General features: G+C 40.8%; 1 protein-coding gene across 7 annotated transcripts; it reads left to right on the top strand.

The window, feature by feature from the left end:
- Positions 1-39,252: 39,252 nt before the first annotated feature.
- LOC128689709 (uncharacterized) lies at positions 39,253-65,944 on the top strand. 7 transcript variants are annotated; one of them, XM_053778095.2, is made up of 6 exons: positions 39,255-39,465; positions 48,277-48,342; positions 48,661-49,725; positions 53,693-54,026; positions 63,427-63,612; positions 64,978-65,944. In XM_053778095.2, exons 3-6 carry the CDS (start codon positions 49,549-49,551, stop codon positions 65,832-65,834), a joined length of 1,554 nt encoding a protein of 517 aa, XP_053634070.2. In that variant the 5' UTR covers positions 39,255-39,465; positions 48,277-48,342; positions 48,661-49,548; the 3' UTR covers positions 65,835-65,944. The 7 variants fall into 7 exon arrangements, with proteins under 7 accessions (XP_053634076.2, XP_053634070.2, XP_053634077.2 ...); XM_053778099.2 differs by having other exon boundaries at positions 39,283-39,367; XM_053778101.2 differs by lacking the exon at positions 48,277-48,342 and having other exon boundaries at positions 39,253-39,367; positions 48,802-49,725.
- Positions 65,945-70,217: the final 4,273 nt, after the last annotated feature.

Raw genomic sequence — 70,217 nt, 5'->3', positions numbered from 1 at the left:
CATCACACCATCGAGTGTGAACCTACTTACATCAGTTCCTGACGCGAGAAAAAAATCCACATCGCGAGAAAATGTATGGAGTTCCTACGTAATACCAGTGAAGGCGGTGGCTCTTTCTCTCTCTCTCTTGGGCTGTCAACGATGTGGCGGAGCTAAGAGAATGATGTATCATGGGAAATCTGGTCGAGGTGCGTGTGGCATTCATGGCACCCCTCCTTTGGCACCAGGAAAAGTGCCTTCCTCAATGAGTCGAGTGTCGTTGAATATTGGGGAACTGCCAGGGCTTTTGTGATTAATAGTGCCATTTAGATTCCCGGGTGCCCCATTTTTTTTTAATTTATAGCTGTAAGCAAAATGTTACACCACAGTAATTGAGGTATAACTATTTAAGAAAAAAAAATGTGTATACACACAGTGATTGTTGCAGTGAGTGTTACAGTGAGTGCGGCAGTGTTACCATGAGTGTTGCAGTGTTACCGTGAGTAGTGTTACTGTGAGTGTAGCAGTGTTACTGGTTTATTGCAGTGTTAGCAAGAGTGTTACAGTGAGTGTTGCGGTGTTAGCCTAGCAATGTTACAGTGACTGTTACAGTGAGTTTTACAGTGTTAGTGTTACCTGTGTTACCTGTGCGGTGAGTGTTAACGTTACAGTGAGTGCTACAGTGTTACGGTGAGTGTTACAATGTTACAGTGAGTGCTACAGTGTTGCAGTCAGTGTTATAATATTTCAGTAGAAAAAACTAGAACCAGTGCTACACTGTAATCGCTTATTATCTGCTTAAAAATAACAGCTAGAGAACTAAAGAACAATAAAATTCTACTGAGGTGAAGAACATTAACATTAATTGTTAATTAACTTCATGGTGACGCCTGAAGAACGGCACTGAGGTGAAAATAACAGTGAACAGTATTACATTGACGTGAATGTAACGGATGAACGGCACTGATGTCAACATAACAGATGAACGGCACTGATGTCAACATAACAGATGAACGGCACTGATGTCAACATAACAGACGGAGTGAGAGGATTAACGGAGGCTCGACCCTCCGTTTGCTTGTGGCCAGACAAAAAAAAAATTCTCTGGTAGCCAGAGTTCACCAGGACGGAGAAGATAAATTAGACACATGTGCAACTCTTGAGGAAACGTTTCGCCACACAGTGGCTTCATCAGTCCATACATAGGAGAAACTTGAAGAACAGGAGGAGAATGAGGTAATCAGTCCCTCAACCTTGAGTTTCTCCTATGTATGGACTGATGAAGCCACTGTGTGGCGAAACGTTTCCTCAATAAAGATACCCAAGAGTTGCACATGTGTCTAATTTATCAACATGTCGGTTCTCTGAACCATTCATCTACAAACGGAGAAGATAAGTTACCATTTTTTTGACACAAAACAAAACAACTAGTACAAAATAACTAGCACGAAATAACTAGTACAAAATAACTAGCATGAAATAGAGCTGCTCCTGTTGTTATCCTCGAACCGGTTGGTTGGCTAATGGGGGGGGGTTTAAAGCCGATCGACTTCAGTTGGGTCATTAAGTATTACACAGAAGTGTGTATTTCTCGGTTGACAAGTGTATGGATTATACGAAGAAAATCTCAATTGTCCTGCTTCTCTCTTCTTCTCTTTCTTTTTCTTCATCTTCTCTTTCTTCATCTTTTTGAGACTAGTGCGCTACCAGTTTAGGCTGTATAACGAGATTGTTTGGTAGGCTGTAAGCGGGTAGTTAATGATAAACTTCTTCGGAGGCTTCCTTGTTTATTGTTAAGTCGTGGTGGGTACACAGGCTTGTGTGTTGTGCCCATGGCCCGGGCAGGGCCATGCCCACGAGAGAGAACTAAGAGTAGGCCTTGTGTCTTCCTGCTAGGCCGCTGTGTGAGTGAGAGCGAGGCAAGGGCAGGCAGGCTGAAGTGGCAACGCCTATAGGTGGCAGCACCAGCATGGTGCAAAATATGAACTAAGCTGGCAGACAGCATGGGCTGTCTGTGCAGACAGTACAGGCTGTCTACATACACTCGGCCACCTACCGCGCGTCGTCCCGACGTGACAATACTGGTGGTAAAAGAAACTCGGTCTCTCTCTCGTAGGAACAGGGCACAGAACACAAAATAAAAACATATATATACATATGGACATGGAAAAAAAAAACTTCCTACAGGGAGGGAAGAAAAAAACATGTGGGGTGTGCTAAACATTGTGGTCAAAGGCAGTGAGCGTCAAAGGGCATCACTGCACGCCTTCCTGAGTCTGGACAGATACTGCAACATGGGAGACATCGCTGCGGCTGAGCTGTGACGTAACAGGGTACGGTCTCCTCTGGAAAGGTGAAGCAGTCATTGTAGGAGTCGCTGCAGGTTTTCACTCAACCTGGGGCACGACATGCTGGTGCCCTCGAGTGTGGCGTCGACAAAACTCGGCAACTGGGCAGGACTTCTGGCAAGGACACTTCTCGATTGGTACTGTCGCTGGGCTGTCACTGCCGGCGAGCGTGGAGTGAGTTGTGGAGCGAGTCGTGGCAGAGACGACTGGGCGAAACATCTGGGAGTCGTAACATCATACACCAGACTGCAGTGAGAGAGCTAGCAGTCAAAGTGACATATTCTTTGTGCAGGCTGCTCACTGAAGCTTGTGACACGAGGCTGTGTCATTCTCTCGACAGTTGGAGTTACAGCAGAGGTTAGTCTAAGCGTCCCCAGACTTGTTTCTCTACATATAACTGCACTCTGACGGTCTGGAGGTGAAGTGAAACAAATCTCGATGGGAATCGTAGCAGGTACGATTCTGCAGAACATCACGAGCGACGAGCATAAAAGCTTTCTGTACAAGAGGGCTCGGTCACTCGGGGCTGACTGATAACAACTGGCAAACGCACTGGTCACTTGGGGTGGCTTAACACAGTGGTGCTACTCAGGTCTGGCTCAGACCTCACTGGACACACGGAAACTTTAAACACACCCGCGGTACATGCGGTACAACATGGCTTAAACTAGCAAATGATGCTTTTCTGTGCATAAAACTGACACTAAGACATATACTAAAATGTGAGAATACTGATTGAGAGGAATTAACACACGACATATATCTTCTCTTAGTCTTCTCGACAATATTGAAATAATTACTGAACACTCGATGGTGACATCATGTGATGTCAGGCGTGATGTCGCGAGGTAACGTCAGCAGCACTGTGACGTAGCAGACATCTCGAGGTGACGTCAGGCAGACATCGTGACGTCATGAAGTCGGGCAGCATCGTGGGCGACGTCAATGTGATACGGGCAGCAGACCACAGCACGAGGCCTGGGACATCTGGTAACGCACGTGGCTGGTAGATCTACGTGACATCGCCCACACCCACGTGGCGTCGTGATCCACGTGGCATCGTGATCTACGTGGCATGCTGATCCACATAGCTTCGAGTGGCCTCGGGCACTCGGATACACAGTTCTGGCAATGAATCACACGAAAAACAGCAGAAAACACAGCAGAGGGAGTGAGCAGTGGTGAGTGGTGTATGGTAGTGTGGTGGTGAGGAGCGTGGATGAGTGTATGGCGAAGGAGCATCTGGCCATTCCTCCTCCTCCCACCCACAAACACAGGGAAACACACAGGACACAGAAATCACCACGAAACTCACCTCTGGCTTGCTGAAACAGCTGTGCTGAGCTGAACAACAACAGCAACATACAAGTGACGCTGAACACGTGACTTGAGAAACAGCATGGGTCCCACTGTAGCGTGGGGTCACTGGGACGCAACTTACAATTCTCGAAGAATTTCGGCAAATTTCGGCTAGATCCTGCTTGTACCTGTGTCTGGATGCTCAAACGTGCAGACACGACATCAGGATAACTTGTTGAGAGACGGATGCTTCTTGTATGGGATGATGAAGTGAAGATGACTTCATTCCTTCCTTCCTCTCTCTGGGCAAACACACTGCTGCGACCACCGCTCCCCACCATTTATAACGAGTTTGTTTGGTAGGCTGTAAGCGGGTGGTTAATGATAAACTTCTTCGGAGGCTTCCTTGTTTATTGTTAAGTCGTGGTGGGTACACAGGCTTGTGTGTTGTGCCCATGGCCCGGGCAGGGCCATGCCCACGAGAGCTAGGAGTAGGCCTTGTGTCTTCCTGCTAGGCTGCTGTGTGAGTGAGAAGGAGGCAAGGGCAGGCAGGCTGAAGTGGCAACGCCTATAGGTGGCAGCACCAGCATGGTGCGAAATATGAACTAAGCTGGCAGACAGCATGGGCTGTCTGTGCAGACAGTACAGGCTGTCTACAGCTGCTTTAATTCCTAAAGAAGGTAGTCTTGTAATTTCCCGGGAAATGCTGCGTATTTACCGACATGAATGGGAATAAGACGCGATATGATGGTTATGGCATTCATTTAGATGTTTCGCCCATTAAAAAATCAGAGTCCCTGGTGGACGAAACGTAGTGTAAATAAATGCCATTAACCACGTATTCTGTATTCAAATTCCCAGAATTTATATACTTTGAGAGACATAAACATCACGGTGTATATTTCCTGCCCTAAACCGTGAGAGAGAGAGAGAGAGAGAGAGAGAGTGAGTCTTACGGGTACAGTCCTTAACACAGAGCCAAGATAGTTGTCTCTTACACCCAAGAGTTTGCATAAAATTTTCAGCTCGCTTTAATTTACAAAAACGACTCGAGATAAAAAAAAATTGCTCATCTAATTTGAAGGTGCTCGCAGAAAGCCAATTTATTTACACACACACACACATATTATATATATATATATATATATATATATATATATATATATATATATATATATATATATATATATATATATATATATCATAGGTAGTAGGTTGGTAGACAGCAACCACCCAGGGAGGTACTACCGTCCTGCCAAGCGAGTGTAAAACGAAAGCCTGTAATTGTTTTACATGATGGTAGGATTGCTGGTGTCCAGTTTTCTGTCTCATGAACATGCAAGGTTTCAGGTACGTCTTGCTACTTCTACTTACACTTAGGTCACACTACACATACATGTACAAGCACATATATACACACCCCTCTGGGTTTTCTTCTATTTTCTTTCTAGTTCTTATTCTTGTTTATTTCCTCTTATCTCCATGGGGAAGTGGAACAGAATTCTTCCTCCGTAAGCCATGCGTGTTGTAAGAGGCAACTAAAATGCCGGGAGCAAGGGGCTAGTAACCTCTTCTCCTGTATATATTACTAAATGTAAAAGGAGAAACTTTCGTTTTTCCTTTTGGGCCACCCCGCCTCGGTGGGATACGGCCGGTGTGTTGAAAGAAAAGAAGAATATATATATATATATATATATATATATATATATATATATATATATATATATATATATATCATAGGTAGTAGGTTGGTAGACAGCAACCACCCAGGGAGGTACTACCGTCCTGCCAAGCGAGTGTAAAACGAAAGCCTGTAATTGTTTTACATGATGGTAGGATTGCTGGTGTCCAGTTTTCTGTCTCATGAACATGCAAGGTTTCAGGTACGTCTTGCTACTTCTACTTACACTTAGGTCACACTACACATACATGTACAAGCATATATATACATACATACCCCTCTGGGTTTTCTTCTATTTTCTTTCTAGTTCTTGTTCTTGTTTATTTTCTCTTATCTCCATGGGGAAGTGGAACAGAATTCTTCCTCCGTAAGCTATGCGTGTTGTAAGAGGCGACTAAAATGCCGGGAGCAAGGGGCTAGTAACCCCTTCTCCTGTATATATTACTAAATGTAAAAGGAGAAACTTTCGTTTTTCCTTTTGGGCCACCCCACCTTGGTGGGATACGGCCGGTGTGTTGAAAGAAAAGATATATATATATATATGTAAGGCAGAGGAGGAAAGATCCCCTGCCTCGTATCAAGACTTACTTCACTCAAACATATAAGGCAAGAAAAGTCTTATAATACCAAATGATTAACTAGAAGCGTTGAGTTAATTTAAGTAATGCTGTTTTTCACATTTAGTGAGAGGGTGAGATAGCTCAGGCCAGGACGAGGGGAAGAGATAAATGTAGAGAGAGAGAGAGAGGGTAAGGGGAAAAATAAGAGAGGACCAGAGAGAAGGCAAAGAGATAGAGGGACACGGAAAATAGAAATGGGAAAGTGGAATAGAGTGCCTGAGGTGGGGAGAGAGAGAGAGAGAGAGAGAGAGAGAGAGAGAGAGAGAGAGAGAGAGAGAGAGAGAAATATACACACATACAACATGGTATTATCAGTTTTTATACATGGCAACACTGGGAATGAGAGCGTGGCTGTATAATGGTGTGGAACTTAACAAACTGGCCAACTACCGTGACAGTGTCATGCAAATGGGAAATGTTTACTTACAGTCTATAATACTGTATGTGTTGACAGATGTTCCATAAATTATGTCTAGACGAGCGTTCTTTCTCTCTCTCTACCCACACTACCCGCCTACTACATGTAAACTGTCTATCCACAGCCACCCCCTCACTCTGCCCACACCACCTGCCAGCTCACCGTTCTCCACGCCTCACACTTTTAGCTGTGAACAAAAGGGCCGAGGAGCCAGATAAGCAATTACGAGGTCGGTGTGGCATGCTAGGGCTGCTGCTGACAGCGTCGGCCACACCTGCGACCACTTGGCCTCCCGGCCTCTATGCAAATGTAAATTATGATGACAATATACAGACTACAGGTGAGTTTGAGTTGTGTGTGTGTGTGTGTGTGTGTGTGTGTGTGTGTGTGTGTGTGTGTGTGTGTGTGTGTGTGTGTACTCACCAAATTGTGGTTGCAGGGGTCGAGACACATCTCCTGGCCCCGCCAGGAGTGTGTGTATGTGTGTGTATTCACCTAATTATGCTCACCTAAATGTGGTTGAAGGGGTCGATTCATAGCTCCTAGCCCCGCCTGTTTACAGGTCGCTACTAGGTCCACTCTGTCCCTGCTCTATGAGCTTTATCGTACCTCTTCTTAAAGTTATGTATATGTGTGTGAAGATAATTTATTGCTAATAATCAGTCCACAATATTAATCTTCACACGTTTTCACAATCTGTCTGTAACCGAATCTTCATTATTTCTACTGTTCCGGTTTTCACTTCGCCCGTTGTAATTTCTTATTACCGATTTACTGCTTTCCATAACATTCCTCGATTTTTGTTACCAAAAAAACGCAAAATCTAAGTGAATATACAACGAGGTTTGCTATATACAATAAGAGTTGATATATAGGTAAAACTGGTCAATTAGTAACTTATTGAAAATTAAGTCTTTTCTTATACGTTTAAAGATACATTTTTCTTTTCAATTTATGTTAATGTAAAAAATTAATAATTTTGTGCCAAAAAAAAAATTAGAAAACTTACCTAACCTTATTATAACAAGCGCAATTTAATTTAGCCTAATCCAACTAAACATATTTTAGATAAGTTTACAATAATTTAATAATAAACAATCACAATGAAATATATTTTTTCGTTAGGTTCAGAATGATTTTTGCGAAATTACTGCATACACAAATTTTCGGTTGCTTATTCGGCAAGAAGAGCGTTGCTATTTAAGCCAAAAATCGCAAGTTTTACCTATTCGGCACGATAGTATATATATATATATATATATATATATATATATATATATATATATATATATATATATAATGTATATCATTTATATAAGGTTATATTAAATAAATTTGAACTATCTAGGATATATATAGAAGAATTTGGCTTAAAAAAATATTTTACGTTACGTTAGGCTAGGTGAGATTTTTAAAGTTAGGTTTGGTCAATAAATTTTTTTACAGCACTGTCAATGAAAAAATATGTCTATTAATTAAAAAAACTGGGAAAAAAAAATTTCAAGGGAGTTCGGTTTATGAGGCACGACATATCTCTGTGTGTCTCTCTGTCACACGAAATCACCCGGGAGGCAGTGAGGTGCTCTCCTGTCTATAAAACCTCCTGTCTTCCTACCCATATCACATACGAACTACATCAACTAAAACCACGGCTCATTCGCTTTTTTTTTTTTGCGATCAGTTTACGAAAAGAAGATGGCTCCCTTTGACCTTTTTTGTTTCCGATTTTTTTTTTGTGAAGATGTGGGCATACCTTCCGGACCCTTACGACTTTAGCGCCCCCTTCTCCCTCATGGACATCATACTATCAATTTCGTCAATGCCTTACTTGGCCGTGTCATGCATACACCCGAAAAAAATAATGAATGATCCATTGTAAGGTAATATTTCCAAATAACTTTGATTCTTCATGTTAACCTAAATTCTGTGATGCCTAACTTATGTGCTCCCTAATATATGTGCTGTCTAACACAGAAATAACGAGGAATGCACTTCAGTGGTTCACAGAGTCCCTTATGGATAGGCGACGGAGAGTGACTGTCTAAGAAGAGATGTCAGAAAGCGAAAGTGTAACAAGCGGAGTTCTGCAAGGATCGGCATTTGGAGCAGTTATGTCTCTGGTATATAATCCAGTGACTTATCAGATATATTCCCCCGTTGCAGATGATATAAAATTAATGTGAATTGATAGAGACAAGAACAAGAAAAGACAGCAAATGGACCTGAACAAACTGCAGGATTGGTCAGACAGGTTGGCTACCGGATTTCAACTCCATAAAATGCAACTATGGACTCGGGGAATTAGAAGTTGTAACCTCGAGGAAAAAGATCTAACAGCGAACACAGTGTCAAGCAAATAGCCAGAAGGGCATAACTGAATAACCTCAGCAGGGAATGTACCTTTGGGAAATCTAACACAGGCGGTCAGGAATCTCATTAGTCATTCATGGCTCTATATGCGACGTATGTCAGTCCTATCTTCCAGTAAGCAGCACCAGCATGGTACCCTCACCTGATAATGCATGTGAATAAATTGAAGACAGTGCAGAGGTGCACAACAGGACTAGTGCTGGAGCTAAGGGAAATGAGCTATGAAGAGAGGCTAAAGGATCCGAACCTGACGTCACTAGAGGATGAGAGAAACATTATAGACATGATAACGACATGCAAAATAATCAGAAGGCTTATAGGATAGACCTGGATACACTGTTCCAGAGGAGGGAGACAGATACTCCAGGGCACAGTTGGAAGTTAAACATAGATATGTAACGGGGATATCAGGAAGTATTTATTCAGCCTGTGGATGGTCAAGAAATGGAAACACATGGAGGAAAAAATACCGGAGATCGGCTCCATGCATAATTTTAAGAATTAACATGACAGGACATGCAAGGAAATGAGGGAGTAAATTCTTCTATTGATAAGTTAAAAGGCAGGGCCAGGAGCTGAGACTTTGCCCCTACAGACACAAATAAAAATAAGTGAACACACACACGCACGCACACACACACACACACACACACACACACACACACCCACACACACACACACACACACTGTCAGGGGGACACGGTGCCCACCCTGAGTATACTAGTGCATTAAAAAACTTAATAATAATGATGAAAGATGGTCGCTCACTCTCTCTAAAGTTGAGTCGTAACCTTGGTGAAGGAGGTAATACATGCTAGATAACGAGAGAAGTTAAGTAAGTATGCCATGGTCATCTGTCATCCTGCAGCCTCCCTGGTCATCTGTTATACTGCAACCTCCATGGTCATCTGTCATCCTACAGCCTCCCTGGTCATCTGTCATCCTGCAGCCTCCCTGGTCATCTGTTATATTGCAGCCTCCATGGTCATCTGTCATCCTACAGCCTCCATGGTCATCTGTCATCCTACAGTCTCCATGGTCATCTGTTATATTGCAGCCTCCATGGTCATTTGTCATCCTACAGCCTCCCTGGTCATCTGTCATTCTGCAGCCTCCCTGGTCATCTGTTATATTGCAGCCTCCATGGTCATCTGTCATCCTACAGCCTCCATGGTCATTTGTCATCCTGCAGCCTCCATGGTCATCTGTCATCCTACAGCCTCCCTGGTCATCTGTTATATTGCAGCCTCCCTGGTCATCTGTTATATTGCAGCCTCCCTGGTCATCTGTTATATTGCAGCCTCCCTGGTCATCTGTTATATTGCAGCCTCCCTGGTCATCTGTTATATTGCAGCCTCCCTGGTCATCTGTCATCCTACAGCCTCCCTGGTCATCTGTTGTATTGCAGCCTCCATGGTCATGTCATCCTACAGCCTCCCTGGTCATCTGTCATCCTACAACCTCCCTGGTCATCCGTCATCCTGCAGCCTCCCTGGTCATCCGTCATCCTACAGCCTCCCTGGTCATCCGTCATCCTGCAGCTTCCCTGGTCATCCGTCATCCTGCAGCCTCCCTCGTCATCTGTCATCCTGCAGCCTCCCTGGTCATCTGTCATCCTACAGCCTCCCTGGTCATCAGTCATCCTGCAGCCTCCCTGGTCATCCGTCATCCTGCAGCCTCCCTGGTCATCCGTCATCCTGCAACCTACCGCCATGCCAGCAATCTCGCATGTCTTAGTTTCTTAATGGTAATTTTTTTGAAAACTTCTGACATATTCCGATGACTATATCTTGATGAGTATACATCTGGAGCAACTTTAAGAGGTGTATATATTAGTATATTTACTCTTGGAGCCTATTTTAATTCCTTATTTAAGGAGACGAGCGGGTTGCACGCAGCCTTAATGACCTAAATTTAGCGTAGTCATTTGACTTCAAATCCAATTAACCAATTTTTCACTGAAACACCAGGTAAAAAAAAAACTTATTCCAATATCGTAAAAATAAGACAAGGAAAATAATGAAAGTCCAGGGAAAGAAGCAATATATATAATTTCTTCGTGTGATGATGAATAATCTAAATCAAGACTTTAGGGTCCATTTATAACTCACGGAGGGAATGGCTGTGTCTGGGAGCAGCTGGTGACTTGACCCAATGATTTGTGTCCAGATTAAGGCCAGACTACGATGGTTTCGGGGGCTCCAACCACAAAGCCAGGTTTCAAAACCTAATGGGGGATTGGAAACCCAAGTTGAGGGGTCTAAATCTAATAGTTGGATTGGAAATCTTTTTAGAAAGATGTAAATCAATTGGGGGGAAATTGAACATTTTAGTGGAGGGATTGAATTGTAATCGGGGGAGTGACAATTTAATGGAGGGAATTAAATGCGTGTGACCGAATATTGCAATATTCTTATGAAATGAAGGTTATATTAATCATCATTATTTTAACGGAAAGTAAACACTGATACACAGAATAATGTGAATGACGTGAAGGTTTCAGGTCGTAAGTTTATGTTGCATAAAGAACAAAAACTGTACGATACCACGAATGGAACAATACACAAATAGTCCTAGTTTCTACTGCGACTATTTCTTCTACTACTACTACTTCGAGTACCAGCCTTAGCACTTCCACTTCTTTTTCTTCCTCTCTTGGTCCCGTCATGTCCCTTTCTATATATACACTGGCTCCCTCACTGTTTTGTTAGTTTGACTTTGTAAGTGGATGAGGTCGGACCGTCGTCGTAAGCTTCTCTCTCTCTCTCTCTCTCTCTCTCTCTCTCTCTCTCTCTCTCTCCTATTTTGCAGGTTGTTTATGTAATGTTGCATTAAATCTAAAGATTAATAAACATTATCCAGCCTCTGAAACGAGGGTTTCAAAAACCATTTTCATGCAATTAATGTATGAATATTCATCATTATGTAGACGTACCGAGTGATTTAATTCAAAGCCTGATGTTCATGTAATGGAGGCATGAATAGTAGTGTCCAATGTTTACGTAATAGGTGAATCAATAAACATAACTTATTTTTATCACGGGAACTAAAGAATAAAAAATCACAACACCGTGATTAGAACAACACACAAAATAACCCGTACATAGGAGACAGAAGCTCACAACGACGTTTCGGTCCGACTTGGACCATTTACAAGTCACATTTGGGGAAAGTAGAAGTAGACAAACATTATTCAACTACGTCAGTGTAAATACATTACAGATTTTTTTTTTTTCAATATCACTTTTCGCTTAACTAGATTTTAAGTGGGACGGTGAGACTATGAGCCCGAAAGTTAAAGAGACGAGGAAGGAAACAAGAAAAATAGAATAAGGAGCGAATGAAGAGAAGCTATAAGAAAGAGATAAGAAACACGTTTAAAAGAGAAACGAACAAACTTAATTTCTTTGTGCAGTATACAAAATGCAGTTCACACGTAATAAAATACAGGGTGTTTCAAAAAATGGACCAAATTTCAAAGCAATATGAATTCAAATCGGGTCCATCTTTTTGAAACACGCATTGTCAAGCGCAAAAGGCACTACAATGTGGCGCATTTCGGGCAAAAAAAAAAAAAAAGGGCATTTGAAAAGAGCAAGAATAAAGGCTGGATAAAGAGGGTTATAGGAAGAAAAAAAAAATTGTCGGTGAGACAAGCAAGTTACAGAAGACGACAAAGAGGTGAAGAAATATATACCAAGTGAAATAATAGACTAAAAAATGAGGAAGCTTTTGCTTGAGATCAAAGTGGGTTACGGAGATGGAGGCGGAGGGGGGGGGGTCACAGCAAGAAAATGTGAAGTCATGAAAGCTTACCTAAGTGTTTGTTCTGGTGAGACAAGATAAGAGGGTCGGTGGAGTCTCCAGATCTCACCCTCTCCCCCTTTTCCTCCCCCTTCTACCGCTCTTCTCTACCCTCCTCCTTCACCCTCCTCAACCTCACAAGTGGCCGAGAATCCTTTCTCATCAAAAAAAAAAAAAAATCTTTATACCAATAAAATCTATTTTACTTTTCAAATACACATGGATATGGTTTAATGCTCGACGTTTAATGTTCGACGTTTAATGTTCGACGTTTAATGTTCGACGTTTAATGCACGACGTTTAATGCACGACGTTTAATGCACGACGTTTCAGTGTCTAAATAAAAGTAAGAAATGACAGTTCTTCAGAGAATATGAATTAATAATTCTATTAATCTGATAATTACCTTCCACGGGCAAATTTTGCTCGTTTAGTTAGTATTGCGTCGGCGCTAAGCCGAGGCAACGTACAGGTTTAGCGCCTAATTTGATAATACTCGACCACTCCCTGCACCGAATGAGACGTAAACTAAATGACAATACAAAGCTTAAGTCTACGATCTGCACAGCTTCTTCAGTGAAGCTTGCCCACGGATCACGCCTCGGGGACAAGAATCCACAGAACCATAAAGGATATAATAGGATATAGGATATAAATCGGTGGACGTGACGAGAAAGATGACGAGTGTGTCCTTAGTAAGTCCCTAGTATGTGTGTCCCTAGTACGTGTGTCCCTAGTACGTGTGTCCCTGGTACCTGTTCTCTCAACTGGGTCTCTGAGAGGGACCAAAGTATATATATCATAATATTTTAATTTAATTTCCTCGCTCTGTGATGATGATGATGACATCTTCATAAATTACATTTCCCCTGTGTGTAAGATAGTCCACGAAATCTTGATAGATGGAAAATCCTAAAAGACAGGAGCTCCAGCTGTACTCGAATGAAATCTTTGAAGCTGCTGACGCTGCAGATTATTATAATCATGGAGGAGCGCTAAACCCAGAGGTTTATACAGCGCATGTGGGGGAGATGATGGAAGGAATTCAGGCTCCATTCAGGGAACTGGAGCACAGATTCAATTCCTTAGATCAAGAGTCCCTCACCAGTATCGAGGAACCTCCCTTGAGGGGTGAAGCTGCAGAACCCACAGCTGAATGCATGATGACATCCTTATCGTCTTACTGAAGTCTCCTAGCTCAGGTTGACAGATTTCATTACCAAACGTACGAAACCCATCCTCCCTGGTGGAATATGGTATAGCACATATCTGTCTTTTGTTCCCGCTATGTACTGCCAATACAGAGTTGGGTAACCCGCGCACTGCTGCTGTATTCAATTTTTGTTTAATAAAAACAAAAACAATGATGGGCAGGGCGTTGTCGTGGTCTCCGGCATCGTCTTTGATGATTCCTGTTTCATCCGTGAGTGCAGCCTCTCACACGCTTCGTTTGTTGCTTTATTGTCTGGCGTCGGGGTCTGAGGAGGACGTCTTACTGCCTCTCTCTTGCTTATGCATGTGAACTCTGCCGTCAAGCCAGAGACTCTCTTGGGCTTCCATTTGCCTCTGCTTTTGTCAGTGTTATTTATACGAGAATGATATGTACTGCTATAATCTTTTCCTCCTCATTTTACTTTGTATAGTGGTTTTATATGAATACATTCATGTGCAATCTCCAACAAAAACGTATGAACACAGACATAAAAATTCTCTTACACGCACCAGCGCATACACATGTGCATGCATAATAACTTGGCGTCATGACACGAAGAACGAAGCAAACGGGGAGACACATCATAGCAAACGGGGAGACACATCATAGCATACATCATACTCTGAGAAATAGAAGAGCTATAGATACTGACAGACGCTTCCCAATATCCATAACAACTATCAAAGAAAGAGATTGGGGAATCCTTTGACTTACAGGGATAATAAGAACTTTTCCTATAGTATCAGGGCAGCCAAGAACTGCATCAAACTAGGAGAACGAAAAGTTGGAAGAAGAACCATTTCATAACTTCAAAACATAATATGATAAATCTAAATTGAGGCATCCAATTGGAAAATCAAGAGTCGGGCCCAAGAGATTGAATCTGAAAAACCCAACAAATTCAAGTAGGTGATTAAATACACAACCACACACACACACACACACACACACACAAGAACAAGTAAATGCAGACACACAAGCACACTCTTGTATGTATCAACGACTCAAAAAATATTTTCCCAACTTGTGACTTTATTGGCTCAGGTGTCGGCGGCATAAAATCTGTTGCACCAAAAATATCTACAAGTCAAGCAGGCAGGACTCGCACCACGTGCGAGGGAAAACAGAAATACTGCATCGTCCACGAAACTTTGGCTTCATAATAATAAATCATAGTATATGAAACTGACTTAACGAAGCCTAACAACAAGGATTCCATAAGGAGTCCCTAAATTATTTGCTGACTACTATTGCCTTGCATGGTGACCATGGAGGGAGCTCCGTTGAGTGCTTATTTGCCTTTACATGGTGTTAGATAAAGCTCAGTCTGGCGCTCTTTCACCAGGAATGGCGTTCACTGCTGCCTCTGCTGTATATCACTAAAAGTAGCACCTTCACCAAGCCTGGCAAGTCACTTCGTCTAACTTTTTTTGGGGTTATCCTAAGTAATTGACGCTATGTATGCTAATTGTGCTTGTACTTGTACCTAAATAAACTCACTTTATGACACTGGAGAAAACAGCCCCGTCGAACGTCCATTCACCAACCACGACCATTACTTGGCCATTTTATACTGACCAGGATCATAACTCAGTAATGGGTCAATCTGCATGATGGCTTCTGGCAAAACCTGAAGAGTCGAGGTTGGTTCCTACTTAAATAGATACGACCTTCAGTAGCAGTAAAACTATTTCCATAGGAGAATATTATAAAATGCGAGTAATGCATATTCGAAACTTTATTAACATTTCGAAGAGGTTTAAATGCTCATTTCCTCCATTACTTTAACATGCTGACCATCTTGTAATATAAACATTATTGTAATGAAACTATCCAACTTTTCTCCGTGGAAATTTTCCTTCAGTTAACCATATTTCCTGAGAAATACACAGGACGTATCCTTCAAGTGACACACTCGCAACTTTGCCCTCTCTACCAGGAGGAATATGACAAGAAAGCTGGTGGAATGAAAACACGAGGAAACTTCAGCGTTTGTACCCACCTGCGTCCTCCTGTGCACGCTTCTGCTGGGGCGAGGACGTTTTTAGCTGCTGTGAGGATCTTGATATGGGTGCATTTGGGGGGAGGGCTATGAATTTTTTGAAGGGGATTGTATTATATTTTATGAAGTGCTAAACTGGTGTGTGTGTGTGTGTGTGTGTGTGTGTGTGTGTGTGTGTGTGTGTGTGTGTGTGTGTGTGTGTGTGTGTGTGTGTGTGTGTGTCAGTCATTCAGCAAAGGGAGCAGTGAGGGTTCCATCCTCCGTCCGCTAATCGCCTTCCATTAGTCGGACTGTTGGTGATACCTTAATAAAGTGGGACTTTCAAACAAACAAACAGTATATGTACGAGTATATGACTATGATTCTTTTCTTCGCCAATTTTCGTATTTTAAATAATTTAATTCTAAGCTTTACATATCAGAACTGCAGGTACAATTGCTGTTAGCAGCTTACCCAGCATTACTAAGCATCAGCTGAACAGACCGCTTCACTTCTCCGTCAACTGGAAACACCAACACGCTTAACATTACACGGATCAACAGACCTTCCTGGACAGTCTTTACCAAAGAAAAAAATATGTTCGTTTTATCTTCCTTGGTCCTGCGATTAAATCATTTTAATAACTTGCAATATGTAAAACAACCACTGTAAAAAAAAAAAATAGCGAAATCCAAGCGATTTCATGATTTCTCACGAAAGCGCTTGGAATTTCGCCATTTTTTCGTAGTGGTTGTTTTGCATATTATGATATCACCTCTTGACTGTGATCTCATTGCATTTTAAAAACTTGTTTTCTGGATTTAAGAAATTATGAATATCATGAATATTTAAATTTACCTTTTCAAAATTCCTTCCTCGGTGGTGAATATTTGTTTTCCTCGTTGACAAAATAAAATTTTAAAGGGCAAATATTCTTTAGAATAAGTAAAAAAAAAAACCAGTAATTCGAGGCAACGCTGTGGCATGATCAGCATTGTCCTTGTGAAATTGCAAATCAAAAGACAAGACGCGTTGTAATGAATGACGAATTTGCGAAAGAGTATCGAGGAAAGGTTTGTAGAGAAAGGAAAAGATCCCTTTCTTTACTGTGAAGTTATCAGCTACAATCAGATTGGAAGAGTTTGCGTGCGGCGTGTCTGAATGTTATTTCTTGCAGTGTTTTTGTCTCTCTCTAGGATTCCTGGTTCTGTCTTATTGTATTTATTCCGATTCGTTGTCTCTGCCGCTGTCTTAAGGCTGTTGCTGTCTGCAAACCTGGAACTTGATACACTGGTGTATTTAACATAAACGAAAGTTGACATTTTTCTAATTGGTAATCGTGACCCATACTGAAGTTACATATATTCACCTCATTTAACCCTCTTTGTCTTAGCTCCTCATGTCATGTCACCTCAACTTACACTTTCAAAGAGCCACACTATAAGTCCTGTCATTTTTCCCGTGTTTCTTGCCGTTCCTTCCTAACATTACTTTTTTTTCAGACTTCAGTTAGTCCCTTTCCCCCACCACATCATCTCTTTTCTATTCCTTTTCCCTGTCTCTCGCCTGGCTACCTTTCCTTGGTCTTGTCCCAACACTCAGCTCTCAAGGTATGTTCCCTTAAGTCCCTGACTGACAGCAACAAAATTGGTGTCGGCAATCTATTTCCCACTCATGTCCGGTCTGGATGTTCAAACGGACTCTCGCTCATGTGAGGCCAACACATCTACCTCCACACACTCCTCTCCCAGGGTAGGACCTAACTAGTGGTTGTCAGATCTTCCACTCCTACACTCTTTCCACCCCCAGGGTAGTACCTACGTCTGTATCTATTTCTTTAACTCATGCTTTAACGAAGTAAACTTTATTCACGTCAAGGCATATCGATGTTTATAAATATTGAGATTTTAAATTTTTGCAATAGTTCCATTAGGTTTCGGGTTATTACGGCCATATAGAGGATAACTGTATATAATGGATTACACAGCGTCTAGGGAAGTGGAGGTAATCAGATATGATCCGCAGAAGGAGAGGACAGCTCCATTTGTTTTAATCAAGAGACCTTCACTAACATCATGGCTACACACTCAAAGGAACAACAAACTTAAGTAGCATCAACTGGTCTTCACCTTCTTTCTAGATTTCGTAACACCTTTGTTCTTGAGAACTGTCTCTACTTTGCGGTCTTCGCCTCACCCATTTAATTAACAGTAGATTATCCTCAACTGGAATAATGAGAGCATCTGTCCTGTCCAGCTGATTGTCCTCACTGAGAATAATAATAGATAATATTTCCCAGCATATTGCCTTGATGTCGACTGGCTAGCCTTTTGTTACATGTTTTTTCTATGTATAGTACTCCTATTTAAATACTTGTCTTTTCCTTATTTCACAACACCGATGTGCTATTCTTTTTCTCTCCTTTATGTAATTCTAGATCGTTTCCATCTCCCTTTAAGACACTCGTCATAGTTATCTAACAAAAACTGCTAGAACTCTTTTTTCGAGCCCTGATGCTTGGCTGGGCTTCGGCAGTGTTCAGAATATTGAGCAACTTTCTGAGCTTAGATAAGCTCAGAATTTAGGTTCCCCTCCTTCAGAGTTTTAGGTATCTTCAGAGTTTTGTCCGTGTTCGTAATTCTGGCTACGTTCAGAGTTCGTCCCTAAAACAAACCGCCTCACAAATTCACACAGGCACTCTCCGAGACGCGAGTAAAGTTTTACGAACTCTCTCAAATTCTCACAAGGAATAATTCGCAAGAAGCTGCCAGGGGAAAGAAACAGTTACGAGTTTAATGGACTGTGAGGCATTAAGTTTGAGGAGTCCCGGTAGTCAGGGAGCAAAAAAAATTAAATAGTATAGTTATGCTTTCATTAGTACGTTCACAGCTATACCCGTATCTGGCTCTCACCATTAACTTAGAAAATGAAGAAAAATAGTTACGACCTGATTCATTATTAATGTATACTGACCTCTGCCAAGGACGTCATGAATTTCTGCAATAAATTTTCTTCGTATATTTTTAATTACCTGTTTCTGTTTCATTAAGAATGCGAACTGGGAAATGCAAGGAACTGAATTACGTAGAGAAAGAATGGAGTGTGGAAGGGAAGAGGAAAGGGGACCGGGAGAAAGGAGAAGGATGGAAAGAGGGAGAGCATAAAAAGAGAAGCTTTGAGAATTATTGTCGATGATGTTGGAAGGAAAGAGAGAGAGAGAGAGAGAGAGAGAGAGAGAGAGAGAGAGAGAGAGAGAGAGACAGAGAGACAGAGAGACAGACAGACAGAGAAAATGAGCTAATAATTCAATTGAATATTTTGAGAAACAGACAGAAAGAAAAAAATACTCCTACAGAGAGACACGTGAAGGTAATGTCCTTCATGTTACAGAATTGACTTTACTTCTCCTTTGAGACTTTCGCGTCATAACGTTTGAGAGGAAAAGAGCCATTTCATTAGAATCCTCAGCAGGCAGAACCGTAGGCACCTCCAGTGAAGTTTTCACAGCCGGAGCTGAGCACAGTTCTCCCTCGGAGCCTCTCAGTATGTAGATTCGCTGAAGCACCTCAGGGATCCTCCAGGCTCTCACATTAGGTCCACAATGTATCTCCTAGTGGTGTAGGTTTTGTTCTTGGTTAAGTTCGTGAAAATCTCCATCTCTCTCTCTCTCTCTCTCTCTCTCTCTCTCTCTCTCTCTCTCTGTGTATATCTGTCTGTCACACACGCACACACACACCCGGGGCCAGGAGCTGAGTCTCGACCCCTGCAACTACAATTAGGTGAGTACACACACACACACACACACACACACACACACACACACACACACACGAAACCCGAAACTGTTGTACAGCCACATCAGGAGGAAAACAACAGTCAAGGACCAGGTAATCAGGCTAAGGAAGGAAGGAGGAGAGACAACAGGAAATGACCGTGAAGTATGTGAAGAACTCAACAAGAGATTCAAAGAAGTGTTCACAGAGGAGACAGAAGGGGCTCCAGAAAGACGGAGAGGTGGGGCACACCACCAAGTGCTGGACACAGTGCACACAACCGAGGAAGAAGTGAAGAGGCTTCTGAGTGAGCTAGATACCTCAAAGGCAATGGGGCCAGATAACATCTCCCCATGGGTATTGAGAGAGGGAGCAGAGGCGCTATGTGTACCCCTAACAACAATATTCAATACATCTATCGAAACAGGGAGATTGCCTGAGGCATGGAAGACAGCAAATGTAGTCCCAATCTTTAAAAAAGGAGACAGACATGAAGCATTAAACTACAGACCAGTGTCACTGACATGTATAGTATGCAAAATCATGGAGAAGATTATCAGGAGAAGAGTGGTGGAACACCTAGAAAGGAATGACCTCATCAACAGCAGCCAGCATGGTTTCAGGGACGGGAAATCCTGTGTCACAAACCTACTGGAGTTCTATGACATGGTGACAGCAGTAAGACAAGAGAGAGAGGGGTGGGTGGATTGCATTTTCTTGGACTGCAAGAAGGCGTTTGACACAGTTCCACACAAGAGATTGGTGCAAAAACTGGAGGACCAAGCAGGGATAACAGGGAAGGCACTACAATGGATCAGGGAATACTTGTCAGGAAGACAGCAGCGAGTCATGGTACGTGGCGAGGTGTCAGAGTGGGCACCTGTGACTAGCGGGGTCCCGCAGGGGTCAGTCCTAGGACCAGTGCTGTTTCTGGTATTTGTGAACGACATGACAGAAGGAATAGACTCTGAGGTGTCCCTGTTTGCAGATGACGTGAAGTTGATGAGAAGAATACACTCGATCGAAGACCAGGCAGAACTACAAAGGGATCTGGACAGGCTGCAGACCTGGTCCAGCAATTGGCTCCTGGAGTTCAATCCCACCAAGTGCAAAGTCATGAAGATTGGGGAAGGGCAAAGAAGGCCGCAGACGGAGTACAGTCTAGGGGGTCAGAGACTACAAACCTCACTCAAGGAAAAAGATCTTGGGGTGAGTATAACACCAGGCACATCTCCTGAAGCGCACATCAACCAAATAACTGCTGCAGCATATGGGCGCCTAGCAAACCTCAGAACAGCATTCCGACATCTTAATAAGGAATCGTTCAGGACCCTGTACACCGTATACGTTAGGCCCATATTGGAGTATGCGGCACCAGTTTGGAACCCACACCTAGCCAAGCACGTAAAGAAACTAGAGAAAGTGCAAAGGTTTGCAACAAGACTAGTCCCAGAGCTAAGAGGTATGTCCTACGAGGAGAGGTTAAGGGAAATCAACCTGACGACACTGGAGGACAGGAGAGATAGGGGGGACATGATAACGACATACAAAATACTGAGAGGAATTGACAAGGTGGACAAAGACAGGATGTTCCAGAGATTGGACACAGTAACAAGGGGACACAGTTGGAAGCTGAAGACACAGATGAATCACAGGGATGTTAGGAAGTATTTCTTCAGCCACAGAGTAGTCAGTAAGTGGAATAGTTTGTGAAGCGATGTAGTGGAGGCAGGATCCATACATAGCTTTAAGCAGAGGTATGATAAAGCTCACGGCTCAGGGAGAGTGACCTAGTAGCGATCAGTGAAGAGGCGTGGCCAGGAGCTCGGACTCGACCCCCGCAACCTCAACTAGGTGAGTACAACTAGGTGAGTACACACACACACACACACACACACACACACACACACACACACACACACGCACACACACACACACACACACACACACACACACACACACACACACACACACACACACTCGTGAAAAATGAGTTTCAATGTTAAACGGTTTAAAAATTTTTGGATATTTACAGTTTTAAGAATGTGTATAGAACCTTTAAAACAAACCAGCTGATATATATGAAGATAGAATCTCGGAGTAATCACGTGTAATGACTTCAAGTGTAGCAAACAGTGTCTGAGAGCAACAGAGCCAACAGAAGGCGAAGTTTCAGAGCTGTGAGAGCACCAAATATCACATACAATACTGACACCATTATTCACTCGTCGGACCGAAACGTCGTCGTGAGCTCCTCTCTCTCCCATGTGCGGGTTATTTGTGTATTATTCCAGTCACGTTATTGTGCCCCTTTGTTCTTTACTTACTCAGACCTAAATATGCAGGTCACTTTGGGTCCCTAAATTACATATAAAACCAAGAAAGATTGCGAGAGGATGAAAAAAAAAAAAACACGAAAAAATACTCCAAGCACTTAGTACATTTTTTCTCTGGAGGCGGAAACTACGAGAGATCATTCAGAAATTTATGATTCTGAATGAATTTGATATACTCGAAGAGCTTTCGCCAGCGCAAAAAAAAAAAATCGACACGGTGAAATGAGACCTCCAGATAACAAGATGCAACACAAACATGGGTAGAATTTTCCTTCTTTTTTTTAAATTCAGATTTATAGATAACTGAAGTAAACCGCAGGTTCAATCTGTTAGTACAAATGCTACAGTCATTTTTAACAACTAGCTGGATAAGGATTTTTACAAATATCGGAGTTAGCTAGATTATGAAGACTGAGTCTCGGCTCCTGGCCCCGATTCTCAAATACTGTCCATAAGCCACGCTATTGGATTCATGGGTGAAATCACAACTACTTATCACACCTCAGGCTGAAAAAAAAGGCTTATCTTTAAATCTCTCAGACTTGCACGATTTTTAACGTCCGTTTTGTGTGTATCTGTGTGTGTGTGTGTGTGTGTGTGTGTGTGTGTGTGTGTGTGTGTGTGTGTGTGTGTGTGTGTGTGTGTGTACTCAATTGTAGTTGCAGGAGTCTATTCACAGCTCCCGGCCCCGCCTCTTCACCGGTCGCTATTAGGTCCACTCTCTCCCTGTGTGTGCGTGTGCACAAGTTTGAACGTGTATGGATTTGTGCTCGCGTGTGGACGTGTGTGCGTGCATGTCTGGACGTGAGTAGAAGTGTGCACATGTGTGTGAACGTGCGTGCACGTGTGTGCATGAGCGTGTGTACCCTTGTGAGGGCACACACACAATTTAACCCCACCAAGTGCAAAATTGTGAAGCTTTGGTAAGGACAAAGAAGACCGCAGACGGAGTACATTCTTGGGGGTCAAAGGCTGCAACTTCACTCAAGAAGAACTTTGGGGTGAGTATCATACCTAGCATATCCCTTGAGGCGCACATCAACCAAATAACTGCTGCAGCAAATGTGCGTCAGGCAAATCTATGAACAGCGTTATGACATCTAAGGAGTCATTTACGACTTTGTACACCGTGTACCATATTGGAGTACATAGCACCAGTATGGAACCCTCAACTGATCAAGCGCATGAAGAAATTGGATAAAGTGCAGAGGTTTGCAACAAGACTAGTCCAGGACGAGAGGTTAAGGAAACTCAATCTGATTTCGCTGGAGAACAGGAGGAGTGCGAATGATATGATAATGGAGTACAAAATACTGAGAGGAACTGACAAGCTGGACAGGGACAGAATGTTTCAGAGATGGGAAATAGGAACAAAAGGGCACAACTGAGAGTTTAAAGCTCAGTCATAGGGATGTTAGGAAGTATTTGTTCAGCCTTAGAGCTGTCAGGAAGTGGAACAATCTTGAGAGTGACGTAGTGGAGACAAGATCCGTACATAGCTTTAAGAAGAGGTACGACAAGTTCCTTAAAACCAGGAGAGTGGACATAGTATCGACCAGTGAAGAGGAAGGGCCAAGAGCTGTGAATAGACCCCTGCAACCACATATACGTGAGTACAAAGAGGTGAGGACACACACACACACACACACACAGAAGCTCGGACTCGACCCCCGCAACCTCAACTAGGTGAGTACAGGTAATTACTAACGCTCATCCAGTATAATACCACTAATCAACTCGCCACATTGTTATTCACCTTCAATAACAAACCCCAGTGTGCTATAACTCTTCCCTTTGAATTTTTGCCCCTCTCAAATTTGCATAACAATTTCCTATTTATATTTTTTTGTATTCTTCCTGCTCTGATGATGGCTTCCAGTGTTACACGAGTCAGTTACCCACACATGAGCCAGGAGTGTCCCTGGAAAAGGCATCTTCCTCATTTCCAACTGTTAATGGAACTGTCTGGAGGACTATGTGCGTGATATGAGTATTTGCCTAAACATTACTCACAAATGTTTCCATAAATTTACGTTTTTTGTTTTTTCGCTGTTACGAGTGTGCAGTAGAATTTCAAATGATAACTAGCGGTCATGAATACCTGAGGGAAAACTTTTCAACTGTCAAAAAAACATTTAAAGCTGAAAGACCTAAATTATTATCAACGTCTTTATTATTTTTTTCTTATAAAAGGCTGTTGCATGATGAACACTGTTCATTATTGACGTAGGGGAGCACTGTGATTATGTTTTGGTAGAAGTTGTTAGTGAATGACTGAGTTACTGAAAGGGAAAGCACCAGAAATATCTTCCTAGTGCACGAAAAAGCAATCCCATGTTTTTTAGTTGGGTGGAAAAGCCTAACTCAGGTCACCCTCTTCCCCTCAGTGGTTGCTTAGCCACTAGCACGAAGCTCCAGTACGCCCTGTGACCGCTTAACTGCTATCAGTGGTCTCGTGAATATCTGTAATCGGAGGTTTTGAAATATAAGCGACTGCTCTACCCGGGTTTATGAGGAAATGGTGTGAGGTCCTGAAGCTTGTCCTGCCTCACTGATTCCCACACTGTAACTGCCGCATGCCTGCAAGCGGTGACGGGGTATGACCTCCTTAAGTCAAGCGTCGCTGACCTACCTGTCTACCTGGAGGGTGTTCCAGGGGTCAACGCCCCTGTGATTGGGCCACAGGGGAGTTGCGCGACTCAAACTCAACCGTCACATTCCTAATATGTGACACTAGGTAAAGATCTCTTACTCAGCATGGCACTGACACGACATACCACTGAGAGTTCGGATCATGCTACATGCAGGATATCCTCATCATGCAGGCAGATAGTCCAATACTTGCAAGATAAACAGACTGGTAAGGGTGATTCAAACTCAACCATTACATTCCTAAATCATGACACTAGGTAAAGGTCTCTTAACATACCATTGACGTGACATACTCCTGACATTACCACTGGTACAAAACTCCTGTACGCTGTGGCTGCTTAATTATGGGTACATAGCACTGGTACGTTTAATGGTTGCTTAACTACTGAACGAGTCATCACCTGACAAAATCCCCTACCAAGAGACACTTTCCTGACACAAAACACTCATCAAGGCTTTAAAAAGCTTCACATGAAGCTGATGTATCGGGTCATGAAACAGTGTCCCCTGAATTAATGTTTAAGTGTGTAAATATATTAAAATATTTATATCAGGGCTCATTATACACTGAATTACGATGTCCCTTTGATGTAAATACTCAAGGGTATTATCTTTTTCATATTTGTTTTATTTAGTAAGTTTTTCATCGCCACTTTAGATCGACCTCAAACTATCTGTGGGACTCCCTCTGCCCGACAAAGGGTTATCCCTTTGTCGGGCAATGTCTGATATAATGGAATTTCACACTTAACTCCTTTAGAGTGGATAGAGTAACTTAATGTAAGATCAAGGCAATCACAGAAATTCGAGCAAGGAATGGACCAGCAAGATTAGACCTGGTTTTCACCGTAAGCGAATCTGACATAGAAAAAATAAACTGTGAACTACCACTAAAACCCAATTAACACAGTTCTAGGCTTTGAGTAATTCCTTATTCGTTGGTGTTAGATTTTTTTCTTTTTAAGGATTTATACTCAATCGTCTGAGAGAGAGAGAGAGAGAGAGAGAGAGAGAGAGAGAGAGAGAGAGAGAAAGGGGAGGGGGCTACCCAGCACCATCAAAACGCACTACAGAGACGCATGGCCTCCTCTATGCCCCTCCACTTAGGAGAAACAACTTTCGCTATGACAAATTCCAGCACGCCTCTCATATTTCTTGGCTTGCTTCCCCGGCTGTCCGTGTGGGTAACAGATGTAGCCTCAGCTTCCTCGGTAACTCCATTAACTATTCATGTAGCCGGCTCAAATTGCCTCGGCTCTATCGGGTCCACACTAACTTTGCACCATTGGTTCAAGACCCTCTTCCGGAGCTGGAGAAATAGGACTTGCTGTGAGAATAGTGGCGAACGGAGGATCGAGCCTCCGCCACTGTAACTACACGGGCTTGCACCTGTTTATATGTAATATTATTGTTCATGGTACATCTTTTTCTCACTGTAGAATTTACAGAGAAAGAGCTCATATCTTATCTCAAGCTTTATCCCGCCTCAGGTGTTATTCTACCTCAGTTGCTACCCTGCAACAGCTGCTACCCTGCAACGGCTGCTACCCTGCAACAGCTGTTAACCTGCAACAGCTGTTTTCTTACTAAAGCTTTTATCCTATCTCAACTCATTTCACACCCCAGTCCTAGATAAGATATACTACCAACACCCAAGGATGCGACCCACAGAATCCTACCTACACTCAGATATATATTTACTGCTAAACAGAGGCAATAGATGCAAGCAGACTTGCCAATACGTTTCGCACTTTCTGTAAAATAAGAACAATAATAATGGAAAATAATAACCTGTGTAGTGATAAAAACCTGCAAGGTTTGTATTTTTTAATTCTAGAAGCAATTTTCATTATTTGCCAGACTTTTGAAGTAAATCTTTGGAGCATCAGCCCTGGAGCCATATTTAGCGCAGCGCTAAAGTGCTGTTTCTGTCAAAATCAGTGAGAAAACCCCTCTGCCAGCTGTTGCTTAATCAGTGATAACCAGCACCGACACCTGTCAGCACACTTCGTCTCTGGCAAATATGAAACACCACGAGGATTCGATATGAGGCTTCTTCCACAAGGCAGCTAATCTCTCTGTCTCTCTCCCTCCCTTTCTGTCTCTTACATAAACAATGTACATATATATATATATATATATATATATATATATATATATATATATATATATATATATATATATATATATATATATATATATATATATATATATAAGACACGCAAGCAAACACTATGACATATTTATTAGAAAACGTTTCGGTCCTGGGACCTTGATCACTTTTAACATACAGAGGTAGAAAGACATTATATATAGGCGGAGAGTGAGGTGAGTGACGCATGGTGACCTGAAGAATGTCATGATGGGATGAGGACGGGTAGACGATGAGATCATGTGACTCCTGTGTTGTTGGGATAGTGCTGCTTCAGTATCATGTATGCTAATGTTTTAGAAATTTTGTGGTTTCCAGTGTTACGTTCTATTGTGTCGGTGACGGTGATTAGCGAGGCTTCTAGGCACCGTCGGCGTCTGAGGTCTGGTTCGGTGAGAACGAGTTGTGCCTCATCCCAGTTCATCAAATGCCCCGTGGAGTCTCTGTGGAGGACACAGGCGTGCCTCCACAGGCACTTCGATGCTCGTTCAGGCGGACCGCAAGGTCCGCCTGAACGAGCAACGTCCGCCTGTCTCGCCTACATATTTCTTGGGACAGAATCCACAAGGAATGGTGTAGACTCCTGCTGTGGAAGTTAGAGGTGTGGGGCTGCGTTTCGTAGTGAGGTCTTTGATAGATGTGTTTATGGTGGAAACATTGATGTTACTCTTAGCAAGTGCCCGGCGAGTATTTTAGGCATCACCACATGGGAACACTGTGAACTGCTTCGAGGGCTGTTCCATGGGCGGTTTGTTGAGGATAGCTTGTGCCTTGAGTCTGCAATCTCGAATAAAGAAAGGTGGAAACTGAAGACGTGTAAAGGCTTGTGTTATGTAAATACATTCTTCTTCAAGAAAACAAGGGCTGGAGATACGAAGAGCTCTCAAGAAGCCAATGAGGACTCCTCTTTTAGTGCGGGTGTCTTGGCGTGAATAGAAGTGTATAAGATCGTCCTTGTTGGTAGGTTTTCTATACACTTTGAAGAGAAGTTTGTCATTGTCGGGAGATCTGCACAGGAGGACTTCGTGGAAAGGAAATTTGCCATCCTTTTCGAGTTCAAGTGTAAACGTTTTCTAATAAATATGTCATAGTGTCTGCTCACGTGTCTTTCTAAACCAAGTTGCCATTTATTTATTACCATTTATTATATATATATATATATATATATATATATATATATATATATATATATATATATATATATATATATATATATATATATATATATATATATATATATATGCCCTCTTCTCTGACTGATTTATCTGCAAAATGAAGTGAGAATTTTGCTCCCGAAGCTGCAAGAGAGGGATCACGTTAAGCTGACTTTGATGAACGCTCAGCTCTCTGATCTCACTTTTGTTATCTGTCTGTCGTCATCTGGGATAATCGAGATGACAGCAGGCCTCGTCCTCATAGCCCTGGACTTGCTCACAATGAATAACCTCGACATCAGAGCAGAGTGACGGGCGCATCAGCTTCAATACTGCTAGAGAGCTTCGTTGTTATTTAATGTTATCAACATGTTGGTTTGTTCAGTTATATTTGCCCAGCCTCTTGTTCTCACATCAGCTTGTGTTCAACGCTTTCATATTCCTCAGCCCACAGACATTCACAAGGCGAAAATGTTCGGCAACCTTCAACAGCCCACTCACCTCATTTTTCAATCTTCTCCAGAGTCCGCCACTCGACCCTATTCTTTTATAACACCTCAATATATTTTCACCATTTCCTCCGTCATTCGTTGCCTTAAGTCCATACCATTACAATAAATGGTCCTCCATTCATCTCTCTGCTGACTTCCTCACCCAACATTACCTTCTCACATCTCCATCTTCAAGTGTTTTATTATCTTCATGCCAAACACGTTTCATCCTAACTTCTTTAAAAAGATTTACCTTGTGTCCACTGAGGCAACAGAATCCCATCTATACATAATGATGACAGCATAATCTGTTTCCTTATTTTTTTTTTTTTTTGCGGATGCTGGTATGTATAGAGAGGGTTGATCTGTACATCCTATGTATTGGCTACACCCACCATCCTGATAGAGAGGATGGAGACTTGACCTTGATTAGTAAAAACAGCATACATCTCTCTCTCTCTCTCTCTCTCTCTCTCTCTCTCTCTCACTTTAGATAAAAAAAAATGTGACAACCACATATAGGCGCACAGACCTCTGGACTTTTTTTAAGATTTCGCCCACTAAGGGCTCTTATCAATTTAATACAGAGAACGAAAGGGTGTATATACACTGGTTGAGGTCAGGTACTGTAATAGAAAGAGCGGGTTAAGTGAGAATAGTGTACTTCTAGAGTAGAATGTGTTGTGTGTGAATTTCGGAAATGAAGCTTCCGGTAATTTGAAAAATGATGTTGGTTATTACAATGAATGATGACTTCAAACAGTGCCAGCAGCGGTGGTCTGATTTCCTCACGTCTAGTTTGGCATTAAGAAAGTGGTCTTTGTGGCGTCCACGAGAGATGCAATGGATGACTCAAAGGGTTGTTTAAATCACCCATCTGGCACGGTGTTCCTTCATACATTGTGTAAGATCTGTGGAACTTTCCCCAATCTATATTTTGTTACATTCCCATATGGAATGGTGTACTTTCCGGCATTGGTTACCTTCTGTTGTGTATTTCCTTAATAGTGCTATAAGTTGGTCATCTTAGCTTTGCTTGTAGGTTTGGCTGGAAGGCAGAACTATGAACCTGTCTGGTTACTATCGTTGGTTAACTGTAGTGGTGATAATTCTTCTTTCCTCCAACAAAGATTAAAAAAAAAAAAACTAAACAAACTGCATGTAACCAGAAGAAATCAAATCACAAAACAGGCGAGTCTCGAACCAATGGCAGGTGAGACCTAACACTCACTGGCCCGTGAGTTTAAGCTTCAAACCCAACTAATTCTGTTATTTTGATGGAATCGTGTTATTGCAAATTCGTGAATCCAGCAGAAGAATATATGATAAAATGGAAGAGAAATGAAGACTGGATAAAACAAGTGTGTATTTATTTGTATTTTACATATATCTTCCCTTTAATGCCAGCGAAGGGCTCCTGATCCAAGGAATGGATGTCTCCCTCTCCTTCCATGGAATGTTATTTTACTTTATATAAATCACTAAACCCATGTGGGTCAATCAGAGCAAGGAGGTGGTGGATTATTATAATAAAAAGAAGCGCTAAACCACAAGGGCTATACAGTAGGAGGTGGTGAAGGCTTGATCCTCCATCAGACACGTATGACACGCTGCTTAATAAAGGAGGAAGGAAAGTACTACACGCAGAAGACCCAGGAACTACCACTCAACACCTGGTTTCAGTTTCTTAGTTCAAGAGTCCTTCAGCAACATGAAGTCCCTTCCCTTGAAGTGTCTGCTTGCTGCTGTGACACAGCGAGATGTTCCACTTTAAAGAGCAGGAGAGAACCACCACAGCAGAGTGATAGGAAAATAGCAATATGTACACTGTTATAAAATGATTTTTTTGAGGCATGCGGACTGAGTCTAAAACCCGATATGGTAGAACCTAACTGAAAAAGAATTGTGACGAAAACATTCTTGAATTATATATATATAAAAAAAAACTTCTACAATGTTTTTGTTTGTCAAAGTTAAAATTAAATGGAAATATTCACTCAAGAAAGATTAATATCTGCAACAAATATTAATTCCGGAAAGATATTAAATTCTCTCTATGTATTAAGTTTCTATTTTTGTATATATATATATATATATATATATATATATATATATATATATATATATTTATATATATATATATATATATATATATATATACGCAATAAGATCACAGTAAACAGGTGATTTCAGAATATGCAAAACAACCACTCTGAAAGAATAGAGAAATTCCAAGCGCTTTCGTGACTACTCACATTATCAAGGAACTATGATAGTTCCTTGATAATGTGAGTAGTCACGAAAGCACTTGGAATTTCTCTATTCTTTCAGAGTGGTTGTTTTGCATATATATATATATATATATATATATATATATATATATATATATATATATATATATATATATATATATATATATATATATATATATATATGAAGCAGCACGAAGTTCGTGTTGGGTTTTAAAGGAGTGGTGAGAGGCTCGATCCTCCGTCCGCCAGTAGCGAAAAATACACACAAATTCAAGAGATGACAGATGGTGCTGAAAACAGCCTCGTGACCGAAATATAGGAATTTTTATCATGATGTCCTTATCCTACGCAATGAAGACTCCCAAATATTGTCCAACTGTCTCGTTCTTCATCTTGTGGGTTTTCTAAACTCTGGTTTGTTTGCAGTCGTGTCTTTACGATTTCGTGAGTCATTTGTGCATCATATTCGTGACCGAAAGATTATTGGGAGTAACTCATTCTCTTGACTCATATAAGTATCTCTATACGGTTAGGTCAGGCTCTACACGCAAAAAAAAAAAAAACCGACATTCCACAACGGAATAATATAAAAGTATATTATTCCGCTCTCGCTTCACACACAGTGTCCGTGGCTCGATCCCCGATACGGGTAGAAACACTGGGCATGTTTCCTTACACCTGTTATCCCTTTTACCAAGGAAGCAAATCGGTATTTGGGTGTTATTTGACTGGTGTGGATCGCATCCTGGGGAACAAGATTGAGGACCCCAGTGGAAATAAGACAATCTCCTTTGATGATGCACTGCCTTTCCCGGGTGGCTAACCCTTCTGGGTTAAAAATCAGAACAAAATCTTATCTTATGGCGATAAAAAAAAAAATTTGAATCGCGAACAGAAAACGAGTAGCCACTGTGCGTGGCAGACATAACTACATCAGATTTTAACTACTGCAATATCTTTAATTCAGCAAGTATATGTACAAGGTATACAGGTCTAGCTTACATCAATGACACACTACTATATAGAAAGTCGCTTGTTATGCAGAACATTTCGGATAAACTGGGTGCTGTCATCAGTCACCTGCTTGACTGTGACATGATGTCTGTAATTAGGAGGACAAGCTGTGAGGAGAGTACGAAAATAACCTGGCACTGTTATTGTGCAATCATTGTGCACAAGATGCACAGTGATTGAAAACTGAATACTAAAGAGGTTAAGATCAGTGTGGATGAGGTTAGTTGAATGACTGGAGTGAACACTGGTGGATAAGGCTACTGGAATGACTAGATGTGTTGGCGAGGAGAGGGAGGATGAATTACGTATTGCAGAAGGGCGTGAAGTAGGGCGAGATGAGGCAGTGTGAGGGGGGGGAAAGTAAGGAAGATCTATGAAGCTCGATAGAGAGCTGTTAAGGTCGATGGAGATCCTTCAAGGTCAATGTATATCAGTAAAGAGCCATAAATGTCTATTAAGAAACAATAAGGTCTATTAAGAACAAATAAGGTCTAATAAGAACCATACGTGTATGGTTCTTACATGTATGGTTCTTATTAGACCATGAAGGTCTAATTCTTATGGTTCATATTCGTTCTAATTCGTATGGTTCTTATTAGACCATATGAGTGTATTAAGAACTATAAAAGAGAAACAAAATAAAAGTCGATGCAGATCAATAATCAGGAAAAACCATAAATGCCCATGAAGACCCATAAAGGACGATGAAGAGCCATGACGGTCGTGCACATCCGCCGCCGGTGGTGTACAGCAGATGGATAGGAAACTTGGCCAGTCCCGAATTCCTGGCAGCCCCAGAGGAGTCGTTCTCAGGCCTGGTTCTTTACGCCCCTCGCGTTAATTCTCAAGACTTGCTACTTTTGGCAAGGAGTCCTGAGGTCTTTCTTTAAGGTGAGTTTGTTGCTACAGCTCTCGTGGGCTCACAGTCATCCTGGACACAGAAGATCTGGTGTTTTGGTCTCAGTGTTGCGTAGGCTGAAGACCAGCAGGTTACAAATTAACAGCGAATCTAAAAATGTTGCTTTAGAATTCGTAGTGTGTGTGTGTGTGTGTGTGTGTGTGTGTGTGTGTGTTGGAAATAAAAAAAATTATGTTATTAAATTTACAGGCTAAGAGCTTCCTTTTTCAATGCCCTTTCTACAATTTACTAATCCCTTCCCCTGGATGCCGTCCACAAAAATACCTACTTACTGGTAGTTAAAGGGTAACAGGTATATGGAAACATGCCCCACCATCTCCACCCGTTCAAGAATTGATCCCGGTCCTTGAATTGTTAACCGAAGACGGTCCCGCTTAGCGTCAAGACACACTTCTAAATATCAAATGACAATTTAAGAAAGCCATTGAATTTCAACATCTCGCGTGATCCTCCCAGTGGAAATCTTCAGAGCAGAATTCTAGATCCGAGTATTAGGCTCTTGCCACAGGTAATGATGATAAACAGTAATAACAGATAATTACAAAATACTGCGGGTTTTTCTTTTTTAGTTGTATCAAGTGTCTTAATGAAGAGTTGTGATGGTGTCAAGGAGAAATAATGATCGCAATCATTTACTCAGTTTCATTGATGCTAAATGCAAGTCTTATTTTAAAATAGTTTTGTGCTTTCTTTGTTCACGTTAAAACAATATTGAAAGTATTTGAAGGCAGGAGAATTTCGCCTGTAAACCGAATGCGAAGCATAAATATCCACTTCTGATCCGAATGAGAGAGAGAGAGAAGGGAAGAGAGTGAGTGCAAGAGGGAGATAAGAAGCTGTTAGATTAGGCTAGCAATAAAGACAGTGAAATATATTAAGCTTCCTGGAATGGAGATGAGAGCAGAGATGGTAATGGATTATTATTATTATTATTATTATTATTATTATAATCAAGGGGGAAGCGCTAAACCCGGAGGATTATACAGCGCCTGGGGGGGATGTGGAAGGCATTCAGGCTTAATTCGGGGAACTGGAGCACAGATCCAATTCCCTAAATCAAGAGCCCCTCACCAACATCAAGGAACCTTCCTTGAGGAGAGATGGTAATGGAGCAAGAAAGAGAGAGAGAGAGAGAGAGAGAGAGAGAGAGAGAGAGAGAGAGAGAGAGAGAGAGAGAGAGAGAGAGAGAGAGAAAGAGAGAGAAAGTTGGATCTACGGTGTTGTGCTGAACGATTCTTGTGTGTGTAGTGTTCGAGGGTTGACTATTCTTTTATTCCAAACTGTTGTTTACCTAAAGGAAGGCTCAACAGGCGACCTTATCCACTAGGAAAATAACATTGATTTCATTAATCTTTATAAAGGAATTTCAAAAATTTGTAGTAGGACTAGTCTTGGAGATGAAGGCACTGAGATATGGGTTAAAAAAAAGAAAAGCCTATCTTAGAAGGAGAACTGAAATGCGAGGTACAGGCCGACTAAGAAGCTACACATAGATCAACTCCTTCACAAAAAACAATTTCAGCCAGAAGGTGGTAAATGGAACGAGCTCTGGGGGCAAATTCTGTACACAGTTTTAAGGGTAGGTATGATAGAGCCTGAGACAAGGAACCAAATATGTGATTCGCTTCTATGTTACGAGACGAGGCCACGAGCTGAGCCTCGACCCCTCGCAAACAACTCGATGAGCCCAATTTGGTGAGTACACAACATGCACTCAGATTTGCGCCATTAACCTACAAGAAGCTTTTAGGAACGTCTTGCGGAGGCTTTTAATAAAAATCATCCAAGTCTTTCAAGAAGCCTTCTGAAAATATTTATACTTTAAATAATGTACACAGCTTACATAGAACGTGAACAAATTGCGAAATTTTGAAAATCATTTTCACATGTGTAGTAAAAACCACTAACGAACCTGCCCAAAGGCAGCAGCCACAGTGACAAACCATATCAATTTCCAAGAGGAGGGAACCACATCGAACGAAAGGGGCCCCTAGAGCTGGAGCTCAACGCCACTTCCTCGACAAACGTAAATAATTAACTGCAAGCAAGAACAATAGTTAAGAAAAATACGCAAGTTTTATAAGAAGTTCCACCGGGACAACGCTGCGCTGTTTAAAAGTATACACAGAGTCGAACATTGTCAAGATTTAAGGTTGTTACGCAACATGCGTTTTTCCTTCACTTTTGTCGACAGTACGACAATTAGATCCACGAGCGATGATTGCACCGTGCGCTGGGCATTACCGGAATGTTTAGACTTTAGAGGCTTCGGTATCCCGATAACGAAAACTCGAATAAGGGCGACTTCGTGACGCCTCGTTACTACTAGCATGAGTAAATACGTATTACTCTCGCTATGTACTCGTGGCACAGCCTCGGTGGCCAACGCATCTGAAAGAGATCAACGTCCTTGACCAATTCTCACCAAATATTTATTCTGCGCTGGAGCACTGACCAACAAATGAAAATATTTGACGAGTTAACGCCCAAAGATAATAGCATAGATAATAAGTTATAGATAGTGCTGGAGTCACTTCGTGTCTGGGCCTTCTCTCCCTCAGTCTTCCTCAGCACTGATGCCACGAGCCCGTCTCCTTCCTGACGCCGTCTTCGATACACGGGCCGAGTTTTTGTTTATTTTAGCTTGTGTGCGCCGCTCTTCCTGAGGACAAAACCCTCCCCATGCAATTAACGTTTGTTTGCACTAGGCCGGGATTGCAACAGCGCTGAAGTGGACCGAGAGGAGATTTATCAATTTTCTCCTCTCTCTTCTCTTTCTATCTCTCTTGGAAGTATTTATTGTTCTGTTTAGATAAGTCGGGTGTTATAGTTTCAGGCGTCGCCAGGGATGGTAGTTAATACGTAGCACAATGACAGGCTAGCAGTAGTGACAGTCGCAGTGTTGACAGTCCGGCGCAGTGCTGATAGTCCGTCGCAGTGCCGACAGTTAGTCGCAGTGTTGACAGTCGTAGGGATGACAGTTGCAGTGCTGACAGTCGCAGTGCTGACAGTCGCAGTGCTGACAGTCGAAGTGCTGACCTCGCCAGGAGACTGGGAGGAAAACAGATTTGATCCGACGAGGTTGAAGATAGATGCAGTTCCTTGCAGTAAGATGCTTCGCCAACCTAAGTGGTTATTGTGTTACATACAATGATCCTTACACATAAGCACGGTATTATTCATTACGCTAATATCCTGGTAAAGAGACGCAGTTTGCGGAGCAAGTTTTTATTTTGAAGACGTTTCGCTCGTTGAGCGAGATATAGCTGTCTTACGAATAACAGGGTCATTAAACAATACATTTATTGAGTTTTTAACAGACTACTTTCGGCTAACGCAGGTGTACGTCGCTCAAGTCCAGCAACACAGTTATAGAGGCTGAAACGTTGTGTAGTTTTAAAAACAGGTTAGATAAATACATGAGTGGGTTTGGGTGGGTGTGAGTTGGACCTGACTAGCTTGTACTACTAGGTCAGATACCCTGTTTCTTCCTTAAGTATATGTGACCTGACCTAACTAGGTTAGGGCATTGGCTTAAGCCGGTAGGAGACTTGGACCTGTCTCGCATGGGCCAGTAGGCCTGATGCAGTGTTCCTTATGTTCTTAACGTGTGTGTGTGTGTGTGTGTGTGTGTGTGTGTGTGTGTGTGTGTGTGCGCGTGCATATATTTCAAATACGCTCAAATGAATCACAATTGCAATGCAGTATTTGTTAAAAAAATCTCGTTAGAGTATATTGCACCGACGTGAATTGTCAGTGCACAAGGTATTGCAATTTACTTCTTCCGCTTGCTGCAATATAACTTTCATTGTGAAAGCAATTTAGCAAAATTTGAAAGGAAAATCATCTATTCTGATTCACGACTCCAAAAAAAAAAAAAAAAAAAAAAAAAAAAAATTAATTGCTCGTTTCTACATATTAAAATATTTAATCAACGATTAATTTTGGAATGATATGAGATTTTTCTAATTGCTCTTTTTTTCTGATTTGTATAATGAGGTCATGTTTCTCAAACTCACTGACAGTAATTTTCGAAAATAAATAAACACAGTTCGGTCACTAATTTCGATAAAGAATTAAGTGAAACATATTACTGGACTTTTTGTAATGATAAATCACGGTTATAATGAAAATTATTATAGCTACGGTTATAATGAAAATTATTATTATAGCTACGGTTATAATGAAAATTATTGTCATGATAGCTACAGTGATAATTACTTTCCCATCATAGTCACAGTTTTGTTATATTGTTATAGTGATGGTTTCTGTTTATAGTGATGATTACTTTTGTGATGATAATTACGGTTATGATGACAGTTAATGTTGTAATGATTATCACTTGGATACTAGAGTCTTTTATAATGATAGCTACTGCTATAATGGAAGGTTCAGTTATAATGATAGCCAAACCCATAAGGATAGCCGCTGTTATAACGTTAGCCATTGTTATGAGTAGCTGTTTTGACGGGAGTCACTGTTATGACTGTTACAATGATTCACTATTATATCGAGTCACTGTTATGAACCAGTTACAATGAGTTACTGTTATAAATCACTGTAATGAATCATTGTTACAGTGAACTACTTGATTCACGAAATCGCAATAACACGATTGCAAACAAATTACATAACAGGTAAGGTTCAAGCCCATGATCGTGCTGGTGTGGGATTCGTTTGTAAAAACCAGCTTTTGTGATCACTGGAGGGAGAGTAAACAAATCCTTTTTAACTAAGAGCACCCAAGATTAGCAAGTCTATGACGGGCGTTAGGTCAGGATGAATTATGGAAGAAGTGAGTATGTTTAGGTATTTGGGAAAGGATGTGTGGGGAGGAAGATTAGGGGTTCCAGTTGGTAGTGGTTCGTCGGTATGGTCCCGGCCCGGGCCTCCTCCATCAGGTGATCCGGCACTGTCTCCCCAGGTGAGGGAGTGTCGTGCGTCTTCTTTCTTGATGACTTGTGCCGTAGTCTTGCCTTGGGAGGAAGGATTTGAAAAATCGGTGAATAGATAAGGGGAAAGAAGGTAGGCGGTGTTTTGAAGAGTCTGTGGCAAGAAAGAAGTTTGTCATTGGATGTAAAAGAGTAATATTTCGGAGTATTGTGGTTTAATATTTACGCAAGGGTGTGAGACATGGCCTTTTTCGTTGTTCTAGCGAGGCGGCGACTGGAGGCAGTGGAGATGTGGTCCGAGAAAAGTGTGGCATAAATATACAAAGACGAAGGAGTGGAGGAATTAGCTTGGTGGTATGATAGGTTTAATTCATGGGTCAGATGAGAGGTTGCTGACATAGTTTATTAATTTAGACACGATGAGACAAACTAGGTTGTTCAAGAAATGTATAAATTATAGGTGGATGGAAGGTGTAGGGAGCGTCACGTGAAGGGGTTAAGAGGTTATGAAAGAGGTTTTTGGAGGTAAGGATCTGAATATCCTGCAGGCATGTGTGATGAGTGGAGACAGTTTTTTTTTGTGGGGGGGGGGATATTATGTGCTGTTGGAGTGTGAGCAAGGTAACATACATGATGGGATCCAGGGAAATTGGTTTGCTGAACTTGCGTTCTGGAGGTCGGAAGTACATCGAAGTGAGGTTGCTGCGGTGTGGTGGGTCATTTGCATTGTGATGTCTTTGTACTTCTTGCAAGACAGCTATTGATTGATTGATGGTGACTGTTTTCTTCTTTCAGCCAACCTACCTTGTTGGGAAACATCTAATTTGTTACCTCTCAAAAGCGATTTCACTTTCAAACATAATGTTAAGATATCCACTGACTTGGACGAGAATTACTTCGTTGAAAGTTTGGAACTGACACAAAGTTTAACTCTAAAAATCTCGTCTTGATGTAATTATATTTAGTGAGCAAATTCCAAATTCAGTATTGTGGTAAGAGTCACGCGCTCCGTGGAACACAGCGCTGCTGTAATTACCTCTTCCAACATCTCATGTGTTCATATACTACCTAATTCAAAATTTTATCTGATTCCGCACGCCTTTTACAGATCCTGCTTGCAGGAAGGTAAGTTCATATCTTTCTCAACATTATTCTTGCGTTTAGTTTTGGCTACTAATCTGTTGGTGTTATTATATCAGAGAGACCCATCAATGCCCACTCTGACACATATTTTTGATTTATTATAGTTTTCCATAACAAGCCAACACGAAATGTTTACTAAAATACTCATTTTGGCGTCTAAACTACGTGAAAAGATTTTCTGGCATCGAAATGATGATTGTTGCTGTTAAAGTTTCTCTAAAAATATTCAGTATTTTATCTATAAAACTTGCGCGCGCGCGCGCGCGCACACACACACACACACACACACAGCACTTGGGAAACAGACAATGTTACAGATACTTTTAACCAAGGTAAGGACCATAACCTTCTATTTCCAATAGTGTTTGTTTGATTTTTGTGGCACATCACATCATGAAAATTATGTGACTTCGGACAAACGGAAAAGTCATCGTCTATATATCTCAGTAAAATCTGCGTTAATAATTTTCAAATTATTCTGTAAAGCAAAATTGGCCAGGATTGGGCCAGTAAATATCCCACACAATAGGTTGCAGGTCACATTAGGTGAGCTCAGTTTTTAATCGCAAATAGAAACTTGAACAGATGAATGATAGGAAAGATAAAAGGGGAATAAAGCAAAGGAAAACTAACATGCTGGGGGTGTACGTGAGCCAAGGGTTGAGCGTCTCCTGTACTCCTGAGCTGAGATAAGATAGCTCAAGTGTGAGAGAGATAAGATCTTATTGGTGTTGAGAGGCGGTGCAACGCTCACAGCCTCACTTGGCTCAGTATCTACCGCGTTGTGTACGGGGAGAGAGCCAGGCATGCGACAGTGCTGGGGGGACCGTCTCAACTCAACCATTTTTCTCTTGCCTGTTGCGCTGGAACACTGAAGTGCTTTCATTTTTTCAGTGTTAAGATATTGTTGTAAATTGTCACTTACTGTGCAAGTGCGCGGTGAAATATATGTTTATGAATATTTTTATCTTACCGTAAGTACATTATAGGCTTGTCTAGGTGCTGTACGGATAAGAATCTGTAGAGATAAGGATTTCCAAAACAGTTCGTTTTATCTTTTTCTTCTTTTATCGTTTTCATACGTGATTATCCGAGTGTCTAAAGAAAGAAACACTTGCCAAAAAAGTTAAGAAATGCGTGTTCAAGAATAAAAATTTTCGAGGCGTTAAAAAAAAAATTCACATATGAGAGTTTCGAACTAATTTGTCTTAAACCATAGCAAGTGACACTTGAACAATCTCCTGAGGTATTTATGTGTGCTCACCTACCTCCAGCCCCTGGCTCAGCCTACCAACTTGCCAGAGTCACTCTCTCCTAGCTTCGTGGACCATACCGTACCTAACCTTAAAACTGTGTATAGAGTCTGCCTCCGTGACTTCTTCATATAGATTATTTCACTTCCCGACCATCCCTATATCCCCATGATTCATATATGTCTATGTTTCACCTGTGTCCCTGTCTCCCTTGGTTCTTCAGTCCTCCAGGGTCGTTAAGTTCAGTTTCTTTAGCTAAGGAATAGTCTCATTGCATACTTGTGCATTTTCTCTCCAATTTGGTTAGATGCTTTCTCAGGTGTGGGTTCCATTCCGGTGCTGCGTACTCTAAGGTGGACCTGACATACAGCACAGTGTATAAAGTACACGGAATGACTCTGTTGAGATTCCTGAAAGCCATTCTCAGATTTGCCAGGCGAGCATTGAGTGTATGTGTGTGTGTGTGTGTGTGTGTGTGTGTGTGTGTGTGTGTGTGTGTGTGTGTGTGTGTGTGTGTGTGTGTGTGTAGTTTTGATGTTATAATTCATGCAAAATGCAAAGCTAAAATTTAAATTTTGCATTTACCACATGTGAACAAAAGTAAACAAGAGAAACTATGATTGATTCCTTCCCCCCAAAAATAGAAGTTTCCAAGAGGAAACTTCACAGTCACTTGCAAAATGTGTCAGATAGCCCAGAACGTGGTGGCCTGGGAGGGGAAACGCTAACAGCAACAGCCTGGCGCACCAAGCTGTCAACATGGGAATCTGATCTTTACTATCCATGCCCCATAATGACTTATGATGAATGCGATAATGTAATGAATATGACACCTTAGAGATTATGAAGCCTTAGTGAATATAATGCTACGGTGAATAAGATTCTAAAATGAGTATAATTAGCGTAAAATAGCTGGGAGGCGAATACAATGAAGCTATGATGAGATGTTGTGAATATGATAATATGGTGTATATGATGTAAATGATGCAACTATTATGAGGCTAGAGGGAAAGTGACGCGGTTATGAATATGATATTTGCTGTGACTATCTCAAGATGGGTCAGAATATGATAATTTCACAGAATCCTTTAAGGATGGTGCCTATGTGATGGTAAAGGGCTCGTGATCCAAGGAATTGGAGCTTTAAACTTTTCCCTCAGATCAAATATGATTACGTCCCGTAGGCGCTGTATGCCCTTATGACTTCAGTGCTTCCCAATGAATAATAATGATAATAAAACAGTAAAAATAATAAAATAATAATAATAACAATGTGACCCACGTGCCATAGACCTGATATGCTACGCAACACTTGAAGGAAGAGAGAGTAAACATTGAGCAATCTTTATCGCGAGTAATAAAGAGCAGCTTCACCCCGTCCCACTAATCATAGTACGATCATCACAACACTCACTTAGGTACTAAGTCAAGTGCCTTCTGTCTCCGCTGTGGAGATGCACAACGTAATGGACCTTGAGACTTCCCATATCCTGGGACACTAGCTCGATAGAACGGCCTTATTTTTTCTGTGTGATTAAGGTCCGTCTCATCGTGATCTTGAATTCCCCAAAAGCCAGTGGTAGGTTTCGGCCAATACGACTAGAAGCTCCTCTGAGTTGATTACGCTTCTGATAAATAGCATACCACCACCATGACTTCGTCTACTATTGCCCCTCAAGGAAGGTTCCTTGACGCTGGTGAGGGGCTCTTGATCTAGGGAATTGGATCTGTGCTCCGGTTCCCTGAATTGAGCCTGAATACCTTCCACCCCCACCCCCTACGTGCGCTGTATAATCCTACGGGTTTAGCCCTACCCATGATTATAATAATGATTATTATAATCCTCTCCTATTGTTGACGTGTTGCCCTCTCTGGCCAACCTCTCCTCATAAGGAAACTATACTCACCTAGTTGTGGTTGCAGGGGTCGATTCATAGCTCCTGGCCCCGCTCATAATTAATCTTGGAAGCGTGTGACAAACAACGCCACCACTTAAGAGAGCTAAGATTAGGACGCATTACGTAAATTTGAACGTGGTGCCAAGTTAAGGTCTAAATAAATTTCATAATTCTTAAAATATTTACACTGATTGCTAAAATGTGACTATATCAGGGATTTAACAATCCCTGACTGGTAGTGTACGGGTGTACCTGCAGCCTCAATGACCCTCGTGTAGTTGATAAGCTTGAAACACAAACTATCAATATAAACTCTCAGTGTATATGCTGAATGATACACACCTTTCAGTGTATATACTGACTCATGTACACCCTTCAGTGTATATACTGATTGATACACATCTTTCAGTGTATATACTGACATACACATTTTTCAGTGTATATACTGACTGATACACATTTTTCAGTGTATATACTGACTGATACACACCTTTCAGTGTATATACTGACTGATACACACCTTTTAGTGTATATACTGACTGATACACACATTTAATGTGTATATACTGACTGATACACATTTTTCAGTGTATATACTGACATATACACATTTTTCAGTGTATATACTGACATACACATTTTTCAGTGTATATACTGACTGATACACACCTTTCAGTGTATATACTGACTGATATACACCTTTCAGTGTATATACTGACTGACACACACTTTTCAGTGTATATACTGACTGACACACACCTTTCAGTGTATATACTGACTGACACACACCTTTCAGTGTATATACTGACTGTACACACCTTTCAGTGTATATACTGACTGATACACACCTTTCAGTGTATATACTGACTGATACACACCTTTCAGTGTATATACTGACTGATACACACCTTTCAGTGTATATACTGACTGATACACACCTTTCAGTGTATATACTGACTGATACACACCTTTCAGTGTATATACTGACTGATACACACCTTTCAGTGTATATACTGACTGATACACACCTTTCAGTGTATATACTGACTGATACACACCTTTCAGTGTATATACTGACTGATACACACCTTTCAGTGTATATACTGACTGATACACACCTTTCAGCGTATATACTGACTGATACACACCTTTCAGCGTATATACTGACTGATACACACCTTTCAGCGTATATACTGACTGATACACACCTTTCAGCGTATATACTGACTGATGCACACCTTTCAGCGTATATACTGACTGATGCACACCTTTCAGCGTATATACTGACTGATGCACACCTTTCAGCATATATACTGACTGATGCACACCTTTCAGCGTATATACTGACTGATGCACACCTTTCAGCGTATATACTGACTGATGCACACCTTTCAGCGTATATACTGACTGATGCACACCTTTCAGTGTATATACTGACTGATGCACACCTTTCAGTGTATATACTGACTGATGCACACCTTTCAGTGTATATACTGACTGATGCACACCTTTCAGTGTATATACTGACTGATGCACACCTTTCAGTGTATATACTGACTGATGCACACCTTTCAGTGTATATACTGACTGATGCACACCTTTCAGTGTATATACTGACTGATGCACACCTTTCAGTGTATATACTGACTGATGCACACCTTTCAGTGTATATACTGACTGATGCACACCTTTCAGTGTATATACTGACTGATGCACACCTTTCAGTGTATATACTGACTGATACACACCTTTCAGTGTATATACTGACTGATACACACCTTTCAGTGTATATACTGACTGATACACACCTTTCAGTGTATATACTGACTGATACACACCTTTCAGTGTATATACTGACTGATACACACCTTTCAGTGTATATACTGACTGATACACACCTTTCAGTGTATATACTGACTGATACACACCTTTCAGTGTATATACTGACTGATACACACCTTTCAGTGTATATACTGACTGATACACACCTTTCAGTGTATATACTGACTGATACACACCTTTCAGTGTATATACTGACTGATACACACCTTTCAGTGTATATACTGACTGATACACACCTTTCAGTGTATATACTGACTGATACACACCTTTCAGTGTATATACTGACTGATACACACCTTTCAGTGTATATACTGACTGATGCACACCTTTCAGTGTATATACTGACTGATGCACACCTTTCAGTGTATATACTGACTGATACACACCTTTCAGTGTATATACTGACTGATACACACCTTTCAGTGTATATACTGACTGATACACACCTTTCAGTGTATATACTGACTGATACACACCTTTCAGTGTATATACTGACTGATACACACCTTTCAGTGTATATACTGACTGATACACACCTTTCAGTGTATATACTCGACTCTACAGTTTTGTATACGGCTAATCTTTTTCCTTTTAATTACACCTGAACATTTACGCAACTAGTAAAATATTACCTCTCAGCTAAAATATTTACCCTGCAGGAAAAACATTTACCCGCAGGTAAAACATTTAAACATAACTGCATGTTTTAGGAATGCCAATTATGTTGCAATAAACACTAACTAGCAACTAACTCCACCTCGGCAAACTTTACGTAAAGCAATATATATTTTGAGTGTGGTCATCCAGGCTTTCTAAGAAATTTGAATAACTATATTTAGACGTTTCACAAATAGGTGGCAGGGGTGGGGAGGGTGTGAGTATTTAGGTGACACTCAAAAAAAAAAAGGCACTTTTAATTTTAGAAGATAAGATAAGATAAGATTTCGTTCGGATCTTTAACCCCGGAGGGTTAGCCACCCAGGATAACCCAAGAAAGTCAGTGCGTCATCGAGGACTGTCTAACTTATTTCCATTGGGGTCCTTAATCTTGTCCCCCAGGATGTGACCCACACCAGTCGACTAACACCCAGGTACCTATTTGCTGCTAGGTGAACAGGACAACAGGTGTAAGGAAACGTGTCGAAATGTTTCCACCCGCCGGGAATCGAACCCGGGCCCTCCGTGTGTGAAGCGGGAGCTTTAGCCACCAGGCCACCGGGCCACCCCAAGAAAGCTTGTGAATTTAGCTTATAGAGCAACGATAGCCTTTCAAACGAGATAAAATTCCTTGTTGCAATAACTCCATTAATATCAGTCTGAGGTTCACTAGATTAATAAATTTCTACTGATATGTAAGTGGAACTAAATATATGTAGGCTGAACTAAGATAGATTCTCTTTAAAGAATTTAAAACTACATTTCACTTGGAGACCAAACATAATCCTTAGTTCCAGGACTAAAGCTATTTTTACTACTGCACCAGTAAGTATGGAAACCGTGACAAATCATTACGTAGTGTGTGATGCCACTTATGTTTTTTACGGTGAGGTGCGCATGGACTTCGCTGTCGGGGCGGCCTGAGACACGCACCTCAAACACTGAGACGCTGGGCACGTAACTAAACAGCATACTCAGACCCAAATCATTAGCATCAAGTAACTCTGCAGGCGGCAAGGACGTCTGTTTATCTCTTGACATGGCTCTCGTGATAATGCATATAGGAAAATCAAGTAGGATATTCCGTACAAGTTTGTGTGCATCATCAACTAAACACTGCTGCACGAAACAGACAACACATCTTAAACAGACGTAAAATTTAAGGCAGCAATAATACCACAAAAAACAAGAAGCCCAGTAAGTAAATTGAAAGTATCACAGTATAGACGCATTGATGATTGAGACACATGTGGGACTCTTAGATAACTTCATAGTCGACAGTAAAGATTGTGCTGCATTTGGGTCTTATTCATCAGATTCGAAGGAAAATGAAATAGCACCAACAGCAGTAGGAGCAAGGAAGGCTGGAGCAACAAAATCTTCAGCAGCAGCAGCGGGAGAAATACCGACAGCACCAGCAACAGTAGTGGCAGCCGCAACAACAGCTCTTCGTTTTTATAGAATAGACTGGAAGGCTAGCTAGGACTCAGTAAAATAAGCCACAGCTCCACTGAAGGTCCTGTTAAACAAAATACCACACTGCAGCAAAACATCGGCAATAGCAGTCACAGCAGCATCAGCAACAGGCACACCAGCAGTATCAGCCACAGCCGGATCAAGAGCAGCAGCAGCCACAGCAGTACCAATAGCAGCATCTGGATCAACAACAACGGAGGATGGGGAGGTCGTGGCGCCTGAACACTCGACGGTATTTGCCTTGATAAGATAACCAGGTGAATGCCTGGCCTGCCTGGTCTGCCTGGCCTGCCTGGCCTGCCTGGCCTGCCTGGCCTGCCTGGCCTGCCTGTGATGGTCTGTGTCACTTCCTTCACCATCACTCCCACAACACACCATGAGCGCCAGTGACCTTTCATCCCCCTGGGAGGGAGCGAGGAAAAGACGCCATCAGCCTTTCAGTCCTCTGACGTAATGGAAGGAAGGGAGGGAAGCAAGAAGAGACGCCCGTGATCTCTCATCCCCCTACAGGGAAAAGAGAAAGGGACGCCAGTGGCCTCTCATCCCCTGGAGGGGAAAGAGGCAGGGACGTGCGCGCCTGTCATCTACCCGGAGGAAAGGAGGAATAGAGGCAAGGAAAGGGAAACGAAAAGAAAAAGCAGGTGGGAGAGGTAGTAATGAGAACTCATTACCCTGGAAGGGTGGGAGGCAAGGTCGGTAGTGCAAATGCATGTGACCCTAATGAAGGGAAAACATTAGTTTATGCCAGTCCCACGTAGGAAGAGCCACATACGTTGCCTCTAGAGTATAATCATGATAGCCTTAGGTACATGTGTGATAACAAACTAGAATCCAACGAAGGTGTTTTTCGGGTATATTAAGGGACTAACATTTCCAGTTCGTGGTTATTACATATTTCTTTGTTTTCCATGTTATAAGTAAGTATCTAGGTACAGGTGCACATAAGTTCACTTTTCATACACAGCAACATTCGTGTAAATTACCTAGGATAACTCAAAAAAGTCAAAGTGACTTATTTCCACTGAGGTCCTAGTATAACATTTATCGACTTCGCTACGAATAGGAGAGAGAGAGAGAGAGAGAGAGAGAGAGAGAGAGAGAGAGAGAGAGAGAGAGAGAGAGAGAGAGAGACAGGGAGACAGAGAAAGTTTATTCAGGTATACATAAATACAGTTACATAGATTATCATACATAGCAGCATACGTGTAGAGAACCTAGGATAACCCAAAAAAGTCAGAGTGACTTATTTCCATTGAGAGAGACATACATTCATACACACTTATATCCTTATGTCTCTCAGTTTGTGGTTCGTCCGAGTGTCTACAGAATTTTCGTTCTGCCTCCTTGTGCTTGACCTGTGTCTGCGTGTCTTTCTCTTCCACCCAACATGTTACCTCAGCTCTGCTTGGCTCTTTTGTCCTGGGATCGAGGCATCAAATCCTTTGTGCTGCTGCATGTCAAACTTTTAAATTTATGTAAATGGTCACGACTTGTAGCTCCATGTCACTGGAAATGTTTTATACTTTTAAAAGTTTTAAAGAGAGAAAAAAAAAAAACTCAGCCTGAAGCCTTTGCAATGTTTCCTGAAGAGTTTTGCTTAACCTCAACCTGAAGGAGGTTGCTGAGAGAGGCATTTGAATATATCCAGGATTAATTTATTTTGTAGGTGTGGGTTATGTTCGGGATAACTGCGGTGTTGGTGTTGGTGGTGTTGGTGGTAGTGGTGTTGGTGTTAGTGGTGTTGGTGGTGTTGGTGTTAGTGGTGTTGGTGGTGTTGGTGTTGGTGGTGTTGGTGTTAGTGGTGTTAGTGGTGTTGGTGGTGGTGTTGGTGGTGTTGGTGTTAGTGGTGTTGGTATTGGTGGTGTTGGTGTTGGTGGTGTTGGTGTTAGTGGTGTTGGTGGTGTTGGTGTTAGTGGTGTTGGTGGTGTTAGTGGTGTTGGTAGTGTTGGTAGTGTTGGTATTGGTGGTGTTGGTATTGGTGTTAGTGGTGTTAGTGGTGTTAGTAGTAGTGGTGTTGGTGTTAGTGGTGTTGGTATTGGTGGTGTTGGTATTGGTGGTGTTGGTATTGGTGGTGTTGGTATTGGTGGTGTTGGTGTTAGTGGTGTTGGTGTTAGTGGTGTTGGTGTTAGTGGTGTTGGTGTTAGTGGTGGTGGTATCTGTGGTTTTGGTGGCTTATTAGTCAGGAAACAGGACAAGCGTTTCTGACACTTTTCAAATTAGGATCCATTGCTAGTTAAGCATCCTTTGGCTACCGGAGGTAGGATTTAAAGCCCCCAAAACACCCACGGATCACTACCTCTGATGACGATAATCTCAATGGTATAAAAATTACAGGTAAGGGAGCGTGAAAATTTTTGTAATGAGAGTCACATCAGACTTGATAATAACAAATTACCACAGACTACACTAGAGCCAGTTAGGTGCAATCCACAGTACAGGACATATACCCCGAGAGGTTTATGTCAGTGTATATACACTGGGATGAAGGTGTTCTTGTCTGTCGGTTAATAGGTTACATGCAGCCTTAAATGCCCATCGTGTAGTAGACTTGAAATGCCATTACGCAACCTAGCCACAATCCACTCAGACATTTACTTCGGTACCGTAATCTTTGATTAATAATTTAAACCATATTCTCCACGTATATGCACTGAAATAGACACAGTAGAGACCAGCCGAGAGACAGAGCCAGAAGCTGTGACTCGACCCCTGTAATCACAAGTAGGTAAGAACAAATGGGTAAGAACACTCTAGGTGTACATATCCGTTTCTTGATTTATAATGTTTACTTTAACCTTCTCTAGTTACCCAGCAACTTAATGAACTATATTCATCACTCATTTACATTACGCTGGCACTACGCATGAAATAAACCTCCATTCCGTCCAGTAATATAACACTTGTTACGTTATCTCTAATGAGGTATTTTTGTCCAGGATTTCAAAAATGCAAATAAATTAACATAGTCTAACCACTAAGATAATTTTGCAATTTTTTTTTCACATTTCTACATACTAATTCAGTGACTTTTCTTCATTTCCAGGAAAATATTAGTTTGTGGTAGAAAATTCATAGAAAACGACGGAAATATCTAAACTTAATTATTGTATTTAATAATGAGTAAGGAATAAATACAGATATTGAAGACTTTTTTAATGGAAAAGTGAATGTTCGTAAATTTCAGCACCATTAGAGAAAAAAACAATTGAGCCTAAAACTGATAGCAGTGGAAATTAGTGAATATCAGTTTCTAGTCTACGAAGAAAACGTGACGCTGCGACGAAACCGCGACTGTGCAAAGAAAATGTCTTTGAAAATTAAAATGTAATGGCGCAAAGAAAACGTGATGGGACGAAGAAAATGTGATGGTATACGAAAAAGATGACAATACAAAGATAACGAGATGGTACCAAAAATATTATGTCATGTAACGTAACAACACAAAGGAAACGTGAGCAGTAGAACTGAAAATACCAACTAAAAGCAAGCAGTGAAACGTGGGGGAACCACATATGATACCCTGTATTAAGCAAATGAACTGATGTGCCAGTGTCGATCTAAACACAATGGGTAATCCAAAGTGGCACGTACAGCTATGAAAACATTCTGTATTCTCATATAAAAATAAACTCTATAAGCCGTGTGGTAAATTAATGCTGCTACTAACATGACCCAAAGCCACAAGTTATACTGGACAACAAAAGTAGCATATTAAAATATTATCCAGTTACTGAAATATTAGAATATTAAACAGCTACTGAAATATTTGAAATTTTTAATTCTGAGTGATAAACACTTTAAATTTACATAGGTGAAGAGAGAACTCAGCTACGCATTATGGTAGCAACACCACGCAGTCCCGTCCACCAGGCCACAGAGGATATACTATATTATTAAAACTGCATAATACGCTTTCAGGAACTTGAAAAGGATGTTAATTTTTGAACAGCCAACGAGGCGTGTATTCAGCGTCAAAATGTGGAAGTGGGCGTGGGTGTGGGCGTGTTTCTTCAGTGCCACGCCTTTAACCTCGTCACTCTTTGTCCCTGAAGCAGAGGGACAAGGTGCTGGCGCCACAGTAGTGGATGTTCTCAACCGCATGGTGCAGGTGAGTCACTCCTTTAAACTCATTATGGCACGAGTGCTCCTTTAATTCCATTATGGAACAGGTTATTATGGGAAGCGCTAAACTGTAGGGATTATACAGCGCCTGTGGGGGGAGGATAGAAAGTATTCAGGCTTAATTCAGGGAATTGGAGCACAGATCCAATTCCCTAGATCAAGAGCCCCTCACCAGCGTCCAGGACCCTCCCTTGCGGGCAATGGAATACGTAAATTCCCTTTAAACCCACTATCGTTCAGGTAAATCTCCCTTAAGCTTGTCATGGAACATGTACGTTAAATTTTCATTTAGATATGCTACTACACAGGTTGTATAAATGTTGGTAGAATTACTGACAGTATGTTAGGTAAAAGTACACAAGTGCAACTAATGTGACATTTTATTGTGGCAACGTTTCGCTCTCCAGGAGCTTTACCAAGCCGCGGCTTGATAAAGCTCCTGGAGAGCGAAACGTTACCACAATAAAACGTCACATTTGTTGCACTTGTGTAATTTTACCCAACATACTAAACAGGTGCATCCCGATCCTTAAAACTATCACCGTACAATGAGACCTCCCTTAGTCCCCTGTGTTTCAGATGAGTTCCCTCTTAAAAATCATCATTGTACAGTTAAGGCCCTCAAAGGGTCAATTTAACACGTATATACTTCATTAAGAATCCAGAGCTTCCTCTAGGTAGGAAACACCGGCATCCAAAGTGTCAGTACTATCCTAATCCTCTCTGGTAATCGCATGGGAAAGAGGCCTTCTATTTTCAATGTAAAAAAAATCGCAATTTTGACACAGTAACCATCGGACGCCTCGCTACTTCAGTTTTAAAATATTGGTAATTCGTCGCCATAACCACTGGATCCTTCATCTAAATAAGAAATGCAATTTTTTTGGGGGGTAGGGGGGTATTTTTGAAAACGTGAGAGATATTCTCCAGTTATTGTTGTCCTCAGCTTCGGGACCAACTGTCCCCAGGCCTAGCCACATTCCCCGCCCTCACGGGGCTCGTAGGGACAAGCTAGGCCTCTGGTTTGCCATCCGCCTCGCCCCAGGGGGGCTCGTGGGAGTGGCAGTCTTGTGAGCTGTAGGTGGTAGCAAGCTCTGGCTCTGGCAACATCCCCGCCCTAAGAGAGCTCGTGGGAGTGGTCATCTCCAGTGTTTGAACAGAATCCTAATTGGAAGAAAAAAGTCGAACACTGCTGGCATTTCCTTTCAGGATTATGCAATTGTACACCCAGGTAAATAAATCAATAATAATAATAATTGTTGTGAATTTTTAAGATTCTTTTGAGAAAAAAAAATCATTTAGACATGCTGAGCAATTTGACTTCTCTCTTTTGTGAACTTTAATGCATTTTGTGAGGCTTGATGGTTCATAAATTGTGTTCTTGACGAGCTCAACACTTAAATGGTGTATTTCCAGGATGAGGTCTCATTTTTTTTTATACTATTATTTTCTTTAGATATACTGAGCATCGACATGGTTTCCCTCCTGCAGAAATTCTTAGGTAATATATTAGTGCTGCTCTGTTTTTTGAGAAGATCTTTAGGCTCTCTGAACCCGGATGAGGTTTATCCCCCCTTTATGAATTCCCAAATGCTTAATAACAATGACTTTTCAAAACTGTCTCTGGATATTCTTAAAAAAAGAAATTGTATGGTTTTTCTTCTATAAAAAAAACACTTCCAAGTAATTTATTAGTGTTTTCTTTAATGATTATTAGGAAGTGGGAACACCTATATGGTTTTCCTCCGGTACGACCTAAATGTTTTATTTCTGTAGATTTTTTTCTGAAAAGCCCTTGAGACACTTCTCACACTGAAAGTTTCTCTCCATTATCGTAATGGAGAGAAACTCTCAGTGTGAGAAGTGTTTCAATGGCTTTTCATCAGCGTTGATTTTATTGCAAATATCTCGACACACAAACGCTTATACCGTGCCTTTCCTATATGAACTCATAGATGTTTTATTTTTGCCGATTTCTCTTGAGATAAAGGGCACAGAGGTGCTCCAAACACTGACAGGGTTTCTTTCCTGTGTGAACTCGCATATGCTTTATTATTGATTTCCTCCCGGGAGGGCATTTAGCCACTCTGAGCACTCTTTGTTTTTCTCCTGTATGAACTCTCGAGGGTTTTATTTACTCTAGTTTTCCTGATTCTGACCTTAGATTACCTGGCCACTGATATGTTATCTCTGTGAGCTTCCACGTACTTTATTAGTAACAGTATTTCCGAAGACCTTCACCCCTCTAGGGAGGTTCTTTGATGCCAGTGAGGGGCTCTTAATCCAACGTACTGAACTTGCCCTCCCCCTCATTAGATGGAATTTAAATGCCTCCCAGGCACTATATGACCCCTGTGGTTTAGTGCTTCCCCATAAATATAATAATAATGAAGACCTTCAGACATAATGAACACCGATAGGGTTTTTATTCCAGCAACACCTGACTTGTTCCAGCAGCACTTGACCTTTTTCAGCAACATCTGACCTATTCCAGCAGAACCTGACAAGTTCTAGCAACACCTGACCTGTCCCAGCAACACCTGACCTGTCCCAGCAACACCTGACCTGTCCCAGCAACACCTGACCTGTCCCAGCAACGCCTGACCTGTCCCAGCAACGCCTGACCCATTCCAGCAACACCTGACCAGTTCTAGCAACACCTGACCTGTCCCAGCAGCACTCACCTCCATATACTGACAAGTCCTCAGTGGGTGGAACATCTTAATATTAAAAGGTCGTCCTAGCTGAAAGGGGCTTTTAACCGCCAGCTGTTTTCTCATAGCCATTCATTTAAATTCTCTGGAACACGAGCCTTGATCACCATCAAGGCACCTTCCTTGAAAGGTTGAAAAATATGAAATTATTGGTTTCCAAGTGATAACTGGAGAACGGCTCTTCTGATTAGCTTCAGACTTTCAGCTCTGGCGTGTTTCACATAAACAAAAGGGTTCACATTGCTCATTGGGCAAAGTAAGTCACACTTTGCCTCTTTTTCATAAATTGATTAAGTGGTTTCCATGCTTGAGAATGTTTCTTCTGATAGGCTTTAAACTCTTAATGCTGGTGTGTCCTACTGTCTCTTGGCACAGCAGTCAAGGTGATTTTTGTCATAACAGTGACACCCTTCATTATTATAACTATTGTATTGATGGGGAAGCTCTGAACCTGCTGGTGAAAGTGGAGAGCCTTGAAATATAAGGTGGTCAAGGTTTCATTCAGAGAAGAAGGTTGTAGTTCCAATTCTTCGTATCAAGAGCACTTTACCAGCATCAATGCACCCTCTTTGAAGGTTACTCCTCCTCCTCCTCCCTACACATCAGTCTCTTTGGCGAGTTAATTAAAACAACTCAACTGGAATAAATCTCTTCCTCAATCCTGGAGAGTGATTGCTGTCATATTTGTTGTGTTTGAATAGGTTTGGCTGTAGCTCCCGGGCCTCTTTGAGAGGTATTGATAAACTCCTTTGTCTCTCGCAGGTATTGAACTACAGTTGTTAGGTCTTTTGAAGGTGTTATGCTACAGAAACTAGGTTTCTCGAGGTTGTTCGTCTAAAAAATCATAGGCCTCTTGAATTTGATCTTCAACTTCTTGATCTAGAGAGTTGAGTTGTAGCTCACAAGTCTTCAAAGAGTCGAGCTGCAGTTGCCTCTTTTCATTAAGGATTCTGAGATACATGTCCTGGGCTCCTTGCGCGTGCGGACGTTCAGAGGGACGAGGTTGTATGTTATAAAAAATACTTTCTCGGATCCTGCAGCCATAGAAGTCTGTTTATTATTACTAGTATTATTCTATCATTAATATTTTTATTATTAGTATTAGTGATAGTAGTAGTCTACACTTAAATGACGCGAAAACTATGTGGAGTGTGTCAACCGTAATTTATCTCACCACTAAAGGTTTATTTATTGCATCTATCAATTGCCCATCCTCACCATACATATCCCCGGCTGCAGGTGCTGGAGACGCAGGAGAGGCACACGGCCCTGTACGAGCGGGTGGCTCTGCTGGAGGAGACACTCAGCAAGAAGACCGAGACAGAGGTGAGGCTGGAGGCCGAGGTTTTGCAGTTACGTGCCAAAATTCCCACCTTGGAGGAGGAGATCAAGACAATCCCGGAGATGAGGAAAAGCGTAGCGGAGTTTGAAGCCAAGATAGAAAAGTTGTTTCGAGACTATGAGGCTAAACTGTCAACGCTGGCTGCTGAGGTTCTTCGTCTTAAGAAGAATGGAGGGAGAAGGAAGGACCTTCCTCCACAGAGTGACGGCATCGATGACCTCCCAAGGAAAGGTGGGTTTTAATTTCATATCTTTGGTTAAATTAAAACCTGGTAGTGTATCTCAGTCTGTTTAATACTAATAATTTTAAATGGAAATTGTTTAGTAATATCGTTACACACATTCCTCAGCATTCCAGACAATTTATTACTCTGTGATTCAAACTAAATTTCATAAACCCATCAGCAAACATTTACTCTTAAATATTTAATTATATTCACATTCTCCATCTTCCTACTTTCTAAACTGACCGTCAACCTTTCATTTAAAACAAGTCTATTAACTGATCCCTGTTTTTGCTTCTGTGTTTATTTTCGACTGTATCTGGTATACATTTTTTCCATACTCTTAAACCAGATTTTTTTAACTATAAAATCTCGATTCACGAATTCGTAATAACACGATTGCAAACCACGGAACAGGGGAAAGGAGGTGGGGAGGGATTGGGGGATAAGCACTGGCCTGGCGTTTTATGACCCACTCGCCATGGGTTCTAACCACACAGGTCCCGTGGGGGCTAGAACCCACACGGTTATCAGCAATGCTGTCATCCTCGACTTTATGCCAGATTCATCATCTTTTAAGACTACATCATCCCTTGAAAAATGAGCCCTCCTTTCCTTTACAACCGAACGTAGAGAGAGATTAAATATCCACCTCGACATCACACTTCAACATAAGGCTCACTTCAACTGGAATATGTTCAATTTCTTTCCTACACACTGAAACTCGAGCCTCTCCGAAAAAAAAAAGTCTTAGCTGTATATATTTATATATACTATGAATCTGCAACACAAACCACATCACTTCCCAATCCGCTCTGCTTCATGCGTTTTCCAATTATCTAAGTGTAACAGATACCTTCTCCACATGATCTAGCTGCCGCTCGTTTACGTGCTTCTGTACAAACACTAGAGCCAATCATCCCCATCCTTTCTTAAACCCATCTTGTTCCTCTGCAAATACACTTTATCTTTGCCATCACTTGATAACATACCATCACACACTAAAATACTTCACCACATACAAGGAAAAAAAAGAGTGGAAAGGGAGGGAAGAAAGGAGAGAGAGAGAGCAGAATGAGGAGAACGAGGCAGATGAGAAGTAACTAATTATTTTCATGGAGGTAGGAGGGAGGAAGGAAGGGAGAGGAAGAGGTGGGATGGGTTAGAAAAGGAATGAAGCCACTGAGTCATAGACTGGGTATCAATTAATCGAAAGGGTTCCCATGAGAGCAATACAATGCGAGAAGGCAACGTAAGACTCGCTACAACACAGACCTCAAATAATATCTTTATTTCTACAAGTACATATACAAGATATACAGGCCTGACATCAGTGACATAGAAGCCCCTTGTTATGGAGAACATTTCGGGCAAATAAGGTCAACTTTGTCTCAGGATGCGACCCACATCCTAATGTTTTTCCAGCCGTACCCGGGACCGAACCCCAGACCACACTATGTGAGGAAAGTGCGCTAGCGATCGAGCTACGGGACTCCTCACTGAAAATTCACATTTATCCTAGGCGTCTGGTGGTGGTACAGAATACTTCAACACCCTGAAACATCCATTGCAACAACTCCCTTTCAGAGAAAAACTAATATTTGATATTTTTTATAATTATTTTTGCCATCAAAGCTTGTAAATTTGTAATGCATCTTCAGTATGTACATATATTACTTATAGAATGAAACATAAATGAGCATTATGTTATTACACTTCTGTTAGAACTGCCATCAGTTCTACCAGCACTGCTATCATCAGTTCTACCAGCACTGCTGCCATCAGTTCTACCAGCACTGCTATCAGTTCTACCAGCACTGCTGCCATCAGTTCTACCAGCACTGCTACCATCAGTTCTACCAGCACTGCTATCATCAGTTCTACCAGCACTGCTGCCATCAGTTCTACCAGCACTGCTATGAGTTCTACCAGCACTGCTGCCATCAGTTCTACCAGCACTGCTGCCATCAGTTCTACCAGCACTGCTGCCATCAGTTCTACCAGCACTGCTGCCATCAGTTCTACCAGCACTGCTGCCATCAGTTCTACCAGCACTGCTGCCATCAGTTCTACCAGCACTGCTGCCATCAGTTCTACCAGCACTGCTGCCATCAGTTCTACCAGCACTGCTGCCATCAGCTATCAGTTCTACCCGTGTTACAACAATAACATATATAGCCACAAGCACTACCAGTACTACCAGCACAGCTATTAACCACCAGTCCCACTACCACTATTACTACATATGCTATTACAGATACCACAACCACTAATACTACTACTGCTGCTGCTATTACTATTTTTATTATTCCCACTAGTACTGCTATTCCCATCACCAGTACTACCCCCACAAAGAATAAAATTCACAATATCTCTGCAACAACAATTCACAACTCACCCACAAATTGGAAATGAAACATAGATTATGCTTCGGTTCGTCTTGAACCGATCAGATAATGGTGTAGGACAGACCGAAATGCCATTTAATCTATGAATAATACCACTGCAACAAAAATAACTAATGTTTTAATTATTTCCAACACCACAACTGCTACCACAGGAGACTGCAAGAAACCATACGCAGGCCAACCAGTTGAGCACAGATTTTAGCAGAATTGAATGTCAAGTTTTTACCCAGTAACAAGAAAGAGAAGAGGGCTGGAGTAGGCCTCAAGGCCCATGAAGGCAGTTCTTACTCACACCAGTGCATCTCTACTTACGTCCTTGTCTGCCTCACAAGCTACCCGATTTGCCTGCCTCGGTTGCATTGCCTAGCAGTCTGATATAAACAACTGTGTTGTGAAATCAGTGCTTTCCCATAAGTTATGGCTGGGTCGAGACATTCTCCGCGCCCCTTGTCTGAATTCAGAGATTCAGTCCTCCACTGTTACACACTTTCATGCCTCAGCGCTATGACTGCAAGAAACAGCCATGACAACAGTGGTTGAAGTATAGCGTCGCTGACAACTAATTCAAGGACACAGCCAAAGGAGACCTTTATTGGTACGACTTTATTGAGCGATGCAGTCTCACGTAAGCGAAACGTCTTTCTAAGGTCTCTTTCTGATGTTTCTTTTTTTTTACAGCCATAGAAACACTTCAAGGGGATAAAGACGAATATATATATATGGCTGAAAAAGATTTCATTGGTACTAAGTTTCACTCATTGTTGAGTTTAATCGAGTCATTTCTCTAACCTGAGAAAACATTGTCAACAAAAGACTGTTTCTACAACTTGGGGGTCAATACGCAATTCCTCCCCCCCACAATATTGGCAGCTACTGCTGTAGCTCATAAAAAAGGGGATGAAGAGCTCAGATTGCTGTCTAAAAACAGACATAAAATCTTTTACTACCATCCCCATGGTCGACCAGCTGTAAACCCACATGGTGGGCCGGCTGTGACCCCCCACATGGTCGGCCAGCTGTGAACAAATCCTCCTCGTTCTCCACTCGTGGCTTTTCTGAAGAATTGGCTGAAGTCGTTTTATAAATTCTGACTTTCAGTATATTTTCTCATTTACGTAAATGATGGCATTATTTATCGAGGTAATCTTTTAAATATTTATTTGATATCTCAGTGACATTTCCCTTCACTATTGCTTCACTATTATTATTCCTTGGACTTAATAATGAAAACGCCTGAGGGGAATGGTTGTCGGTTAATGGGGTTTAAAGCCTTTTGACTACACCAGAGTCATTAAGGCTTCCAGTAGCCTTTGCACCGCTCTCAGCATATATACGCCGAGAGAAATACATCACTGTGTGTATACATCATGAGTGGTTAGGCTACACAAGTATAACACAATTTTAAAATTAAGAAGAAACCACAAACACTTCGTAAAAAATATTATAGATTTTTTAAAACCCATTTCATTAAAACGAAACTCCTAAAAGTTACGTATATCGAGCAAGACACATGTGCAACAGTTACGTATCTTTATTATTGAAAATTTTCGCCTACACAGTAGGCTTCTTTAGTCAAATACAGAGGCAGCAGGTGTGGCAGTAATATGAAGATGATGTAATCAGTCGACCAACCTTTCAAATGTGTCATATTCATCAATTTGTGTGTATTTTACACCATTTTCAACATTATACATTACAATTTCCTAACAAAATTTCTTTCCTAAATAGAAACACTACAGATCACCAAAAGATTTACAGTCGTACCGATATTCCAGAAGAGAGAGAGAGAGAGAGAAAGCCTATGATATTCGGGTTGGTTCAGTCACAGCCAAGATCACAATGACGCCTCAAGTAGTTTGAGTACTTCAAGCTGTATAGCCCTTGTGGCTTAGCGCTTCTTTTTGATTATAATAATAATTGAGTACTTCAAGTCTCCTCTCGGCACGATGCAAGTTAACACAGGAATTCCCTCATATTAAAAAAAAGGATGTTTTGGGTCAAATTTACCGTATATTCACGAGTGCTAAAACGTCTTGCTTGCTCTAAATTATTACGGCAATGCAAATTTCTACGAAGGTAATGGTAATGTGCAAACTACCGCCTGGGTAATACGGTCAGTGAACTCACCCTCACACCCGCCTCTCACTCAGTACGCTGCTATAAAGGACGAAAATACCTTCTTCTGAGATTAAAAAAAAAAAAACGGGAGGTCTGTATCACAGGGATCTGGTTTGAAAACTGGGAAATGCTTACAAAATACACTGACAGTTACTTATTGATCCTTCGATGTGAAGGTTCAGCTCCTGAGACTCACCTCTCAACTGTCTTGTGACCGGATTTGTTCCCTAATCTCGTACTGGGACAACTCTTCGATCCGAGTCGAGCTTTGTGAATCCATGACTAGAGCGAAACGTTGTCTCATTGAAAGCTAGTTCTACTTTTTTTTTTTTTTTTTTTTTTTGATCCACAGATCTGGTATATGGATCTTGAATGACTCTTTGTAGTGCTTGAGAGGAGCACTCTCAGTTTGCAAGGTTACAATGTTACCAAGACAGTGCAATCCATGTGGATAATTTTTATATTAATATTTTTTCTAATTATTATTATTATTATTATTATTATTATTATTATTATTATAATTATTCTGATGAGGAAGAGGAGGACATTCTTGATGGTGATAAACATAATCACAGGGAAGCACTAAGCCCGTAAGGGCCATACAGCGCCTAGAGAGAATGGGAGTCGATGAAGATCTGATTCGGAGGAGAGGGGGAGGGGGGGGAACTCTGACGCCTCGAATCAAAGGTCCTTTCACCGGCATCAAGGCGAAGGATCAGTCAGAATCCGATCCAAGAATCCATCTTGTCAGCTGCCAATTTGATATTCACGTAAAAAAAAAAAAAATTATGAATCGTGCAATCTACGTCATAGAAAATACGGGATATCATTTTTATTTTATATTTTAAGTTAAAATAGCATGAGAGTTTTTTTTTTTTTACGTGTATGGAATATTTCCTTCGTCCCAATCAAGATCTGACACATATGTACCTCTTTTTTCTTCACCTCGTGTACCTGGGTCCTCACCCACACCTGCCTCATCTCGTAAAGTCTGGTGTCTGCCAATAGTTGGCCACAATAGCTCGTACACTATAAAGTTTATATAAATGCAAGGGTATAACATATATATATATATATATATATATATATATATATATATATATATATATATATATATATATATATATATATATGTACTCACCTAATTGTGGTTGCAGGGGTCGAGACTCAGCTCCTGGCCCCGCCTCTTCACTGATCACTACTGGGTCCTCTCTCTCTCTCTGCTTCCTGAGCTTTGTCATACCTCTTCTTAAAACTATGTATGGTTCCTGCCTCCACTACTTCACTTGCTAGGCTATTCCACTTGCTGACAACTCTATGACTGAAGAAATACTTCCTAACGTCCCTGTGACTCGTCTGAGTCTTCAGCTTCCAGTTGTGACCCCTTGTCCGTGTCCCCTCTCTGGAACATCCTATCTCTGTCCACCTTGTCTATTCCCCGCAGTATCTTGTATGTCGTTATCATGTCTCCCCTGACCCTTCTGTCCTCCAGTGTCGTCAGTCCGATTTCCCTTAACCTTTCCTCGTACGACATTCCCTTGAGCTCTGGGACTAGCCTTGTTGCAAACCTTTGTACTTTCTCTAACTTCTTGACGTGCTTGACCAGGTGTGGGTTCCAGACTGGTGCTGCATACTCCAGTATGGGCCTAACATACACAGTGTACAGTGTCTTGAACGATTCCTTATTAAGGTATAGGAACGCTATTCTCAGGTTTGTGTGTGTGTGTGTGTGTGTGTGTGTGTGTGTGTGTGTGTGTGTGTGTGTGTGTGTGTGTGTGTGTATGTCGTGCCGAATAGGTAAAACTTGCGATTTTGAGTGATGATCATTTTTCATTAGTAACAATAATTTTACAATACTAATGATAATTTTGAATGGATGATGATTATTTAACATCAGTAATGATAATTATAAATGGTTGATGATAATTCTACATTACTAATGATAATTTTGATTGAATGATGATATTCTGGAGTTCGTGATTATTAGTTTACGATGGAAAAGTTGGCGTGATAATTTTTCCACCAATGATTATATAAATGTGCGTTAGTCATTACCAGTTGGCATTATGCTGATAATTTTTGTACAAGAAAGAGAATAATTTTTGCATGAGTAACTAGCGTTTTATATTTAAACAAAATTAAACAAAATTAATTGTATATAAGATCATTTTTCATCAGCAATACTAATTTTTACGCGAGTGATGATAATTCTGCACGTTTATAATTTTGGGCTACGGATTATAATTTACATGGTTGATGATTTTTTTCATTATATAGATTATTTTACCACAGAATTTTTTTTAATTTTATATGATTGATTCGAGGATTGGCGATACGCCTCTCCTTCCATGAGTTAACATAATAGGCCCCATCTTTTCCGTTTTTCCAAGTCCTTGGAAGTATAATAGTACTACTACTACTACTAATTATTATTATAAAATGACTAATGATAGCAATTAATAATAATAATAAAATGATTATTATAACAACAATAATAATAATAAAAATAATGATAATAAATAATAATTAATAATGATAATAATGGCCTCCCTACCAACACCTGATACATACACAAGTCTCGAGTGAGGCCCAAGTTACCTTAATAGGATTATTGACGACGAAAGGGAATTAAGTTTTAACTTGGCGTAATCTGACGTAGACAGAATATAAGAGACTTAACACCATTTTTGTTCAGATAAACTTGAAATTCTCCGGGCCATGAGATGACGAGTTTCCCCAAATTTAATAATTTTTATGCTATTATTATTCTGTCTATAAATAAATATATATATATATATATATATATATATATATATATATATATATATATATATATATATATATATATATATATATATATATATATATATATATATATATATATATATATATATATATATATATATATATTTTTTTTTCAACAAGTCGGCCGTCTCCCACCGAGGCAGGGTGTTCCAAAGAGAAAGAAAATCCCCAAAAAAGAAAATACTTTCAGCGTCATTCAACACTTTTACCACACTCACACATAATCACTGTTTTTGCAGAGGTGCCCAGAATACAACAGTATTCTGGGCACCTCTCCAAAACTGCCAATATCCCAAACTGCCAATATCCCAAACCCCTCCTTTAGAGTGCAGGCATTGATAATTTAAGGATTAAAATTTCTAACTGTACTTCCCTTTATTTTCTATTTTTTTTTAAATTTTTATTAAAAGTAATGGTTATGTGTCTAAGTTCATTTTTGTGTTATCATTTCTATATATTGAAAGATTAATTTAGTGACTGAAAAAACGCGTATCTGAAGTGATGCTTAGAATAGACGAATATTTCAAAGTGAATAACATTACATGGAAAATTGTGAAGAAAAGTTATTATGCAGAGCAAGATTTTATAATTGCCATAACATGTGAATAATATTACAAATTGCATATATTTCTCCCTTTTTAAAGAGGAAGGTTTATTATTATGGGGTATATTTTTTTTTTTTTTTGGGCTGAAGATATACCTAGTGTCTAAGTAAGTGTTAAGTCTTTTTTTTAAGTGAGAGGTAATATTAGTAGTATTTTTTATGAGAAAGAAAACATATATAGTAAATCTTTTTATTAAAAAGGAATTCAATACTATACGCAATCAGTTTTTTATATTAAATAGGGGATTAATGCTATAAATTGTCAATAGTTTTATTAAGGAGGAAAATGAAACTATAAGCAGTCATTTTTTTATTATAGAGGAAAATAAAGCTCTATGCAGTAAGTTTTTTTTTATTAAAAATCTTAATATTTTATTTAAATTGGAAGATAGTTACAAGGAATAGGTAATACATTGTCAGTTATTACTGAGAAAGGACAGATTATCATTACTAAATTGTTAAAAAGTATCCCTTAACCTGCATTGGCTCTGTTGAAGTGCTCTGGATCGAAGGAACTGGAGCTACCCTACCCTCTCTTTGGATTAAGCCTGATTACCTTCCTTACTCCAGTCTCTATATGACCTCCTTCGGGTCTAGCACTTAAATGTAAATAAGGATTCTGCATATTTTTTGAGAGTGGAGTGGCACAGTATAGATTAAAGATAAGCGAATACTAGATGTCTTCACGCATAATCAACGGCAGCGAGTGTATTAAAATCTAGATGGTCTCTCTAGATAACGGAGAGCGAGACCAGAGTTCATCGTGCAAGCCTTCATTACCAAATCGGAAAACGAGATAAACAACGGGGAAAAAGCTCTAAGAAATGATAAAAGATAAGAATCAACACGATTCAATCATTGTTTTAGAGTTTTAACCTTGTCGAGAAAGACACCAGCAGGTAAACATGCCTCTATGTGGACACTGTTTAACTATGCAGAGCTCTAGCGAATCGTGATAGAGCTCTTCTTAGATGGTTCATTGGTTGATTAACTGGGTTTAAAGTCAGTCGACTACACAAATTTAATTTAGGCTTCATATCACTTGTTCACCACCAGTCAAAAATAATTTAATCTCAAGAATACTTTAATCCCTCTCTCCATAGATCTCTCGGTGTATATATCTTAATGTCTCTCGAGAGTGAAACATTATCTAAATCAAGGGTTGATTTTCGTTCATGTGTCTTCTTCACACACACCTGTCTGCTTTACATCCTCCTGCTACAACCAAACCAGCAGCACTCTACAAATTACCAAAACCTACAAACTGGAGATAATTCTGTAAATGACGTTTCGGTCCTTCCCAGACCATTGCCATTTCGCTAGCTGATAATGGTCCAGAACGAACCGAAACGCTGTCTAAAGAGTTTTCCAATTTTATTTATAATAATAGTAATAATAAAACTAATAGTTATAATAATTCTAGCTTGTTTGGTAGCAGGTAACATACTCCGAGGTGGTTATTTATGCTTGCAGTGCCCTCGTGTCCGGAGGTGGGTCAGGGTATGGAGGCACAGAGGATCGGTGACCAGTGCCTCTACTTCTCCTTCGAGTCCCAGCGCAACTGGACGTCTGCACACCACCGATGCCAGCAACTGGGATGGGACCTCGCGGAGCCTAAGGACATCGTGCCCCTCAAGACCTTCCTACACCAAACCTACAGTGAGTGTCTCTCTCTAGCGCAATATTTACACTAGATGTTGGCGTTAAACATGACTTCTTCATTGTGGTTAAAAAACGGTGGGACGTTTTCACCAGATGAAGATTTTGTAGGGGAAACTTCGTACAAATAAAGGTTTTCTTTTGCTGTGTCTTTTGATTTAAATCACTTGTCGGCTGCGCCATACTCTATGATATTTGCAATGCATCTTGCCTCCTCTTCCTCCTCCTTCTCGTTGCAGCATGTCAGTCCTTTGCCTTATATTCACGAAAAGTTTTGGTGTCACTCTATTCCGGTACTTTCCACTTTGCGCTTCCTCGGTGATATTTTCGGGAACTTTTATTATCAATCTAATGGACATTTTTTTTTTATCTGATGATGGATGTTTTATCCATGTATGATGATTTTTAAATGATTATTATTTTGTTAAAGGTTAGTTTGTGCGATTGGGTTCTACTTTAGAGATGGGGAAGAGGGAGCGTTTTAGGGAAGTGATATGAAGGGATGATGCTGATGAAGAGAGATGCAGAGGACCTGACGAAAAGGACGGAATTCTGTATAAAAGATTCACATCCGAAAGAGACAGGAATAATCTTATAGGCGGGTGTAGATGTGGGTATATACACCTTCAGCTCATGTTTACACAGCAGTAAATAGGTACATACCTGGGTAATGAATGATTATTGTGGATGGCAGCTGAGGTAGGATGACAGCTGAGGTGAGATGACAGCCGAGGTAGGATAACAGCTCTTAGGCCCTAACTTCAAGAGTTAAAAATAAAACACGGTTCTTTGGTACAGAAGGAAAATCAAGAGGCCAATAATTCCACATTGTCTAAACAACGATAATTGTCAGAACGATACGACTCACGTTATTACTCACATTTTTTACTCCACCTAGTACTAGTACGGCTTTCAATACTTCTACATGTGCTGGTACTACTAGTTCTTGTACTTCACTACGGGTGCTCTAGTACTGCCCCACTGATTACTAATCCACTCTTATCGCAGCTTTTACTATTTTCTACACATATAATAATTACTCTGACTATTGTTCAGCTGTATCATTACTGTTAAAAGTCCTTAGTCGTTATTTTTTTATTCATACAAAAGTACCATAATTAAAATTAACAGAATGGAAATACCTGAGGGATTTCGTGAGCTTAAACACACGACTTCGGAGGAACTAGAACATAGCTAATTTTCCTGACGAATGAGCAAATGGTCAAAAGCCCACTGGCATATACACGGTATTAGTTTTCACTATGATATTTTTGTGTAACTGCTGTCATGCGTATTATAGTGATTTCTTATCCTGTATCTTAGAATAAAATATGTGTATCATAGATTTTCTCTTCTTTTTTCTAGTTCACGGTCCATCGTTGTGGCTGGGAGCATCTTACGACCTGGATGATGTCGATACAGCGGCGGTTGATGCAAATGTGGCTGCGCCTCCAGTGCTTCCAAGCAATCTTCAAGATGATAAGAAACCCAGTTCTGGGTTTTCTCAGGGCACAGGCATAAGCTCAGCATCGTCCAGCAACGCCCTAGAAAGCAACGGGGATGATCTTTCCCTTATACTAGGCCCCGCAATGGCACTGGAGGCTGACAACGGCGATGGAGCCACGCGCGAGGTGAGAGGGACTGCTGGAAGCCTCAGGAGGCTCCTCGATCAAGACGCTATGTTTGATGAAGGCTTTCTCAGTAACAAGGGAAGAATTGCCCTTCCTCGTAGGTTCCTGAAGCCCCACCAGAACACACTTAGTAAGTCTGTTATTCGTGGCTTCCCAGGAGAAAGCCTGAAAGAGACCATTCGTGATGCTTCTGTTGTTGACTTTATCCTTCTTGAAGAGCCAGTGGAGCCTCCGGCACCTTTGCCTGACGCCTCCAGTGACCACATCCTCCCAGAATATTCAAATATGGAAGAGCGATCCATCCCGGTAAACTTAACTGCGGCAGATATTCCACTAGATGACCCCAGCTCACAGTCCAGAAACACCAGCAGAGAGAGACCGCCTCTGGGAGACGAGATAGTCCAGGAGAATGGAGTCTCAGAGATACTAGAGATAGGGGAGAGCAAGGGAACGAGGAAAGCCAGGATGAAGTGTATGCTTCTCCAGCAGAAAGAATCCCTTGAATACGAGTTGATAGGGCGTCCATGCAATGAAGTACACAGCTTTGTGTGTGACATGAAATTCATTCTCGATAACCTAGTGCCTGAATGATGTTGTTTTTAAACCTTTATATATATATATATATGTATTCATATATATATGTATTCATATATATATATATATATATATATATATATATATATGAATACATATATATATATGAATACATTATATATATATATATATATATATATATATATATATATATATATAATGTATTCATATATATATATATATGTATTCATATATATATATATATATATATATATATATATATATATATATATATATATATATATATATATATATATAATTTGCACTTTTATATTATAGTGTTATGAGCTAGCCTGCAGGTAAAGGAAAAAAAGTCGTAATACAGTGGCTGCAACTATTTGTAACTCAGAAAATGAATGTAGAATTGTGAAAAACGTTACGGTCTGTCCTGGACCGTTATAAAGGCTATGTAAGACTGACTACAGTTTTGTTTCAGATATGTGAGTTAGTTATTAGTTGCAGATGGAGATCTGAAGCGTTTGCATAAATTCTTAATGAGGTTGTCGAAATGTGGTCGAGTTATTCTTTGGAACGCTTCAGAAAATGTAGTCAAAATTATTAAAGTTAGATCTAATGTTTACCTGAGGAATTAAAGTTCTGTTACTATTCGACATTATTTGTATGTTAAAATGTTAATCTCTGAATAATATAACAAAGTGTTACCTTCCAATATATTTTTTTTATTATGGAACACGTGAATTATTAGGACAATTTTAATGTTAACGCATTGAAAATATTCCTGTATTTTAATTAATCTTAATTCACAATTAAGACAGAAATATAATTATAAGTTTTCAAATAATTTTGTAGTATCGCTTGTTTATTCCTACGTATAAACATTAAACACTGTACTTGTGTTCAGTGTTAGATCAGAGTTACAACACTAAACTGACAAGCAGGAAACCCGACTACATCGTACATAATTGCGCTGGGAAACATAGAGGGAAGGACGACAAAGTACAGAGTCCATGTAAAAGAAATCTATCCTACGAGCATAGACTGAAGACCCTGAATCTGCACTCTCTGGAAAAGTTTAGAATTAGAGGGCACATAATTGAGGGGTACGAACAGAAGACATGAATAAAGAAAGGGGATATAAATAAGGTGCTTAAGATATCTAACCAAGACAGGACTTGCAGCAATGGGCTCAAGTTGGAAAAACTTACAGCTATAAAAGACACAGGAAAGGATTAGTTTGGTAAAAGAGTCGTGGATGAGTGGAACAAACTCCCAAGTAGTGTTATTGAAGCGAAAATCTCGAATAGCTTTAAAAATGAAGTTAGACAAGCACATGAGTGGGTGTACATTGAACCTGCCTAGTATGGGCCAGCAATCCCGCTGCAATGCCTCTCCTTTCTAATGTTCTATTTCAGTTATTTCAGAGCCCAGGTCTAAGGTAACTGGTTCTCATTGTTCCTTATCTCTCTCTTTTTTTCCTTCTCTTTAGACGACGTCCAAGTTCTGATTTCATTCTCACCAGATCTACCTTTGCTGTTAGCCAGTTCTTTTTGGCATAATTTCCTGTGTTGAATTTTCCATTGCTGCTGCTGCGAGCAACAAAGACCTCTTTCACCCCTTTACTTTTACATATCTTAAAGACCAAAATCATGTAGAGACAATCGAAATTGTATCCTTTTGTGCACCGATGTTTTAACTTGCTCCTCTTCTATTTTGCTAGAGTCTCAGCGGGAGAGTAATAAACGACCTTCACCATGGCAATCATTTTTCCATTGTCATCACTTCCCATTCTTACACCCGCCCTCCCTGTTGCCCTCGAGGGCAATTTGAACATGCAAATTGAGCACCCTTTACCTACCACACAATTCTTCGTCAGACCTCTCCTGACACCACCACTACACACGAGTTGTTACTTTCTTCCCTCACTTCTATACTCTCTGCAGCTGCCGCTGCCACTCCATGCACCTCAATGGTTACTTTGTTACTCGGCCTGTCAACTGCGGGAGGGCGGTCAAGGCTGCCTTTCTTCTGTACACAACTGGTCAAGAATACTTTAAATCCTAAAACAGGGACTAAGTAATCTTAGTGTAAATATACTGAGAGATATACACCTTTCGGTGCTCGGGCTGTTCGTTTATTACATGCTGTGTGGGGTGGCTACCTGTTGTTACAGTCTTGTTTATTGGCAAACAAGAGTACAAGCAAGATGCGTCATACGAACTACTAAAAGAACTTGACCCGCTTATATCTATATTAGCATCACTGTGTCTATGAGCACTGTGTAGATAAAAGTGAGGTCATTTTAACGGGCACGTACTCACCTGGCCTGATTTGTGGGTGTAAAATCATTTAATGCATTGTAAGTATTTTAGACGACGGATGGCTCTGGATTAACCTTACTCAGTATTACATGTGTTTATACTCGTCGGCTGGTTGGCCCAGTCACCATACTGACCTGACTTCTGTTTTTACGTTAACCATCCTCGCTAACATTGCAGAAACAACTGAATAAAACTCCGCTCCTGTGACTTGAGGGCTTCATTTGTGTCGAGATTTTGTTCAATGCAAATCCGAATGAAAATCTTCCTCATTGAATTTTGCCTCATTTACTGACGAAACCGTTAATGTCCCGTTTACATTAACAGAACTTATTTCCCGCATTATCAGGGTGTCAGCCTATGACAGCTGGGCCTCATGATATACATGATCACTTGGTTTAAAACTCACACCATTCATCACTGAGAGGGAACTTTACCTTCTCGGTGACTGACCACAGCGATCGTCCCCTTCCGAAAACCAGGTACACAGGGTCGAGACACGTCCCACTTTTGGCTCGTACCTCTAACTAGTTCCATTTATAAATTACTAGACAGTATAATTAACAAACTACTTGTGTGGAACTTATGCTCCTGAAACAGTCTCCTGGCTTTGGTTTAATTATAAGAGAAGCCTTACCATCACCACCAACCCCTTGTATTAATCGCATTGAATTTGCTGAAAATCACTTTATCACTGTCTTGTTCGATCTATAGAAGGCGTGCGACTCTATTGGGCGATACATCTTGATCCATAGCCCTTTGCAGAGGACACAAAGGATAAGCAATGATACACATTTGTTACAGTATTTTCAATTTATTACAAAGACACATTTACAACTGTCGCCTACTATAATGCTGAATGATGATATTTAAAACAAGCAACTTTATGGAGAGAATTTTGTAAATGCAAAACAAATAGCACAACATATTAGACAAACTACAGCAGTTCCGAACCAATTCTAGGAGGCCAGAGTGTCAACATTACTTCCAGCTGTGTTAGCTGCTGACGCACTACGTCTAAGATGTCTTCAAGACTTTAAGAAAACGTCTTGCTTAGTCACAGTATGCACCGTAACTATCCTGATACATACCTCAGACACAATGAGAGAACCGAGCTTATTCTGGTATAAGACTCGAGGTATTTTTATGTTTTTAACTGGAATCAGCTGAAGGGTTTGACACTCTGGCTAATGACTATGAAGGAACTTGCCTGAGTTGGGTTTGAATATTTAATCGTATGCCTGGTATGTATATCTGATTTTGGCCTAAAAAGCAATGCGCGTCTTGCCGAATAAGGCAAGCGAAAATTTGTATATGCATTAATTTCGCAAAAAATCATTCTGAACCTAACGAAAAACAATATATTTCATTGTGTTTGTTGATTATTAAACTTATCTAAAATATATTTAGTTGGATTAGGCTAAATTAAATTGCGCTTGTTATAATAACTTTTTTTTTTTGGTACAAAATTATTATTTTTTACATTAAACATAAATGAAAAAATACACATCTTTAAACGTATAATATAAAATTTTAGAAATGTCTTAATTTTAAATGAGTTTTTGCTAATTGCCCAGTTTTACCTATTCGGCACGACGTATATATATATATATATATATATATATATATATATATATATATATATATATATATATATATATATATACGAATGAAATCAATGCAAATTTTGCAATCAGATTTATTATTCAGTTAGATATATATAAGTTCTCTCTTTTTAATATGTTGGTATATTGTTTCGCTCTGAGAAGAGTAGGAGTAATTCAATGAATATGTGAGATAAAACCCATCTCAGTCAAGCTTACAGTTTTCCCCGTGGCAAGGGAGTGACATGACCTTATTCTAAAGCTAAACTTTTTCAAAATATTTGTTTACAGGTCGCGACAGAGCAGCACTTGCCCTAAATTGGTTCATCATTGGGGAGGGGGTTTTTAGAGCAACTGGTGGCCTGTACATCACTTCCTATAGTTATGGTTTAAACTTCTGAAAGAGCAGACCACCTGGAGAACCGTCTCTCCCTCCTAAGGAAAACAGCGACACATATTTAAGCGGGTTCCAAGTCACACGTTGGGTTAAACTATTTTTA

This window comes from Cherax quadricarinatus, chromosome 22 (genome assembly GCF_038502225.1).
Source record: "Cherax quadricarinatus isolate ZL_2023a chromosome 22, ASM3850222v1, whole genome shotgun sequence".
Taxonomy (NCBI): Eukaryota; Metazoa; Arthropoda; class Malacostraca; order Decapoda; family Parastacidae; genus Cherax; species Cherax quadricarinatus.
Note: the sequence above shows the minus strand (reverse complement) of the source record. Positions and strands in the feature narration are given on the sequence as shown.

Excerpts from the sequence above, each read along its gene's own strand:
- LOC128689709 (XM_053778101.2), top strand. The coding sequence starts at position 49,549 with ATGTTAATTTTTGAACAGCCAACGAGGCGTGTATTCAGCGTCAAAATG. Across the intron at positions 49,726-53,692 it reads TTCTCAACCGCATGGTGCAG|GTGCTGGAGACGCAGGAGAG; the intron begins GTGAGTCACTCC and ends CCCCGGCTGCAG. Across the intron at positions 63,613-64,977 it reads CTTCCTACACCAAACCTACA|TTCACGGTCCATCGTTGTGG; the intron begins GTGAGTGTCTCT and ends TCTTTTTTCTAG.